Source organism: Urocitellus parryii, chromosome 1 (genome assembly GCF_045843805.1).
Source record: "Urocitellus parryii isolate mUroPar1 chromosome 1, mUroPar1.hap1, whole genome shotgun sequence".
Classification (NCBI taxonomy): Eukaryota; Metazoa; Chordata; class Mammalia; order Rodentia; family Sciuridae; genus Urocitellus; species Urocitellus parryii.
Genome location: NC_135531.1, coordinates 190,216,554 through 190,288,642, shown reverse-complemented (window position 1 = coordinate 190,288,642; position 72,089 = coordinate 190,216,554).

Genomic DNA, 72,089 nt, shown 5'->3' with positions numbered 1-72,089 from the left:
AGAACCCAGTGCCTCATGCATGGTAAGCAAGTACTCTACCTCTGAGCCACAACCCAAGTCCCTCATGTTCTTTCTAACACATTATGCTAGGATGTTTACCCTGTATTTGAAGTCTGAATTATGTGTTCAGTTATCTGTTAAAAACAGACTTGCATTAGTTTCTGCATTTACTCTTAATAGATTCAATAAACAGAGAGCCCAAACAGTCTATTTGCTCATTAGCAAGTAAATAAATCATGGTATGTCCATACAATGAAACTACTCAAACTGAAAATTAATGGGCTTCTGAGATATAGATGTATCATAAAACATGAGGTTCCGTGAAAGAGCACAGGCTGTAGACTACCATTGCCATGATGCTTCAGAACTGGTAAAATCAAGCTATGATGAAAAAAAAAAAAATTAGTAGCTGACTGAGGAGTAGGGGAAATTGCCTGAAAAGAAGTATGGAAGAACTCTGTTTCTACAAAGTGCCTGCCATGATCAGGATGTTTGTTAGGGGCATACATTTATTAGATTCATCAAATCATACAATTAAGACATGATCATTGTATTGTATGCAAATTACATCTCAATAAAGTTGATTTAGGCCAAGAAAATGGTTGGCTAGAGTGTATATTTTGGGGCTGTCTTTCTCATGGTGCAGCAACAATGCTTGGTTGTATTCATAGGGAGTGGAGTGGACTGTAATAAAATGGAGTGAAATGAGAGGTGAGAAGTGGACTTCAATCCTTGTTGAACAGTCGAGGAGGGGGAGTTTTTGAAGTGATGGAGTTCAGTATCTACTGAAGACTACATGATCCACCTCAGTAATGTTCAGTGAGTCAATGGGTGGTTGGAGACAAGTCCCCTCATTCATTGGAGGATTCTATTGTCCCTATGATGGATTCTGAGAGATTGGAGTAGTCTGCGGAAAAGAAAATTAGGGATAAAGAGTGCACAACACATCACCAGCTCATGGTTGGAAACCATGTGTCTGACTTGCATTGATAGCTTTATGGGACACAACTGAGACAGACACTAGACAAGCTATTTGGAAACCGTCACTTCCTAATTCTTCATAACAGTGCAGGCTGAGCTTGCATGGTATTGAGAATCAAGTTTTAAACAGGTTAGTGATCTGTTCAGGTTACACATCACTGGTAGTGGAAACTCCATTGAAATGTGATTCATAGCCCTAGACCCTTCTATTGAGATAAATTTAGGATACCAAGTGTTCCAAGCCTGTGAACCTTCACAGGACAGAAAATTAAATCAAAGATGGTCACAAGCAGTGAGGAGTGATCTCATCATTACAGTGAGTGTGTGTGTGTGTGTGTGTGTGTGTGTGTCTGAGTATTGAAAAAAATAAGACCCTTATTTATAGATCAGATGACCAGCAAACTCCAAATTAGGCAGTGGAGTATCAATTCCTCTATTCATGAATGCACGCAAGATTATTCATTAACTTGAAGCAAGGGTAGGAGAGCAACTAGCATTTAAAAATAGAGTCCAAAAGATGAAGAGAGAACACCACAGTGAGGCACCTCCATGATTTGTTATTAGCTGATAGAATTCCTAGTCAAAGCTGACTGTGCCAAAGAATTCTTTTCCTATGGGCCATAGCTCACTGCTCTGCTTAGCAGTATTGACAAAAAATTAAAAGCAAAAAAGAAAACTTTAACAGGGCCAACTCCTTTAGAAAATAATTTTATTCCTGAAGCTACTGTTGATGAAGGTATTGCTGCATAATAATGCCATATGGCCACACTCCAATTTCAAATCATACCCTGAGGTTAGGAAAATGTCCTGATTATTCATGAGAAAATATCATATCAGGAAAACTAATAATTTTCAGTTTCCTGCCTGTCCAACAAGGTCACACCTTTGCTCTCAGATTCTCTGGGAACGTGCATGTGCATACAAAATCACACCAGGCACACTCACATATGCACACCCAGGTATGTTAACACTCATTCACATAACTGTAATGACATCACTCCTTGAACACTGCAATCCTGCCCAGTTGTATTTTCTGTCCCACAAAGGGTACACAGCATGACACCTTTGGAACCATTCACTCCACTCAAACGTCCTCAGCAGGAGGTTGGGACTCTGAGCAAATCTCCCAGTGAGCTGAGCATGTGTTTGACTTGCGGAGCTTCCCAGCTCTCTCTCTGTGATGGGATTCACTTCTCACTGTGCCTCTGAACAAGAGAAAGAAGAATGGTTCTGCTCCCTGTCCTCATAGGACCCCATCTCAGTTAAGAAGTTTGAAACCAATGTTTCCAGGTTTTGTGGTCATTTTTACTTTCAGTAAAATCCCGGGCATGGCACCTTGGTCATCCTATCAGGGAAGAACACAAATATGGTCCCTTCTGTTGACATTGAGGAAAGAAGAGGGCTAATGGGGGTCTTCAGCCCTCTGGCCTGACATTCCTATACAGACCCCACTTGCTTGGCCCTTTAGGAAAATTGTATTTGAAGAGGGAAGCTCTGGATCAGGTCTGAAAATGTAGTTAAATTCAGGGCTTGTATGCAAGGCCAAAAGGCAAAACTCCAAATGAAAACACAGCTGGTTGTGAGTGAGCTGGTGGGTGCCTCAGTGAAGCAAGAGTGACTGGGCTGCTGATGGCCACTGGGACCCCACTGTCCTCTCTGCAGGATTTGTCTCTGCAGAAAGCCACTTGCCCAAGGCTCCCCTGCAACCAGACCCTATGATTCCTCAGGTAGGAGCAGTCAGCTCTGCCCACCCGAGAGCAGTCCCGAAGGCCATTCCAGCTTGTGTATTTTGTGGGGCCAGCAAAGGCTGTCCTTGGCCCTGTGTCTCCATCAACCTTTCCCTTTCCTCTCTCCTGTCATTGTCCTTTCCCCTCACGGGTACTGACATCAGGGGCCCACCTCTTGGACAACTTGCTCCATTAAACTTCGCCTCAGCATCTGCTTCCTTGGGATCCCCACTTACATCCTGAACTTTAATATTGGGGTGACTGGAGTCATGGTTGTGAGGGTGACTTGGAGAGTTTTCAAAAAGAGAAGTGGGTTCTAATGGCCCCAGGCTACAAGACTCAGGTTTGCCCAGGCACAAGCGGGAGGAAGCTGGGCTGCTAGAGACAGTCTGCAGGATCGTGGGGCACAAGCCTTGAGGAGGAGCCCTCCTGGGGCCTCATCACAGCCCCAGATCCCTGTAGGGTAGGTGAAGAAGAAGGAGCTTCTCTTTGGCAGGTAGCACAAGTGCAGTGTGCTACAGTTTGAGACATGATGAGCTCAGTGATAGGATGGAGGTGCAGTGGGACAGGGTGAGAGTGGGTGATGCCCTGTGTAGCAAGGGTCGGGGTGCAATGAGGGGTCCCGGGGCCAGGGACATGCCAGGGTGGTGCATGAGGCAAGAGGGAGCACTTTGCTCTCTCCAGCCCCCAATCCCCCACCTGCAACTGGACCTGCACTAAACCCTTAAATCCTGAAATATGTGTGATATGATACTTTGATATGTCAAGCTTGGATTCTCATCTTTATTTGTGGGGACCTGCAGCCTCACCCTGTGGCTCTTCACCTACAGGTGCACATGGACCAGACCCAGCTGGCTGGGTTGACAGGGAGCTCTGAGATACTAGCTTAATCCATTTGTCCTATCACCACAGATGGGAAACATCTATAAAAACTTAGATATATTAAAATTATATGATAATAATAAAATTAACATATTTATAATAATATATCACTAATAGAACATATTGTATTATTATAATTATATTCTTCTAATTAATATAAATATAACATACATTTATATTATTAATATTAACTGATATTAATATATCATGATCGATCACATTAATATCTATAACATTAATATATAATATACATAAGTTCTAGATTATGATTTGAAACATATTTTTTTCTCTTCCTTCCTTCCTTCCTTCCTTCCTTCCTTCCTTCCTTCCTTCCTTCCTTCCTTCCTTCCTTCCTTCTTTTCTTTTTCTGGATACCAGGGATTGAACTCAGGAGCACTCAACCACTGAACCACAACCCCAGCCCTATTTTGTTATTTTATTTAGACACAGGGTCTCACTGAGTTGCTTAGCTCCTCACAGTTGCTGAGGCTGGCTTTGAATTGGTGATCCTCCTGTCTCAGCCTCCCAAGCTGCTTGGATTACAGGCTTGCACCACCATGCCCAGCTCTTTTCCTTTTTTTTTTTTAAATTTTTTTTAAATCACTTGTTCTTTTTGATTATACATGACAGTAGAATCTATTTTGAAAAATTTATATGAACATGAAATATGTCTTATTCCAATTAAAATCCCAGTCTTGTGGATGTACACAAGGGCGGTTGTGTCAATTTCATGGAAATATTCCCAGAATTGAATACTTGGGGCATACTAGTTTGAATTCTTATAAGGAAACATTTCACCTGAGGGTGTGGTGAGTTGTTCCCTCCAGGGTGACTGGGTGCCACCAGGTCAAGGGGAATGTGTGGAGTAGATCCTGGAACCAAATTTGCTACTAAAACAAGAATAAAGGCAGCGAACAGGCTTCAGACCTCTCTTCAGGGCCAACGGCTGGTTTTTGAGTGACTCAGATGCCTAGTTTCCTCCATTTTCTCCGCTTGTTTCTGCAGAAATAAATGAGGTCTCCCTGCGCTGTGGGAGACCTGGGCTGTGTTGGCGTGTTTGTTTTTTGGGGGGGTACGAGACAATTGCCTTCTATGTTCTGCAGTCTCTGGCAATAGGTCACCTCATAGCTCATCTCATTTCCCCAGCTGTGAGATGGCATTTGGTGCTTAGTATCCTACACTTGATAAAAGCTCAGCAAGGATGAATTGAATTTAGAAATACCACAAATCATAAATGAGAACTCTTCGGGTTTATACAGAATACATTACTATTGTTGACATATTTATTCATAAACAAGTAACATGATGAATATGGCTCTATAGGATTTGTAACCAAATATTGAACCAAATTGATTATATAATCTTGCATCTACAAGAATGGACAAATAATTTGGAATTAATAAGCACATAAACAATACAGCTGGTAAATGAATTCTGCTGGAATTTGAGACAATTGTGCGGTCGATTTATATTCAGAGGTGTACAGCCCTCAGAAGTTCTCATGGATCTAACAATTGGCTTCAATTCAAGCATCTCATGATAATTAAGGGTAATCATTTGGACATGTGCTCTGTCTGACCCAGATGTGGTAGTGAGCTCTAGGGGTCTGTGGGCTATGATGGGGGAACTAGGGTTTCAGGGATCTATCTGTTCCATTTACTCCTTATTTTATATCTATGAATATGACACTAGCAATGCTTTCTAGCTAACTAGTCATCCAATCAGTTTTCCTGTAATTCTAAAAAAGGAAGAAATAGGAGTCATGACAAAAAAGCTCAAAACAAGCCAGGTCTTCTTGGCCAAGTCTCAGATATCTGAAGAGGAGGCACACAGCCTAGTCTTTAATGGAACCTCAAGAAATATCTGTGAAGTGCATGAACAAATTATATGAATAATTGAATCTCATTTATCATTTGCCTATATTTGACATTTAAGTTGTATTGATATGCTTTGTTTTTGTAAAGGATGTAAAAGTAAACATAAACATGCACATCCCCTTTCTACAAACATGTGCTGGAGTTTCTCTAGAATCTCACTAAGTGAGGAATTCTCGGCTGAATAGTATATTTATGTTAATAGACATTGCAATTATTTTCCAAGCAACAAGCTTGTGTTCTAATGTTCCTTTGTACTAACAGCATGCCATGGTTTATTTTCCTTGAACATTTGCTGATTTGAACCTGAACCTAAAGTGGTCAAGGACCAAGTCTACTTAGCTCTTATTAAGGCCATTTTATGTAATGGTCAGACACACAATGTGCCTTCTAAATGTTTATTCTCTTTTTCTTTTACTAAGGAACTCGGATGTTGCAGAAGGACTTTCTGTCACATCTTTCTGCAGCATCCGAGTTGCAGAAATGGGGAGTTCAGTGTAATCCTTAACTCCCCACTTCTTTATAGCAGAGTTGCTAACAGGTCAAAGTCCCAGCAGAGTCTAGACAGAAACCCCTTAGCAGGGTTTTCCTTCATGAATGAAAGAAGATGGAAACTTGATCCAGTTCTTTTTTATTCTTGCCCATATTTGGCATCATCATTATCTTGATGCATGAGCAGAATATTTTGTGGTCTTAATTTCTATTGTTGGGGAAAAAAGCCTCCTCACCCATATGTACCCCAAACACTTCCCTAGAAGGGGGTGTGAGGCAATGAAGATCAGAAGATCCCTTGTGGCATGAGGTGACACTCATGAGAAGAAAGTTTTGCCAATGATAGTGGAGTCCGGAAGGTTCTACCAGGGTCCTCTCTTGAAGGCATACACATTTGTCCCCCATTTATTGAGAATATTAGCTGAGGATACACCTGGTTTGCTTGTTAGCAATTGTCCTTGATCTCAGAGAACCACTGCTATTCAGGCAATAACAGGAAAAGCCAGAGATATGGAGGCCCCACAGCAATGCCTTCAAATGGGAGGACCCAGGAGGGTACCCTAGCCCCCAGGCCTTGTAGAATTGGCCAGGGCACCAGTTGTACCAGTTTTGCTACTCACCTCCTTCCTCTGCTCATATCTGCCTTTCTCACATCCCTAACCTCTATATCTCTTCAAAGTTCTCCCCAGTAAACCCTCTGAAGGCAATGTTTGGTTTCATCTTCTGTCCCTAGTGAATCCAATCTCAGATCCTCTGAACAAATGATCACAAATGTTGAAAAGCTAATGTAATTAGCTCAGACACCACACCTACCTTGAACATCTCCAAGATGCTTTGTAATATGTGGCAAATAAGAACTTTTCTGTTTAATCTACTTCCTTTGCATTTCTGTAACTTATAGCTGGTCACAATTGATACATGCAGCCCCACATGCTTGACAAGGGGTCAAAGTCCCGATGAACAAGGAGTGCTAGGAGTGACCAGTTTTCACTGTATTATGAGGATATATAAATAAAGAGAAGGTGAAATGGTTCTCTGGTCTTTAGCTTTCTCTTCTTCCACTCCTCTAACCTCACTCTATCTTAAGAGAATGAGAATCCCAGACTGTTTTCTTCCTTTTTGGCACATACTACTACTCCAATCTGAGAAGCTTCCTGTGCATTTGGAAAACACATCATCTTCCCAACTCGATTCTGGCTCATTTCTCTCCTTCCCTGGATCCTATTCTTCCACTATCCTGCAAAAGATATGGCTCCTTGCCCACACAGTACCCACTATCCCCTCTACCTTGAGGCTGTAGTTTTGCGCTTAATTACATTGGAACTACATGTTCCCAAATGCCTTTGTATAAAGTTTTGGGTAAAAGTTGGCCAGAAGAGTTTTGATAAGACTTGGAAGACAGAGGAGAAACAGCAAGTGTTGTTTATGCTCTAAAGTACCATGCAGGACAGCCAGGTGCTGTGTGCTTGGGCTTGCTATCTCTACCTGGTTGGCTCACCTTGTTAGTTCATGGTCTTGCTGTTCTAACAGGTGGCCTCCTGCAGCTGCTCCATATTCTGGGTGGAATGAATGGATCACTCCTTGGCAAAAGGCACTGGCTTTTCCTGCTGGTTACTCACATCATTAAGGTTAAAGACAGTGAGAGGCAGATGCAGGTTCTAGTTCATCCTTGTAGGTTGCAGTCTGTCCTCAGGTGTTCCAGTCACATTTGTAGATTCCACTTTGTCCTTGAAATCCCCCATGTCACCTCTAGCCTTCCTTCCTGTCTGATGTCCAACAGCCAATACAAGATATAAGGCAAAGCCTTACATAGACTTCTTAATCATCTTAAGCACTGCAAATTGTTCAATCCTGTTAATAAATTCCTTCTTCTATATAACTCATAGTAATTCTCCATCTGAGATGGAATGCTAGCTGATATACTTAGTAATCAATCCCTGATTTATAGAGTGTCAATGAGCTTAAAGAGTACATTTTTCACTTGTCATTTCAGTAATACTAGCCAATGAGACACTGCAATGGATGACATTTAATAGAGGGTGCCTGCAAAGTTGGTTGGGGTGTCCTTCCTGCTGCTTCTCTGTCCCCTTATTTATGTCTAAAATTCAGACATTAGGTCTGAGCTCCAGTAGTCATCATGTGACCTTGAGGAAGGAAGACACAGGCCAGGAGAGCAAAGCAGAAAGAATGAAAGAGGCTGGCTCCCCAGTGGATTCCTAGAGCTGTAGCAAAGTTCTTGACAGCCAACTCTGGACTTCTTCATGGAGAGGAAGAATATCACAATTTAATAAAAACCCCTAGAGTAGAAAATCTGTAACTAGTCACCATTTCTAACTGATTCAACATACACAGTTTGCTCTTCTGTGAAATCATTTGCACTATGAAGCTTTTGCCTGAGTATGAGTCCTCCTGGCTGGGAGTTGCCTGTGAGCACCATGGCAACTTTGTAGCTCATCTACATCCTTTACATCTTGTACTGTGTCTGGCATGTAGTAAGATTGAGGCTATATGTGTGGCTGTCATTGACTGAAGATTCATGTGGATATTAATTCCCCACAAAGAAATTAAGCTTCACTGAAAGAAATCATTTTGCAAATCTCACACTGATGTAGCACACCTGATTCCTGTTCTTCCCCACCCATTTTTTCCTAGAGCTATCTATCCCAAAAGAAGTCAAAGCAATTATATTTTGGGTTTATAATAGTCTTTTATCCTGGGCTGCATCTGTATTCAATCCTTAGTGACTTTTGTATGGGGGTTTGCAAAGACCATGGTCACCTAAGTGGGCTCCAAACTCCTGGAAAGAACAGGATCTGTGATGAGTTAGGGATTAGTAACCTCCACCATCACAGTTGGCAGAGCTGAGGTCACAGGGCTCTGGCTAAGCAGTTGTAGTGTGGTTTCCAAGTAAAGGCTCCCTCCTCGTTGTGGCCTGCTAAGCCCATAGAGACGTCTCCCTGGAGGTGTCCAGGAATTTTCCTAGTCTACATTTCCTGTTAGCATTGAATGAGGAGACTAAGCCTTCCCAATATTCCTTATAATAAGTCTATTTATGAGCATGTTGGGGGGGGAGTGCAAATTCACATGGGAGAGAGAGATTCATACCATATTTTCACTCAGGGTACTGGGCATGTGGATTTATAAAATTTAATTCCTAGGATTAGTAGCATAAAAGTAAAGTTAGTAAATGCAAGTGTTTTGAGATTTCTAAATTACTAGGGAAAGTCATAATGATTAATTTTTATTACATAGCAATAATTCAATAATATCTTGGGTGAATTCTGAAAGTGAAAGAATGCATGAATAATAAATTAATAGACAAAATAAATAAGAAGACTATCTGATTGATCTAGAAGAAGGTAAACAGGCAAAAAGATGCACAAAAGAGGTTGGTAATATAGAAAGCAATTAATAAGATAATAGAGAAAAGTCAAATATATCTGGGTTTGTATGAAATATAAGTTGATTGAATAGTCTATAAAACAGCATGTTTTCTGAGATAATTAAAGAAGGAAAATTTGATAAATTATATAAGTTAATGTTTAAAACAATTTTGCTTGCAAAAGGACATGTAAAAAGGATGAAAAGATGAATTATAGCCTGCATTAAAATATTTGCCACATATCAAACAAAGGACTATATCTAGAAAATCTCCAACAAAGTCTTTTATCTAAGGAAGTCTAAAAATTTAATATGTTGAAACACGTATACATAATGAACAAGAGAAAGGAATTTCATAAAAGAGGATACATAGATGGGAAAAGAACACATGAGATGATATTCAAGATAATTAGACACTGAGGAAATGTAAATTAAAAACGACAATGATACACCACTACAAACATATCAGAGTGATTTAAATTTTTAAAATATATATTTAATAACACCAAATACTGGTAAGAATGGAGACAAAATGGATCTTTTTCATTGCACCATATTACATATATCCCTGCTGGGAATATGTAATATGGTGCAATGAAAACTAGTTGGTCAGTTTTTTTTTATAAAATTAAACATGTAATTACCATACAAATTAGCAATTGCACTCTCAGGAATAAAATAAAAATTAAATGAAAACTTATGCTCACACAACATTCATACATGAATGTTAACTGCAGTTTTATGCATAAAAATTAACAACTGCAAATAGTCAAAATGTCCTTAAACAGGTGAAGAGTTAAACTAAATGTTATATACTAGCAACAATAAAAAGAAATGAGTTACTGACACATGTTAACAGTTGGTAGAATCTCCACCCAATTTCAATGAGTAGGAAAAAAATAAGAGCCTGTTCGAAGATGTTATATACTATTTGATTTCATTTATTTAAATTTTTGATATGAAATAATTTTAGAGATAAAGAACAGATAAGTTATTGCCAGAGTATAGGTCAGGGAGGAGGTGGACATGGGGAAGGTATGTTTTATCACAAATGGGCAATACAAAGGATCACTGTGGTTATGGAGTTAACATCTTACCTTTGGTGGTGGACATGAAAACTAAAATTATGGCAAAATTGTGCAGAACTAAGTACACACACCCCATATGAATGACTACTGGTAAAATTGGAGAAATATGAATAAGATCAGTAGGCTGTATTCTGGGTTGTGACATTGTACCATAATTTTGCAAAATGTTACCTTTGAAGAGAACTTGGTAAATGAAACACAGGCTTCCTCTGTATTATTTATTACAGATGCAATGAATGTATCATGATCTCTATAAAACATCCAATTAGAAACAAAGTAGGTATAAATGTCATAAAGATTTTGAACAACTCTACACTGAGAACAATATTATATTATTACCATAAATTAAAGAAAAACTATATAAATGGAGGGCCATATCTTGTTTGTTGACTGGAGGAGTAAACTTTGCAATGTATTATTTCTTCCCAGGCTTTCTATTTAATACAATCTCAATGCAATGTAATTCTAGCTGGTTGTTACCAACTGATGCTAAAATATTTTAGAAAACCCAAGTGCCAAGAATAACAGCGGCAATCTTGAATAGGAGAAGAATAATTCTGGAGGACGTTCATATTATATACCAAGATATATTTTTATAATAATTAAGATTTGTCATGATGGTGCAAGAACAGATACATGAGTAAATTAGACAAAACAGAGGCTCCAGAATAAGACACCCACATACATGTAGTCACATACTGTTTGATAAAGGTGACACTTCAATGCTGTGTACAGAAACTATTGTTTTCAGAATCAATAGGCTACTATATAGAAAAAGAAAATAAATTTTAACCCCTAACTCCTAGTTATACAAAACATCAATTTCAGGAGGATTGTACATATAAACATAAAAATCAAAATTAACACTTAAAATAAAAAATATCATCATTACTTTCTGGTAGGAAAATAGTTCTTAAATAGGGAACAAAAGGCTATTTTTAAAGGAAATATTTGATGAATATGAGGACATTGAAAATTAGAATTTGAATTTATCAGAGGGTCTATTAAGGAAGAAGAAAACCCAGCACTCATAGAAGAGATTATATATGATAGACACTTAACAAAGGACATTTGTCCAAAATTTGTAATACACACTTTCAATTGGCAAAACACTTGGGCAAGTACTTCATGAAAGAACATGAGCAAGGACCATGAACTTGTGAACAAGAGCTAAGTCTAATAATGGTTTGAGGAAACAAACTCATACTACAATTCTGTGGCTACACTACTTGTAAGAGAAAGCTTGTTACTTTTTTATGTTTCTGTTATGATTTGAATATGTGATGTTCCTCAAAAGTTTATCTGTGAGAAAATGCAAGAATTTTCAGAGGTGAAGTGACTGGATTATGAGAGCCTTAACTTAAGCAGTGCATCATGCCACTGATATGGACTAACTGGGTGGTAATGGAAGGCATACCTACAGGGTGTGACTGTAACAAGTAAGTCACTGAGGGCATGTCCTTTGTGCTTTGTGCTTTGTCCCTGGTGAGCAGAGCTCTTTCTGCTTCCTGATTGCCATGTCCTGAGCTGCTTTTCTCCACTGTGACCTGCATCCACAATGTACCCAGACCTATGGAGTCAGCCACTATGGACTAGACCCTCTGAAACCCTGAGCTTCTCCTTCATTATGTCTACTTGTCAGGTCTTGCAGTCAGAGTGATGAAACAGCTGGCCAAACACTGAAATTGTGTCCCTTTGCAATGAGGATTTGCCTCTTATCTCATGAAGAAGTAACCTTTATTTTCATAAGTACAATGTCTTTATACACACGACCCCAGAATCCCTTGAATTTGGAATGGTTTTGCAACTTACCTTCTTTTGTCAGTTAGAATAAGGGAAATGATGATATGTACCATTTTGAAATACTGCTGTTGCCATAAGAAAGAGTCTGGGATAACTTCCTCAGGGATAAGAGTGCATATTGACAGGTAGGCAGAGTCAACAACCAATACCAAAAGTTAAGTCCATGAGTGTGGCCATGTTGGATTATTCAGCATCAATTTAGCCTACAGATAACTCAGCAGCATGAGTGACCCCTGGAAAAAAACAGCAAAGACACTGACCAGTTGACCCAAGGCCAAATTACTGACCCTTGTAATTGTGCAGTATGGTGCAATTATTGTTATTTTAAAGCTCTAATTTTGATAGATTTGTTGCACAGAAGTTGGTAGCTGAAACAAAGATAGCACTATATGCCCACCAGACTAGCTAAAAATGAGGAATAAAAATAATGATAAACGTTAACCATAATTCGCTGTAACTGGAAACCATTTACTCTTCTGGTGGAAATGTAAAGTGGCACAATCCTTCTGGAATATCATTTGGCAGTATCTTCCAAAGTTGTATAAACATACACAGACTCATAATACTTTGCAAGTGTACATCGTAGGTTTTTACTTGAGATGAATGAACCCCAAACACACGCAAGACTATTAACTGCAGCATTACTCATAAAAGATGAAAACTGGAAACCACTCAAATATCCATCTAATAACGAATGGAGAAAAGAGTAAATTGTGATACATTCCTACATTATACAGCCACAAGAAGAATGAATCTCAACTTCTTGGCGCATTACCACAAACACAATACTAAGAGAAAGATTTCAGACATAGCAGAAAACATATAATGCATGACCAAATTTATATAAAGTTCAAAAATGAGCAAAAACAAGTCTATGGTGCTAGAAGTGAAGAGTGTAAACTTCATGAAGGAGTTATGAGGTAGCATAAGAATGTACTCAATGTGATAGTAATATTTTACTTCTTAACCTGAATGTTGGTTACCTGGATATATGTACTTCATGAGAATTCAAAAAAGTGTACACTTACAATCTATGCATTTTTGTGTATATTTGTCACATTTCAATAAAATTAACAAAATACAAACTCATAGTTAAAAGGAACACATTTCTCAAACAAATATAGACAATTTGATATTAGAAAAGATACTACTAAGATTGATTACATAAATACCAAGAAAAAAGCATTTGGAAGATGTAATATTTAAAATTTTTTAAAATTTGTAAAAACTGTAAAAAAAAAGTCAAATTTTTGATGTTAATTTATAAACATTATTTTTTGGAGGAAAATTTTACTCAAAGTCATTTTTGAATTTTTAACTTTAAAACTTGTAGTCAACACTTTAAATTTATAATCCATAACACAACTATCAAATTTTACTTCCTTTTGAAGCTTATCACTCTTGAAAGTTTCCTAGTTTGAAGAAAAAATCATATGGTCATCCATCTGTCATGTTCCACTTGTTTTTTTCATTTAGTACTATTTGAGATTTTATTTCTGTTTGCTGATAGTTTCTCAAAGTTTACTCTTAGTGCCACGTTGTTTGTTTTTTGTGGTGCTGGGGATTTTAGTCCCCTTTTAATAAATTTTCTGTGCATATTTCCTCTGTTTCTGATATTGACAAAGTTTCTCTGCGTGGCCAGAGAATTAGGTTCCTGAACTTTCTCTTAGGCCCCTCTGTCACCTCCTTGAAAAATCTCCTTTTAGCAAAGACCTTGCTAAGTCAGTTCAGCAAGAACCTGCTCACCTCCACCCCTCCCTGTCTCATCACCCTCCCTATCTGACCAGGTTCCCCATCCTCCACCATCCCCCAGGTGAAGTCTGATCATCCTGGCTGCCCTCAAACTGCCTTGAACTCTGATGTTTCCTGTAATAATTTTCCATCCAGTGATCCTGATTTTGCTTCTTGGCTATAAATTTCCACTTGTTCATGCCCTATTTAAAATTCAGTTCCATCTATTTCCTCTCTGTCAAAAACCCCATGGCAGTGGTCCCTATGTTTACCCCAGTGGTTCTGAACATAGTCTTTCTTACCACACTTTAACATGTGTCATTGAATTTTTTTTTCTCAGACACTGCTTGCTTCACTTGCTATATAACAAGGATGATGACTTGGGGGGTACACAGTTTTGCAGATCTTCTCATACATTGTTGTTTTAGTTTGTTTTCTTGAGATGGAGGTCTCTTTATGTTGCCAGGCTGGCTTCAAATCCCTGGATGAAGCAATCCTCCTGCCTCAGAGTCTAGAATAGCTGAAAGTATGCACCACTCACTTCTGGCTTCTCTGTTTCCTTCATGTTTCAGAATTCTGGCCTTCCTTAGAAATCTCTTGGCAACTTTGGCCTCTCTCTATGGAAGAGCAGCAATTCTTCTGTACTCAAACACATTTTTTTCTGGTAGTTTTAAGAGCATTAAAACTTTGAACTTCTTGAGCAGAGTACAAAGAGACCTGGGAGAGAGCAATGCCTGCCTGCACCACAAACCAGCCCTGCTGCACTGAACTGAGCAGACTCTCTGCATTGCTTCCCCTCTCACTTTGATCTTCTCTGGACGTTCTGGAAAATTCCCCATTATTGTGAACTCTCCCTGAGCCCAGTGCGGCAACCTCTTCCTCCTCAGAATATCTGAGGAAGAGCTTTCCTTTACCATTTGGACCTTTGTGTATTTACTGCTGCAGACTTTACTTAATTTCCTTTCTGATCAAGTTATATTGCATATTATCCAGGTTAATACTGTGATTTAAGATAACTTCATTTCTGTAGGATAATGACAATATTAAAAAGAATGATTACTATTTATGTAGTGCCTAATGGATACCAGGCACTGCTAGATTTTAACAATCCTTATAATAACTCCTCCTGTGTTGATATTGTGATTTAGATTACCATAGGGAAAATGGTGGACAGGAAGATTTAATTGCTTGACTGTCATCTTTTGGCTACACAGGGCAGGAATGAAACATATTCTCCTATCTCTAATATTAACACATCTGCTCTTGGGTCACCTCTATGTCCAGAACTTCATCACTGGGTTGATTTTTTTTTCTGACTTTATTGGTTCCAATTATTGCAGCTAACTTGTGTGGCATCACAGGTTTAAACTTTTTATTCCCCAGATTTACGTGATTTCTTTTTTTAAAATGAAGTTTCTACGTTTTGTCTCCTCTTGTAACTCATGTTGAAATTTAATCCCCATTAAGGGGTGGGACCAGGTGGGAATTTTCGGAGGTGATTAGGACTCTGCCTTCCTAAATGGGTTTAATTCAGTCAGATGATTAATGGGTGAGTGGGCTTAATGGGTTTTATGGAGAGTGGATCTGTTGTAGGAACAAGATTGGCTAGGGCTCTGGCATGCCTGTGTCTTGCCATGTGATGCCCTCAAACTCTGCCAGCAAGAAGGCCATTACCAGATGCAGCCCCCATGAAGATGTTAAGGGAACCTATTCTTTCCTGGGATTTATAACATTTTTCTTTTACCATGTGTTTCCCCCATATTGGGAGAACCATCTTCAGGGAAAGAGCAGCTGCTAGATGGAAACTTAGAAGAAGCTGAGTTTTAGACTTCCCTACCTACCCATTTCATCAAATATAAATTGTGGTGCAATGTGCCAACCTCAGGGAGAGGTCTCACCACAATACTGAAGTTAATTTTATTTCCTTCTCAAGGAGCTCTGCAGAAAACTCTTGTGAGGTCAGAAAAACAAACAAAATGAAATCCAAAATGTACTCTTCAATAGAAATGAGTTATGAAAGTCCTTGAATGGTATCTATAAATCAGATATCAGGCACATAGGAAGGTTCTGAGCTTAGTTTGAAGGGGACTAAACATTTACCATGTGCATAAAAGGGAAACTGAAACAGGACAGGTTCAGCAAATGCTGGCATCTGTGAGTGAGCATGAAACTGCAGGTGTGGATGAGGAAGGCAGGAACCCAGCAAGAGAGCAAGCCGCAGAGGGAAGTGGGCACTAGGCCATCTAGGCAAAGGAACCATATTCTGTATGAGACAGAGCACCTGTAATCAGCTTACCTGGTTGTTATCTCTTAGGTATATAGTGTTCCTCAGAGACTCATGTGTGAAGCAAGGCAAGAATTTTCAGAGGCAAATGATTAGATTACAAGAGGAATAAACTAATCAGTGGATTAATCCATTGGTATGGATTAACTGGACAGTAACTGTCGGCTGATAGGAAGTAGGTCATGGGGTAGTGGGGGTGCCTTAGGGGTTTATATTTTGTCCTTAGTGAGAGGCACTCTTTGCTTTCTGGTTGCCATGTCCTGAGCTACTTTCCTACATCACGCCCTTCTGCAATGATGTTCTGTCTCACCTGGGCCCCAGAGGTATGGAGTTGGCCCCAAATGGACTTAAACAGTGTGCCAAAGCAAACTGTGACTCCTCTAAGTTGTCACATCTTTTGATCACAGCCACACAAACGCTGACTAAACAAATGCTGACTTGTGAAGCTGTGCAGAAAGTGTACGCCAAGGGAAAAGATGAAATAGGGATCACAAGTGTGAATTTCCGAATTGGGGAGATTTGCCAGGTGTGTGATCCTAGTCAGTCACATGACCTCTCTCAGTCTCCCGTTCCTTTTCTGTAACATCTTAATGCCGATGAAGGTTTTGAAGGGTTGTTTGTGAGAGCTCAGCTGAGACGAGATGAAATCTACTAAAGCTCACAGCCTGGGGGATAGTTAGTGTCCCGGAAATGGTAACAATCATGGTACTAGTACTTTTAGACTTGTCAGAATGAAAATTCTCTCACCAGATTAAAGCAGCCCGATGCTTTTCTGTACGGGAGGCTCCCACAGTTCCTTCAAAGGGCCTGTCAGCTGCAGGCCCAAGGATCAGATGCCAGCATAACACACAGGAAACAGAAAGTGATTCTTCCATTTATCATTCTGGAGCCACTGAAAGTCCCCACCCCTGGTCATATTTGGGTCTGCATCTGTAAATTGTACATTGTTTTCTAACGGTCATCACGATTTAAATTTTAATCCTCTTTTTCTTGAAAGACAAATCAAGAAATAAGAAAAAGAGAGAGTTTTGGCACTCAGACCCCCAAGTCCCTCTGGAGGCCATCCCAGTGGGCACACGCTCGGGCAGCGCTCCAGCCCCGCGCTCCTTCCCTCTTTCATTCCCAGCTGCCAAGACCTTGGAAGCTTTGAAACTCAGCAAAGAAGGGAAATCCATCCAGAACGGTCTGTAAAGGGATCCAACATGGCGGCCGGCGAGCAAGCAGCATTTCCTATACCTCCGCAGTAACAGGATCAGAGAGACACATAAATACACTTGCATGGGACCTGCTGAAGATCTTCTAACAATATTCCACGGGAAGGAGACCTGCCGATAACTAGTAAGTCTGTGTGAGGGGTCAGTTTGTCCCAGGCGACTGAATCTCGGCAACGCGGATCAGGGACAGATTCCTGCCGGTCACGGCGGCGGCTGATCTGGGCCCTGCAGGACTGAGTCTGGGATCGGCCTCAGGCGGTTCAGCGCTAGGACCCACACTCCTACCACCCCACCCCCCTCCAGCCGGTTCGGAGCAACCCGGATCAGGAAGACAATCCTGCCGGTCACGGCGGCGGCTGATCTGGGCCCTGCAGGGCTGAGTCTGGGATCGGCCTCAGGCGGTTCAGCGCTAGGACCCACAATCCTACCACCCCACCCCCCTCCAGCCGGTTCGGAGCAACCCGGATCAGGAAGACAATCCCGCCGGTCACGGCAGCGGCTGATCTGGGCCCTGCAGGGCTGAGTCTGGGATCGGCCTCAGGTGGTTCAGCGCTAGGATCCACACTCCTACCACCCCATCCCCCTCCAGCCGGTTCGGAGCAACCCGGATCAGGAACACAATCCTGCCGGTCACGGCGGCGGCTGATCTGGGCCCTGCAGGGCTGAGTCTGGGATCGGCCTCAGGTGGTTCAGCGCTAGGATCCACACTCCTACCACCCCACCCCCCTCCAGCCGGTTCGGAGCGACGCGGATCAGGTTCACAATCCCGCCGGTCACGGCAGCGGCTGATCTGGGCCCTGCAGGACTGAGTCTGGGATCGGCCTCAGGTGGTTCAGCGCTAGGATCCACACTCCTACCACCCCACCCCCCTCCAGCCGGTTCGGAGCAACTCGGATCAGGTTCACAATCCCACTGGTCACGGCAGCGGCTGATCTGGGCCCTGCAGGACTGAGTCTGGGATCGGCCTCAGGCGGTTCAGCGCTAGGACCCACAATCCTACCACCCCACCCCCCTCCAGCCGGTTCGGAGCAACCCGGATCAGGAAGACAATCCCGCCGGTCACGGCAGCGGCTGATCTGGGCCCTGCAGGGCTGAGTCTGGGATCGGCCTCAGGTGGTTCAGCGCTAGGATCCACACTCCTACCACCCCACCCCCCTCCAGCCGGTTCGGAGCAACCCGGATCAGGAACACAATCCTGCCGGTCACGGCGGCGGCTGATCTGGGCCCTGCAGGGCTGAGTCTGGGATCGGCCTCAGGCGGTTCAGCGCTAGGACCCACACTCCTACCACCCCACCCCCCTCCAGCCGGTTCGGAGCAACCCGGATCAGGAAGACAATCCTGCCGGTCACGGCGGCGGCTGATCTGGGCCCTGCAGGGCTGAGTCTGGGATCGGCCTCAGGCGGTTCAGCGCTAGGACCCACAATCCTACCACCCCACCCCCCTCCAGCCGGTTCGGAGCAACCCGGATCAGGAAGACAATCCCGCCGGTCACGGCAGCGGCTGATCTGGGCCCTGCAGGGCTGAGTCTGGGATCGGCCTCAGGTGGTTCAGCGCTAGGATCCACACTCCTACCACCCCATCCCCCTCCAGCCGGTTCGGAGCAACCCGGATCAGGAACACAATCCTGCCGGTCACGGCGGCGGCTGATCTGGGCCCTGCAGGGCTGAGTCTGGGATCGGCCTCAGGTGGTTCAGCGCTAGGATCCACACTCCTACCACCCCACCCCCCTCCAGCCGGTTCGGAGCGACGCGGATCAGGTTCACAATCCCGCCGGTCACGGCAGCGGCTGATCTGGGCCCTGCAGGACTGAGTCTGGGATCGGCCTCAGGTGGTTCAGCGCTAGGATCCACACTCCTACCACCCCACCCCCCTCCAGCCGGTTCGGAGCAACTCGGATCAGGAACACAATCCTGCCGGTCACGGCGGCGGCTGATCTGGGCCCTGCAGGGCTGAGTCTGTGAACGGCCTCTAGCGGTTTGGCGCTAGGACTTTGGCAGCGCTTAGGGCGGAGTTTCAGCTTTGAGACAGAGGAGAGAAGTGGTCCAGTTTGGTTCCAGACACTGGTCGGACCACAGAGGAGGACAGCAGCCGCCATTTCAAAGAGATGATGTAATCATCCCCATGTTCTACTGATCACAGCTCATTCAGTTACGGAAGAGGTGATTTCAGGCTAGTAAATTTCAAAAACACAACAGTTGCACCAAGCAGAAAGAAGCGCGTGCAGTATGAAAAGACAAGGAAAGAAAGGATCACAAGCAATGCAGGTCAACTCAACTTTAGAAGAGGTAATAGCTGCAACAGATGGAATATCAGATAAAGAGTTCAGGATATATATGCTTCAGATGATCTGGAGTCTCAAGGAAGACATGAGACAGCAAAATCAGACAATGAAAGATCACATTGACAAACAAATCCAGGAAGTAAAAGATCAATTTCACAGGGAGATAGAGGTAATAAAAAACAAACAAATAGAAATACTAGAAATGCAGGAAACAATAAACCAACTTAAAAACTCAATTGAGAATACTACCAGCAGAGTGGATCACTTAGAAGATAGAACATCAGACAATGAAGACAGAGTATTTCAACTTGAAAAGAACATAGATAGCTCAGCAAGTCTACTAAGAAACCATGAGCAGAACATTCAAGAGCTATGGGATAATATCAAAAGACCAAACTTAAGAGTCATTGGGATACAGGAAGGCACAGAGCTCCAAACCAAAGGATTAAGCAATCTATTCAGTGAAATAATACAAGAAAACTTCCCAGACATGAAGAATGTGACAGAATCCCAAATCCTAGAAGCCTACAGGACGCCGAATGTGCAAAATCATAAGAGATCCACACCTAGACACATTATAATGAAGATGTCCAACATACAGAATAAGGAGAGAATTTTAAAAGCTGCAAGAGAAAGAAAGCAGATTACATTTAGGGGTAAACCAATCAGGATAACAGCTGATCTCTCGACACAGACTCTGAAAGCTAGAAGATCCTGGAATAACATATTTCAAACACTGAAAGAAAATGGGTTCCAACCAAGAATCGTGTATCCAGCGAAATTAAGCTTCAGGATAGAAGATGAATTTAAAACCTTCCATGATAAACAAAAGTTAAAAGAATTCGCAGCTAGAAAACCATCTCTTCAAAAAATCCTTGGCAAAACATTACAGGAAGAAGAAATGGAAAATAACATTGAAAACCAACAATGGGAGGTAGGACAGTAAAGGGGGGAAAGTAGTCAAAGAGGATAACAAACCAGGTTTAGTAACATCAATAAACAAATATGGCTGGAAGAACAAATCATATCTCAATAATAACCTTAAATGTTAATGGCTTAAACTCACCAATTAAGAGACACAGGCTAGCAGAATGGATCACAAAACAAGACCCAACAATATGCTGCCTACAGGAGACGCATCTGATAGGAAAAGATATTCATAGACTGAAGGTGAAAGGGTGGGAAAAATCATACCACTCATATGGACTGCGGAAACAAGCAGGAGTGTCCATACTCATATCTAATAAAATAGATTTCAAGCCAAAGTTAATCAAAAGGGATAAAGAAGGACACTTCATACTGCTCAAGGGAACCATACACCAACAAGACATAACAATCATAAATATATATGCCCCAAACAACGGTGCTGCTATGTTCATCAAGCAAACGCTTCTCAAGTTCAAGAGTCTAATAGACCAACATACAATAATCATGGGAGACTTTAATACACCTCTCTCACCACTGGACAGATCTTCCAAACAAAAGTTAAATAAGGAAACTATAGAACTCAATAACATAATTAATAACCTAGACTTAATTGACATATATAGACTATACCACCCAACATCAAGTAATTACACTTTTTTCTCAGCAGCACATGGAACCTTCTCAAAAATAGACCATATATTATGTCACAGGGCAACTCTTAGACAATATAAAGGGGTGGAGATAATACCATGCATCTTATCTGATCATAATGGAATGAAACTGAAAATCAATGATAAAAGAAGGAAGGAAAAATCAAGCATCACCTGGAGAATGAACAATAGGTTGCTTAATGATCAATGGGTTCTAGAAGACATTAAGGAGGAAATTAAAAAATTCCTAGAGTCAAATGAAAACACAGACACAACTTATCGGAATCTATGGGACACATTGAAAGCAGTTCTAAGAGGAAAATTCATTGCTTGGAGTTCATTCCTCAAAAAAAGAAAAAACCAACAAATAAATGATCTCATACTTCATCTCAAAATCCTAGAAAAAGAAGAGCAAATCAACAGCAAAAGAAGTAGAAGGCAAGAAATAATTAAAATCAGAGCTGAAATTAATGAAATTGAAACAAAAGAAACAATTGAAAAAATCGACAAAACTAAAAGTTGGTTTTTTGAAAAAATAAATAAAATTGACAGACCCTTAGCCATGCTAACGAAGAGAAGAAGAGAGAGAACCCAAATTACTAGCATACAGGATGAAAAAGGCAATATCACAACAGACACTTCAGAAATACAGATGATAATCAGAAATTATTCTGAATCCTTATACTCCAATAAAATAGAAGATAGTGAAGGCATAGATAAATTCCTTAAGTCTTATGATCTGCCAAGACTGAGTCAGGAGGACGTAGACAACCTAAACAGACCAATAACAATAGAGGAAATAGAAGAAACCATCAAAAGACTACCAACTAAGAAAAGCCCAGGACCGGATGGGTATACAGCAGAGTTTTACAAAACCTTTAAAGAGGAACTAACACCAATACTTTTCAAGCTATTTCAGGAAATAGAAAAGGAGGGAGAACTTCCAAATTCGTTCTACGAGGCCAACATCACCCTGATTCCGAAACCAGACAAAGACACTTCAAAGAAAGAAAACTACAGACCAATATCTCTAATGAACCTTGATGCAAAAATCCTCAATAAAATTCTGGCGAATCGGATTCAAATACATATCAAAAAAATTATACACCATGATCAAGTAGGATTCATCCCTGGTATGCAAGGTTGGTTCAATATACGGAAATCAATAAATGTTATCCACCACATCAATAGACTTAAAAATAAGAACCATATGATCATCTCGATAGATGCAGAAAAAGCTTTCGACAAAGTACAGCATCCCTTTATGTTCAAAACTCTAGAAAAATTAGGGATAACTGGATCATACCTCAACATTGTAAAAGCAATCTATGATAAGCCACAGGCCAGCATCATTCTGAATGGAGAAAAATTGAAGGCATTCCCTCTAAGATCTGGTACAAGACAGGGATGCCCTCTCTCACCACTTCTGTTCAACATAGTCCTCGAAACACTGGCCAGAGCAATTAGGCAGACGAAAGAAATTAAAGGCATAAAAATAGGAAAAGAAGAACTTAAATTATCACTATTTGCAGATGATATGATTCTATACCTAGCAGACCCAAAAGGGTCTACAAAGAAGCTATTAGAGCTAATAAATGAATTCAGCAAAATGGCAGGATATAAGATCAACACGCATAAATCAAAGGCATTCCTGTATATCAGCGACAAATCCTCTGAAACGGAAATGAGGACAACTACTCCATTCACAATATCCCCCCAAAAAATAAAATACTTGGGAATCAACCTAACAAAAGAGGTGAAAGATTTATACAATGAAAATTACAGATCCCTAAAGAAAGACATAGAAGAAGACCTTAGAAGATGGAAAAATATACCCTGCTCATGGATAGGCAGAACCAACATCATCAAAATGGCGATATTACCAAAAGTCCTATATAAGTTCAATGCAATGCCAATCAAAATCCCAACAGCATATCTTGTAGAAATCGATAAAAGAATCATGAAATTCATATGGAATAATAAAAGACCCAGAATAGCAAAAACAATACTAAGCAGGAAGTGTGAATCAGGCGGTATAGAGATACCAGACTTCAAACTATACTACAGAGCAATAGTAACAAAAACAGCATGGTACTGGTACCAAAACAGGCGGGTGGACCAATGGTACAGAATAGAGGACACAATAACCAATCCACAAAACTACAACTATCTTATTTTTGATAATGGGGCTAAAAGCATGCAATGGAGGAAGGATAGCATCTTCAACAAATGGTGCTGGGAAAACTGGAAATCCATTTGCACCAAAATGAATCTGAATCCCTATCTCTCGCCGTGCACAAAAGTTAACTCAAAATGGATCAAGGAGCTTGATATTAAATCAGAGACACGGCATCTGATAGAAGAAAAAGTTGGTTATGATCTACACGCTGTGGGATCGGGCTCCAAATTCCTCAATAGGACACCCATAGCGCTAGAGTTAACAAATAGAATCAACAAATGGGACTTACTCAAACTAAAAAGTTTTTTCTCAGCAAAAGAAACAATAAGAGAGATAAACAGGGAGCCTACATCCTGGGAACAAATCTTTACTCCACACACTTCAGATAGAGCCCTAATAACCAGAATATACAAAGAACTCAAAAAATTAGACAATAAGATAACAAATAACCCAATCAATAAATGGGCAAAGGACCTGAACAGACACTTCTCAGAGGAGGACATACAATCAATCAATAAGTACATGAAAAAATGCTCACCATCGCTAGCAGTCAGAGAAATGCAAATCAAAACTACCCTAAGATACCATCTCACTCCAGTAAGACTGGCAGCCATTAGGAAGTCAAACAACAATAAGTGCTGGAGAGGATGCGGGGAAAAGGGCACTCTTGTTCATTGCTGGTGGGACTGCAAATTGGTGCAGCCAATTTGGAAAGCAGTATGGAGATTTCTTGGAAAGCTGGGAATGGAACCACCATTTGACCCTGCTATTCCCCTTCTCGGTCTATTCCCTAAAGCCCTAACAAGAGCATGCTACAGGGACACTGCTACATCGATGTTCATAGCAGCTCAATTCACGATAGCAAGACTGTGGAACCAGCCTAGATGCCCTTCAATAGATGAATGGATAAAAAAAATGTGGCATTTATATACTATGGAGTATTACTCTGCATTAAGAAACGACAAAATCATAGAATTTGGAGGGAAATGGATGGCATTAGAGCAGATTATGCTAAGTGAAGCTAGTCAATCTTTAAAAAACAAATACCAAATGACTCCTTTGATATAAGGGGAGTAAACAAGGACAGGGCAGGGACGAAGAGCTTGAGAATAAGATTTACATTAAATAGGGATGAGAGGTGGGAGGGAAAGGGAGTGAGAAGGGAAATTGCATGGAAATGGAAGGCGATCCTCAGGGTTATACAAAATGTCATATAAGAGGAAAGGAGGGGCAAGACAAGATAATACAAATGGAAGAAATGATTTACAGTAGAAGGGGTAGAGAGAGAAAAGGGGAGGGGAGGGGAGGGGAGGGGAAGGGAGGGGGGATAGTAGAGAATTGGACAGACAGCAGAATACATCAGAAACTAGAAAGGCAATATGTCAATCAATGGAAGGGAAACTGATGTGATACAGCAATTTGTATACGGGGTAAAAGCGGGAGTTCATAATCCACGTGAATCAACCGTGTAATATGATGTATTAAGAACTATGTAATGTTATGAACGTCCAATAAAAAAAAAAAAAAGAAATAAGAAAAAAAATGAGCTAGAGATACTGCTTTTTTTTTTCTGGAAGGCTACTGCTAATTAAGATGTTGAAAGCAATTTTAACACCATTTCTCACCACTCTGACAAATCTGACAGGTTTACAAATTAACATTCGAAGACTCTAAAACTGGATGTCCATGTTTGTCGAATTCTGTGAGGGCTCACAAATATGTTTGGGAATTGCTGCAAGTGGCAAGTAATACATTACCAGAGGATATATACAATCATGAAAATCCAGGTGGAATTTCAGGAAACTCAAAGTGACACAGACCAAGTGGCCCCCGCTGCCTTCACATATCTGCTGTAAGCGGTACTGGCCTGGGAGAGCAGAGATGGAGACTCACCCTGCTTCATGCAGCCTGGCCATTAGAACCCTCTTCCTTCTGTTGAAATCATTCTCTCTAGGGCTTTTCACCACTGGCTCTGGATCAGCCCTTGTGGGCTACACATGACAATTTTAAAGACCCTTCCAAACACCAGCCCTTCAGCTACACTACAAATCAGCAATTAGTGTGTTTTACCTTGGTTCTCTGCTTTCCCCAGCATTCATTCACTGTACCATCATAAAAGGGTTGCCTGCAGATGTGAAGACTATCCACCACTTTACTGGTGAGACCTGTTTCAATTCAAAAAGATGAGGTAACTTGCTCCGAGCCACATACCTAGTCAGTGGCTAATTTGGCTCTTAATGATGACCCTGAAATATAGTTTAAAGCCTCCTTTTGGGTATGAAATAAGCTTATCCCCTTGAAATAAGTAAGTTCTAGCTCATCCATATCCATAAATGTGGAACTTGAAGCTCTGAGTTCTGTATAGCAACTGGATCCGCTGGGATGCTGTCTTTCAGGTAGGCATTGAAAGGATTGCCATTTTAATAAATTATATTCAACAAACTAAGTACTAAGGATTTAATAAGGAAATATGAACATCTAAACAGGTACCTGCAGAGAGAGAAATGTTTTTGCTAAAGATAGGAGGAGGGTGTGGTTCCAGAGAGGAGACCCTCATGTTTGCAGTCCTGGGACATGTGGCATGGGACTAAAGATAGGACCTGATCTCACTCATGCCCTGACTTGACCAGCCTTTTGCCCTACCAATTTGTGTAGATGCATGTGGGTGTTATGACCAGCATTTTTTTTTTTAAATTGGTGCTGACAATTGAACCTGGAGCCTCATGTGTGCTAGGTAAGCACTTTACTACTAAGCTACACGCCCAGCTCCAGAAATTTCTTTATACTACTACATTATCCAGTTCATGGGTACCCTCCTGTGTGGTCCCCTGAAACACTTATATCTGATATTGCTGCTATTTTATTGTTTTGTACTTACAACTTTAATTCCTTATTTCTGTCATTCGTATGGGTTTATGGAGTAGAGAAATCCTGCCATACTTATAGCTAGTATCCTGCAATAGGTTGGGGGCTGGCAGGAAACAGGTAGCTGGTAAAAATTTGGTGCAATATAAATTCTGAAGCATTCCCTAAATTTTTACATGAAAAATCAGTATCAATTTGAAATCTTGTTAAGTAATACATTCTGCTGAAGACAGTTTTGCTTGCACTAACATGATTATTTGGGATAGTTAATGAGGAAAAATAATGATCACCTTTATTAAGGCCAAGTTGCCAATTTTCCCAATTTCTGTGCTAGAGATCCAAGCCATATGGTCTCCTTGTTAGGAGGGTCCTTCCAGAATAGTTGGAATGCAAGATGAAGATGAAATACATATCTCATATAACATGATTTGCTCCAGATATCTACTTGTCCAGCAAATAAGCTAGTCAGGATACTTTCTCATTTTATTATGTTCTGCAGCTGCTACTGGGATAGCTAAATCCTCATTTCCCATTGGAGAAGGACAGAGCCTGTTCAAAAAGGTCATTCCTGCCAGGAAATTTTTGATAAATTGGCAGACATAAACTCAATGTTAGATGACAATATTTTTCTCTTTTCTTTTGCCTTTCTCCAATTACTGTTCCTCCTTATAACTTTTCTTCTTTCCCTTTTATTTCCCCTTCTTATAAAGCTATTCTGTTATTATGGTTTGGATATGAAGCAACTCCCAAAGCTCCTGTGTCAATGCAGGAACATTCTGAGTTAGATGATGATATATAGAGAGGTGACCTAATCAGTCCACATTGATTTGAATGGGCTAAATGGGTGGTAAATACAAGTGGGACATGGCTGGAGGAAGTAGGTCACTGGGCATGGATGTGACTCTCTCTGGGCTTTCTGGCTGCCAAGAGCTGATTGCTTTCCTCCCTCTACCATGCCCTTCTGCCATGATGCTCCACATTACCTCAGGCCCAGAGCCATGAAGGCAGCCAACCATGAGCAGAAACTCTAAAACCGTAAGTCAAAATAAACTTCTCCTCCTCTAAGTTGTTCTTGTAGGATGTCTTGGTCAGAGTACAAAAGGTGACTGACATACCTCTACTGGATAATTTAATATAGTAGGTAAAAAGTGGAGTAGGAAAAAAGAGATTCAGTTTGAATCTCAGCAGAACCCAGGACATTAATTGCCATGTAAAGGTCCAAAAAAAAAATTAGAAAATGGAATCAGGAATAAATGTAAGACCTTTTCTAACTGTTCTCCATTTCCATGTGTACATCATTCTTTTCCTTGTGTCCCACGGTGAAGACTTTTAATCCCAGCTCTTATAATGATACTGACATTTAGCACACTTTGGATTCCAAGTCTGAGCAGGGGGAATTAGACTCATTAACTCGTATGATTTTATCAATCTCCCTTTAAATTATCTTATTCTTATATTTCAGAGGAATATAAAGAGGCTTAGAGAAGTTAAGTGACCTGTCCAGGGAAATGCTGGTAATACCAGCCAGTCTCCATCCTATGTCTGTGTGCTTCCAAAGCCCTGTGTCTTTAGGTCTGTCCTGTTTCTCTATATCACACACTTACTGTATCTGATGATGTCTATTGAGGGTGTCTTTTCTCTGTATCATAAATGCCTTCCCAGTGTACCTACAAAAGATGCATGACATGAGTTTTACTGGAAGAAAGAATCAACAAATAAACAAGTGAGAGAGCAATGCTGCCACTTTCTCAGTCCTTCGCTTTCTGAACTTTTCTTGAGCATTCACCATGAACTAGACCCATGTTCCTAGAAGAAAAGCCTGAGACAAGGATTCAAATGCACTAGATTTATGGAGGCCAGGATCTCCAGAGAGAGGGGGATAGACGGATGATGGAGCAGGGCAAAAAGCTAAGCAAAGATGGGTCCCAGCTGGAGTCTAGATTCAGCCTGACCCCTTGGAGATCTTTGGTGTGTGAATTGTACCGCAGAGTGCAATTAGGCAAGAAGCCAGACTTTCACCAGTTTGGTCATTAGCTGTGAGCTTCCCATAGGGAAGGGGCCGGAGATCCCCAACCAGTAACTTCTATTAGCCAAGGGAGATTCCCTGGAGAAAGGGGCAGCTGTGAGTCATTAGCAGCTAACACACAAATGAGCTGGCAGTTGGTGGGGGGCGGGGCAGTAGCACACCATGAAGGTAAGGTAAATCTGGGCAGAAACCAATAATCTCTCCCCAAACAGACATTATTAGAGCTCAATGTGCATTTCCATAGGGGATTTCCAATTAGTATATACTTTCAATACCTACACTCACTTCATCCTTGTGCTTTAGGGCTTACCTAAAGACCAGCCCTCCCCATGAGGCCTTCCTGGACCATGCCAAGCCACATGGGTCTTTTTTATTCAAAAATCATATAGCACTTCTCTGAATCAAATGCTTATCCAACTAATCATTGCCTTTAAATGCCTTCTGATTGTTGTGCAGTCATATAATTGTTTTCACACTAAATCTTAAAGCGTCTCTAAAGCGTGGACTGTGGCATCAAATGTTAATCTGCTGTTTAGCAGCCTTGCTCCACTCCATTCAGGGCTGCGCCAGATGCTGTTAGAGATGCAGCAGAAAGCATGAATCCTTTGTAGTAATAAATAATAATGATAGACTGAGCAGAAACTGATAATAACGTACATTTTGTAGTGCCTTCTATTTGCCAGGCAATGTGCTGTGCACTCAACAACCATTATTTTGGATAATCTCCACAACATTTCTGTTGAGCAGTCTGTTATTAGAAACACTTTTCAGCATCATATGAGAGAAATTCTCTCTATGGAGTGGCTTAAACAAGTTAGGAGTGTGTTCATCCCCTATATCAGATAGGATCGGTCTCATCCTCCATTCCAGGAAATTTGGAGATAGAGTCTGCCTGGCAGTGGTTTCATGACTGCCTGAGATTCTCCACACTTTCCACATGCCGTTACCCCATGGTTGCTGCTGCCCCAGATATATTTGCATTAATAACAGAAAGAAGAGCTATCACCAGCTACATCTATCTCATGTTTTTTTTTAATCCTCCAAAGACACCAGGAAATTTCCATATCTGTGTTACATCCATAAAATTATGTTATAAGGTTAACTTTTTCAGCAAGATAGGCTGACGACAAAATATGCATTTCATCTTCTGATCTGGTAGAGTACAGTGAGGTGAATTACAACAAGAGAGAACAAGAGTTGGAAAATGTCAGTTATCCCACAGACATTTTCAAATATATATATTGCTGCTACATTTATTTCCATTTCCTAGATGAGAAAAATGAGGCAAGCAAGTAATTTTCCAAAAAAAGATAATCAGTGCATCATGTATTGATGTTTGTCTCTGTGTAAGTCTGCACTGTTGCCTACTATTTCTTTTTGTTTTAATTTTTTTATTCTAATTTGTTATATATGACAACAGAGTGCATTACAATTCATATTACACATATAGGACACAATTTTTCATATCTCTGGTTGTAGACAAAGTATATTCACACCATTCATGTATTCATGCATGTATTTTGGATAATGATGTCTATCTCATTTCACCATTATTTCTATCCCCATGCCCCCTCTCTTCCCCTCCCACCCCTTTGCCCTATCTAGAGTTCATCTATTCCTCCCATGTTCCCCCTCCCTACCCCACTATGAATAAGCCTCCTTATATCAGAGAAAACATTTGGCATTTGGTTTTTTGGGATTGTCTAACTTCACTTAGCATTACCTTCTCAAACTCCATCCATTTACCTGTAAATGCCATGATTTTATTCTCTTTTAATGCTGAGTAATGTTCCAGTAATATACCACATGTTTTTTTATCCATTCATCTACTGAAGGGCATCTAGGTTGGTTCCACGGTTTAGCTATTGTAAATTGTGCTGCTATAAACATTGATGTTGCCTACTATTTCTACCTCAAAATGCCAAGAGTAATTTCAAGCACCACCTTGCCTTCATCATCAACTGTGAAAATCAAAAACATTTAAATCCTGGTCTGCTTTCTATTTCCAAATGCCAGATATGGGAAAGTTGGGTTTAATTAAACACATGAGAAGTCATCATGACATGAGCACCCAATTAATGGCCGGATATTGTTAACAACTGAGTAGGCAGGCATGTGCCACCCTTATGGTTAATCAGCCACTCACTCATCTGCTTTTCCTTTGGCCTGGTAAAGACTACCAGTTTTGTCTTTCAGAGCATCATGTCTAGGTAGTTTTGCACATCACTAATTTTATGGTTCACAACTTTCTGGCTTGAACAATTTATTGATTTGGGTGGTGTTTTCTCCATCTCTGCTACACTTGTAGAAGTCAGCAGAAAGTCTTCTGGCAGAAGGTGTGGTATAAATGTGAACTTTACCAAAGGACAGCCACGTTCTCATCTGAGGGTAAGAGACAATAAAAACAAGATGGTGCTAGGTTTCACACTGTGGTGAATTTCTTTCCAACTCTGTGTTCAGTGGCATCACATTGACAGGTTGAAATCATCCACAGTGGGAGTATTTATACCACACATGTTGGCAAACATTCCAAATAAGGCCTTTTGTTGTTGCTGTTTTTCTGAGAGAGTCAGTTGTTGCACATTTAGTAGCACACCGTTGTTGAGCAATTGAGCAGCCCATTCAGTGAACATAATCATATGTCCAGAAAAAAAAAAGTATGTTAATCAAATTTTCATCACTCTGACAAACACATGAGAAAAGCAACTTAGAAGCGGAAAGATTTGTTTCGGCTAACAGTTTCAGAGGTTTCAGACTATGGCTGGCTGGCTCCAAGGCAGAAGCATATGGTGGAAGGACATTGAGGAAAGCTACTCAGGTCATGGAAACTTAGAGGGAAAGGGAGGGGGAGGGAGAGAGGTAAAGGAATAGGAGAGGAGAGGAGAGAGAGACAGAATGGAAGGGTCTGGGGCAAGAAATACCCTTCCAGGTCATTTGCCATAGTGACCTACTTCTCCCAGCCATGCCCCACCAACCTGTAGTTTCCACCACCTCCCAGAAATCTATTCAGCTATCAATGGACTAATCCACTGATTGGGTCAAAGCCCTTATGATCCAATCTCCAATCTCTGAACACGGCTGTATGGGGAACTAAGCCTTTAGCACATGAGTCTTTGGGGTACACTGCAGATCTGAATCATAACAAGAAGAAAGAGAGAGGGCATTTAAACAAAATTATATAAAGCTGCTATAGGATTTGGGAAGGACCTCAGATGTGAGATCCTAGTTCTTGAGCTTGCCTTGCTAGTATTAACATGCAAAGCCCTGTGTTGAATTCAGCAGGGTCCTATAGCTCTAGGCAACACTTGGGAGGCAACTGGCCTTGATTATTTTAATCAGCACTTGTCTGTTTCTTGCTTAATGCACCTGTGACTGGTAATCAGAAATTCAATGACATGTGGTTACATGTATTTTGAGTTCCTTAATTCTATGGGGCAACTTCAAATGTTATCAAGTTCCTAGAAGCAAACTTATGAACTCACTTTGCCTTGCATGTTGGTGCTTCACTCTCCCATTCATTATCTCTCTGGTGAAACGACCTTTCACAGGTAATCAATAGCTAAACTGATAAATGGGAAGGCTCCCTAAAAATCCATTGCTTGATTGCTGAGATGGAATGTTTTATTCATTGACAGGTGTAATTCATCATTCAGTGGCAGGAGGAGAGTGCTTGTTCCAGCTGTTCTCACCAACATTGCTTAGCAGTGGGGTTTTCTGTTTATTTCCATAGAACAGACCTAGCTTTGGGTTAGGGAGCTGAAGCTTTATTTAGCAAATCATACCATTAGCTATCTGTAAACAATCTGGACGCATTATTCTTCTCATGGTTCATATTTAAACTCACCATCAAGGATCCGAATGCACAAGAAGCAATGCAGAGTCTTTGACTCTGTATTCTGATTCCACAAACTATGAAGTATTTCTGCTTATGCAGAAATCTCTACCAGGATTCAATTCAGCTACCTAGTGAAAAATTATTGATAGCTGCCATTATTGAAGATCTATTTATTAGGCTCTAAGCATTTAGTTAAAGACTTTCTATGCTAGCTATATAATATTCATAGTAACTATGAAAGATTTTATTTCGGATGCCCCTCTGATCATCTCTGTGTGCACAATGACAAATTAGCACCTGTCAGAGTTCAAGCCAAGAAACAGAACTACCAGGACTGACACTGAAGATGGATTTATTATGGGAATTTGAGTTTATCCCAGTGTGGAAATTGATTAAAGTGTGGATGTGTGGCTATTTATTTTGATACTGCACCTGTAGCCAGCAAGGCTGTAGCAGGCAATAAGGAAAAAGAGATGAAAGTGGAGAGAGAGAGAGAGAGAGAGAGAGAGAGAGAGAGAGAGAGAGATCTGAGACTCTGAATGAGAAGACTTAGTGGAAGGTGAAAGACATGCAGGTCCAGTGTGGCTCCAAGAATATGACCAGAGGGAAAAGTACAGGTGTCAGGAGATGGGGGAGCTGGCTGCTGTCCCATGCCAAGAAGGCAAGTCCCCAAACCAACAATGGCACATGAGCTGAAGGAGAGTATGCTGGAGAAGGTTAATCCTGAGATCCTGAGCTGGCTTCTCCTGACTGTCAGATGTCTGCCTGTGTTTTGATATTCCCATTTCTGATGGCTGGCAGGTAATGATAATACCTAACTCCCATCACCCAGGCTCTTCTGTCACAACGCTACAGAACCAACTCAGCCTGCAAGAGTAGGGGACTTCAAGAGCACTGGTCCAAGGTACAGACTTTGGAGCCTAGAAAGGATTTGGATTTTACTCCAGAGTCCTCGTGATGATCTACATTGTGGGCACTCCTTGACTGATCGCTGCAAGGACAGTTGGCCAGACACTGCATTGGTGGCTGCCTGTAATCTGCTTAGCTACTGCCTGAGTATACATACACATGGTAACTGCGCAATAAAATCAGACCTGCTTCCTGCTTGGTCTCTGAGGTCTTGATTAGCGACTCCGCAGCCACACTCTCTCCTACCCTGTTCTGTGGACCTCCTCCCTGGATGAGAGAGATCCCACACTATGTGCTCGTTAACTCTCTCTGACTCTGGCTACATCAGGCATAAAATTAGTTGTAAATGACACTCTCTGGCTTGTGTGAAGATTCCATGGGAAAAGGTTTGCAGGGCAACCTGTGTGATATTTGGGAAGTGTGTTATTCAACTTTTCATCACTGTGATCAAAAGTCCTGAAAAGAACAACTTTGAAAAGGAAAAAGTTTAATTTGGCTCATGATGTCAGAGGTTCAACCCATGGTCATCTGACTCTGTAACTCTGGGCCCAAGGTGAAGCAGAAGATCCTAGCAGAAGGACACAGTGGAAGAAGGCCACTCTGTTCATGGCAGTCAGGAGATGAGGAAGAGCTCAAATACAATAAGGCAGAGATAACACAGTCTTCAAAGCCACTCTCCCAGTGACCTACTCCTTCCAGACTACTAGCTGCCCACATTCAAATGACTGACCATTCAAATTACTGACCCATCAAATGGGTTAGTCCATCAGTTAGGTCACAGCGCTCCTAATCTAATCGTTTCACCTCTGAACATATGAACATATGAGCTTTCAGGGGACACCATTCACACATCTGTTCTTTTCTCTTCCCTCTTCCCTCTGTTACCAAAACTATCTTGGATCCCTAGCCTGACCCCCTCCACCCTGCCTCATTACCTATGTTTGAGGATCATCCCCTTTTGCTGGCACATCCTTTCCCTACAAGTTGGTATATGGAACCCTAGTGAATGGGACCCTTCCTGGGGAACTACTCTCTTTGAACTCCAAAGGTAAGTCCTTCTCCTGCTTCCATCAGTGACTCTATCTGGTCCAGGACTCCAATGACCCACCTGCAGACCTCTCACTGCCATCTCTGTTCAGATGTCACTGTGGGCCTGTAGAGGGCTAGGCATCCACTGGGCACCTGCAGCGGGCTCAGACCTTGCCACCAACTCTTTGCAAAAGTGGGCTCTCGTTTCAGCAAGTAGACCCTTTCAATCTTCTCCACTCTCAGAGTTTACCAGTCACCCCTGTACCTTACCTAAGTATATAAAAGATAACTAATAGTGGGAACTTTCTAGTTTTTAAATCTATTTTAAATATATTGTGTATATTTGCAGTGTAGAACATCGTAAGTTGGTGTTAGTCTATAAACAAGTCAGGATGGCACCTGGCAAATGTTAGAGTCTGTAAACAAGTCTGGATGGCGCCTGGTATTTTGCCAGGGGGAGTGGTTTGTGAGGTGGCGCCAGAGAGCCATTTAGTGTGGAGATTTCTTATTGGTTGACTGCTGTATCTAGTTTATGTTAATTAGATAAGCTGTGTGGAATGTATAAATACCCCTCCTGTCCTACAATAAACGGCTCCCACTCCTGCTGTATCAATCTATGCAAGTTGCTTGTCACGCCCCTGTTATTTTGCTGCAGCCGGACTGCAGCAAGTTGGTAGGCTCACGTATTATGAAATAATCACCAAAAATAATCTAATAAATACCTCACCTTGCATGGTCACCTTTTGTATGTGTGTGTGGTGAGTGAGATGAGAATACATAAGATCTGTCCTATTAGCAAATATCACATATGGAATACAGTACTGTGCTCTATATAAGACACATGTCAAAGAGCCTTTTCTCTTGTTTTCTTCTAGGACTTTTATGGTTTCAGTTCTTATATTTAGGTTATAAATCTATTTTGTATTAATTTTGTGTATAGTGTACAATAAATGTCCAGTTTAATTTTTTTGTATATAGATATCCAGTTTCCCCAACATCATTTGTTTAAGAGACTATATATTCCCTCTTGTATCTTTTTGATGCCCTTGTCAAAAATTAGCTGATTACATATGCCTAAGTTCATTTTCGGACTTCCTGTTCTGTTCCATTTTATCTATGTATCTGCTTTTATACCAGTACAATGCTACTTTGAATGCTATAGAGTTGTAATATAACTTGAAATCAGTAGCTTTAACTTTATTTTTCTTTCTCAGGATTAATTTGGTGATTGGGGATCTTTTGTTGTTCTGTATGAATTTTACATTTTTTTCTATTTCTGTGAAAATGCCATTATAACTCTGATAGGGATTGTGTTGAATCTGTATATCACTTTAGGTAGTCTGGGTATTTCAATAGTATTGATTCGTTCAATTCATGAACACAGGATATCTTTCCATTTGTTTCTATTTTTTTCAATTTTTCAAATCAATACTTTATAGTTTTCAGTTAAAAAAAAAATCTTTCACCACCTTGGTTGAATTGATTCCTAAGTAGTTTTTTTTTTTTTTTTTTTGCTATCACAAGTGAAATTATTTCCTTTATTTCTTACTCATGGTATAGAGAAATATGAATGATTTTTTATTTTAATTTAAACACAAACAATTTTTGTATTTTAATTTTGTATTTTGTAACTTTGTTGAATTAATTCATTGATTCTAACACTTTTCTTTTGAAGAATCTTTAAGGGTTTCTAACCTAAGACTATATAAGCAGAAAATAGAGACAATTTTACAGCTTCTTTTTGGATCTCATAAAAATTAACAAGCGTGTTTCTAATTTCATTTTTGTAAAGACATTTTTTATTTACGTTTTGAATCTTCTTTTACATATTGGTAGTCCAAGAGTGTGCTATTTAATTTTCACTTATTTGTAAATTTTCCAATTTTCTTCCTATTGTTGATTTCTATTTTCATACCATTATAGTAAGATAAGATAATCAATGATTTCAATTTTCTCTTATTTGTTAAGACTTGCTTTGTGACCTAGCATATGACCGACTCTGGACAATGTTTCATGTGTGTATAATAAGAATGTCTGTTCTGTTACTTTTGGATGAAATGCTATGCATGTTTGTTAGGTCCATTTGTTTTACATAGTGTTGTTCAAATTCACTAGTTGTTGACTTTTTAATCTGGATGATCTATCCAATGTTGATGGGGTATTGAAATACTCTTTTCTATCATTCATAAGTTCATAACAAAATACCTTAGACTGGATAACTCATAAATGGTAGAAATGTATTTAGATACTTCTGGAGGCTGTGAGTTCCTACATCAAGGTGTGAGTGGATTCAGGCTCTAGTGGAAGATCATCCTCTGCTTCAAAAAGGGTGTCTCTTGCTGATTCCTCACTTGGCAGAAGGTGGAAGAACTGTGTCCTTGAAAGACCCTAGCCCAGTTAGCCCAGTTACCTAAGGCCAAGATATGAAATCAAGATACCGGGCATGCCATAAACAGGCTCAGGTGCCTGGACATGCTTTCCACATAACCGGTTGAGAAAGGACAGAGCACCCGCATCCAGGAACAGATAAGCAGGAACAGAAAGAATGGAATGCAGACCTGTGGTTTTTGGAATGCAGACCTGTACCCCCTAGGTGGCCTATATGCTAGATTTAAAGAAACCAATAAGAAACCGGCTGCTTCCCGCGTGCGCGAAACCTGTCCTAAACCCTATAAGAATCTCTGTATCCCCAAGCCCAGTGTGCCAGTTCACCAAAGCTCCAGCTGAGGTTCTGCTGGGCACCCGCAGGCGCCTGTGTCCCAATAAACCTAAACCTCTTGCTTTTGCAGCCAGTGTTTCGTGTGATTCTCCTTGGACAGGGAAACGGGGGTCTTTCTTAAACGGGGTGTCTTTCATCCTCACATGAAGAACACTAATCCCATTCAGAAAAGCAAAGTTCTTAAATCACTCCCCAAAGGCCTCACCTACTGAAGCCAGAGTTAGACAGGCAGTCAGCATAGATAGGTAAATGGAGTCAGGTCAGAGAGGAGGAGGCCAATTTTGAGTGAGTCCAGGAAGTTGGAGGCTGTCCCCTGAAGTATTGAAATGTTAATTCCTCTGGAGCCCTTCCTCCACTCTTTTCAAGAACCTGCCCCTCCTCCAAACTGTTGCCAAGGTAACCTGTCCCATGAATTTCCCCTCCCTATGGGGAGCTATAAGGTTGCTTAAGTGTCCTTGGCTACTCCATTCTGCCCTTCCCCCTTCAGCCCACCTGTTCCCCACATTTTGGCCATCTGCACCTAGCATTTCCTAGGTCTAGTTATGTAGGCAGGAGAGAGAGAGATGAGGAGAAGAGAGTAGGAGAACAAAGGAAGCCTAGGACATATAAAAAGAGTGAATACCTCGCTTCTTGGGGCACCAGGATACCAGCTACGGCCCCCTCTCCCTCCTGGGAGAAGTCTATGTTACCCCTTTATAAATAAACCCTGTTTCATATGCCTGCCTTGACGTGCTTCTCTTATGTTCAAACTTCAACATGTGGAAAGTAGGACTTGTCACCACTAACTGGCCTTACTAATAACCTGCAGTATCACTGCTAAGATGATCACAATCAGGATTTATTTCCAGCATAGGAATTTTGTAGAGACACCAACATTCAAATGACAGTACCCCACAATTATTGAATTGCTGTGTATTTCTCTTTCCAGCTCTGTTGTCATTCATTTTACATATTCAGGTGTTCTGAGTATATATATATATATATATATATATATATATATATATGATAGAAATTGACACAGACATATTTGTTATTTTGCATTGAAGAATTGACTGTCCTCATATGGTGACTTTCTTTGTCTTTTGTGACAAACTTGGTCTTAAAGTAGATTTTGCCTGACATAAGAATAGTCACAACTACTCTCTTGATTATCATTTATATAGAATGTATTTTTCTACTTTAATTTTCAGCGTACATGTGTCTTTTTAAAATTATTTTTAAGAAATAAACATTTTTATACCTTTATTTTTAAATTTTTAATTTTTTTTTTTTTTGTTACTGGGGATTGAACTCAGGGGCACTTATCACTGAGCTATATCCCCAGCCCATTTTTACATTTTATTTAGAGACAGGGTTTCAATGAGTTGCTTAGGGCCTGGCAAAGTTGCTGAGGCTGGCTTTGAACTCTTGATCCTCCAGCTTCAGCCTGAAGAGCCCATGATGTTACAGGAACTCACCATTGTGACTGGCTGTGGTTTATGTTTTATGTGGTGCTGAGGATTGAGTTCAGTGCCAGGCCAGTGCTTTATCACTGAACCGTGACCCTAACCCCTTGCATGTGTCTTTAAAAGCTAAAATGATTCTGAGTAGAATTTACTTGGATCTTGTTTTTTTTTAACCCATTTAGACACTCTATGTCTTTTGATTTGAGAATTAATCCATTTACATTCCAAGTAATTATTAATAAGAATTTATTTTTGATATTTGGTTAATTATTTACAAACTACTTTGTGGTTCCTTTCTTCCTCTCTTGCTGTCTTCCTTTGCCATTTGGTTTTGCAGGATTATGTTTGATTATTTTTTATATTTTGTATATCTATTATAAGTTTTTCTTTATTACCATAAGACTTACATAAAACATCTGAGTTTTAACAGTCTATTTTAAGCTGAGTCAACTTGACATATCACATACAAAGACTGTATATTTTTATTTCTCTCCCATTTTATGTTATTGATATCACTATTTACACCTTTTAATAATGCATATCTATTAATGTGCCTATAATTATTTAAACATTTCTTTTAACTTTTATGCTAATGCTAAACATGATGCACTATTATAGTATGAAAATATTCTGAATTTAACTATGTTCCTATGAGTCTATGAGGATTGGAATTTTTTCTTCGTTCATCTTTCTAGTATTACTTCTGTTATGCAAAATTTTTATACAATTTTGTTTACTAACAAAATTAGAAACTGTCTTGACAGTGAGCCTATATTGGATTTGAATGAGCTAACCCTTCCTGTTGTTCATTGCTGATTGAGTCAATTTATCCACACCTCCACTGATTTTATCAATAATTTCTTTTATAAAAATTACAAATGTCATTTCACCTGTTTTTTATTCTCTACTTGCAGCTTTCTGAGTTTCCTTTCTAATGTCCTCTTTATGTATTTATAAATTGAAGTTCAAGAAAGACTTTGATATTGAGTACTACGAAGTATTAGAATAGAAAGAAAAACACACATTTCTACTAATTCCCAATTTTGCAGATGAAGAAATTAAAAATCAGAGAAATGGTGGTCTTTTCCCAGCTTCTTGGTTAGTAAAGGTCATATCACAACAACTGAGATCTTTTTCTCCCTAGTCCATTAAATAGGCTCTGATTACATCTCCTCGCACAACAAACTCATCTCTCATAATCAAACAATGCACTCAAGGCTAACTAAAAGGATCCCCTGGAATTTTCACTTTTTCTTATTTTCTTTCAATAGATGCAAACAGAAACAACTTTTTGTTTACTGTGTGATATACGCTTATAGGTGTTTATTTTGACACTTGAATATTGTTAGGGAACTAGGGTGAAGATTTGATGCATTGAGTTATTTTATAGCAAGTAATTTCAGGCTTTAATCTCCTCTTTTCTGAAACTCCCAAGAGAAACTCTCTTAAGACACAAAGCTAAAAAAAAAAAAAGTAGCTACTGTGGGCTTGTTAATCACATTTGGATTAGAAGCACCAGTGGACATTCTGGCTAGATCACATTCCTTAGAATCTGGTGGGATTTATTGCTTCTACCCCCAAAATTGTACCATCTATGGACCCCGATGCCAAAGAGATGCTGATGTCCCCACAGTGTTGCAGGTAAGGGGAAGTGAACTGATGGAGCAAGATGACCGACCTTGTTCCAATGAGAGAAGAGGAAGAGGAGGGAGAGAGAAAGAAAATGAGATAGGCTGTTCGTTCCATCTTCACCCCTACCCTGCCAGGAAGGGTCAGCGTCTGGGATCCTGAGATACTCTGACAGGTAGTGGCAGGCTGCAGGATGATGGTTAGGGGGTATAAAGAGGGACATGTCCTGCAATCGGGGAGCTTACTTTTCAGTGGAAGCAGCAACTATCTATCTACTGTTTGAGTCTGTTCAGGCTACTATAACAAAATGCCCTAGAATAAGTGGCTTATTATAAAAAATAGAAATCGATTTCTTACAATTCCAGAGACTGGGAAGTCTAAGAAAAGAGTGCCAGGAGATTCAGTGTCTGTTGAGGCCCCTGCTCTGGGTTGCAAAGTGTTTTCTTGTATTCTCACATAGAAGAAAAAGGTTAGCACGTTCTCTGGGGTCTCCTTTATAGTACCACTAATCCCTTTCATGAAGACTGTTGCTCTGGGGTGATGATTTCAACAAGAATTTTGGGGGGTGTAGAGGGAGAAGTATCACTCAAGCTATAGCAATTACCGACATTATTTGTTATTTTTTTTTTTCCTCTTTTGGTCCTCCTCTTTGTGTACATGCCTGTTAGTCAGCATCTATTTTAGCAGGGAAAATCGTGTGGATTTGAAGCAATTTTATGTGTGGTTGATCTTATCCAAAGACTTCAGCCATGAAGACCGACATCAAACCAGTCTTGAAACCAGTTGTGATTAACTAGACCTTCTGGTCACTCCTGGGACCCAGTTGAATTTTTCATGTGCAGAAAGAAAAAGAAGTGAATCTGTCTCAATCCCAAGGTCTTCTTATCTCTGGAACATCATATCAAGTTCTGAGTCTTGACCACATTCTCTGTGCTTTTTCTGCTCCCCAAGACTGTCACCCCTCATTTTTTCCAAGGCACCATGACTGTAGCCTCCCTCTCAGTCTCATACCAGTGTCTCTGGTTCAGGGGATGTGCCAGGCCTGCAGAGATTCCTTACTTACATGTCTTGCCAATCATTCCCAATCTGACTTACTGTGCAAGATCCAAGCTCTAATTTCTGTAGTAATTCCAGAGTGACATCCTCAAAAGATCGAAGAAGCAACTTACATGAATGCCTCTACTGTATGCTAACCCAATAAATGGAAGATATGATTTTTCCTTTATCCTTGTAAGTCACTATTTCTGACCATCATATCCTGCTGCCCATTATATCCCTTTCTTCTAAGACAGTTGCCCTGGCTAAGACTTCCACCGCCCACACGCACACCAGACATACACACTTACATATGTATTGTGCAACACTCGTGTCAACCATGAGGGAGGATGTATCATTATCATTCACCCCTTTCACAGATGAATAAATTAAGGCACAGAGAGATTAAGGGCCAAGTGGGTGATAGAGCAGGCATGAACTACTGAGGAATGGCTCACGTCCATGTTCTGTTTGCTAAGCTCCTTCTCCTGATTACTTGCTAGCCTCTCACATAACAGTGAGTGTATGGCTATGCTCTGGTCCACAGAAATTCCAGACTGTCAATTCTGGATTCCCACGATACTGGTTTATTCATAAGATTTGGAAAATAATGCTTCAAAAATCCTCAGAATGGGGATTTTCAAGGAAATTTGACATTCCACCTTTCGATTTCATAACCATAAAAAAAACAACTGAGTATTCCTTTCTCTTATTCTGCTGAGTATTCCCTTCTCTTATTCTACTGATTCTTTTTGTAACTGTGTCTTATTATGAAGCAAAGCATTGAGATTTAAACAAACCAACCATCCAAAAGGAGTAAGCCCTCACACTGAATGAGAAGTGCAATAAGAATGTTCAGTCTTCAAGTTTTAAAACTGGAGAGAAGATTGTGAGGATTCTATAATACCCTGTTCTGTCTGCAATGGTTATAAACAGAGTAATGGAATAAAAGGTATCCAGTGAAATGCAGGTTATGTGGGGGAAAGAAATGGATTATTGACACAGTGGCTATAAAAATCTCTAAACTATAGTAATTTCCTGTGTTAGTTTCCCATTAATGATTTCTAATTGAGTTAGGACACATTTTGTGCCATTTCTGTGCACAAGGTAAATTACTGCAGGACTAAAAGCAAACAAACTTGAAACAGAACAGAAAGAAGGTAGACAGAGGGAATTGACAGGCTATGGGCTGCTCATTCAACCTGTCTTCAAAAAAGGGCTACCACCCCTGACTCTGTGTGTGCATTTGTATTCCAGGACATTGTTCAGGTCACACCAGCTACACAACACAGTTTTTGTGTAAATAAATTAACTAAATATATAAACAGCCAAGCTCCTGAGTGGAAGCATGACATTAAGTTTCATTGTCGATGTGTTAGCTAAGAATTAAACCATTGCTAGAATGCTTAGGGGTTTTAGGCTAAATAGATTTTCATAAGAAAACTGAACCCCAAAAAGAAAAATGATTTCTCCAAATGTTTACAGGTAATTATTGGTAGAGGTGGGGATACTATTCAAGACTCATGGTCCAAATCTCTTTTCTCTTCCACATGTGACTTCCCTGGCCTGAGTTTATGGGATGTGTGCAGTGATTACTGAGGTCTGGGTTTTAAAGAGGGATCTGAGGGGTCCTTTACTGCATCCAATGAGTCACAACGGGGCCTCACTAAGATGAGGTGCTTAGGGCCTTTGGAGTTAGACCTCCCCCATTTCAGGAGACCATATTACTGTAATAAACCCTCAAAGACTGAAGTTCTGGGTAAAATTAGGTTCTCTTCCCATCAAATTCTAGCTCCTGTTAACCATTGATAACAGCGTTTTAGCACTATAATACATTAGAACATCTTTCACGCACTTTGAATTCAACTCATGAGGAAATCTGAATTGGTTTCAGAACCCCTGGAAAAGATGATTGCCAAAATCCCTCTTGGAAATGTTCTCTTGCCCTTGGGCCCCAGTACTAGCTGTGTGTTTATAATTTCTCATGTATCAGTCACCTTTTCACACTTAATTCTCCTGCCTGCTTTATCTTCATTTAAAAGCAAAGAGAAAACCAGGACACACTATGACAGAAGCCTCAACAATGACCTCCTTGTCCAGGAGAGTCTAGATTTTGATCGGGTAACCAACACCCAGTGGGTTTCCAGATTTACACACAAAAACTTCTCTGTCACTCTGTGCAAAGTTCACTCTAGAGTTCACCACCTCTCTGGGACCATGTTTATTAGCTCATCCCAGAAGTAACACTGTAACTTATATTTCCTTGGTCAGAACTAGTCCTTTGCTCCACGACTGCAAGGGCCTGTGACCAAAGCCCCTGAAATATCTGAAAAGGAAGAATTGAGTATTGTGGATGCTAAATCATTGTTTGCTCTGGCAGTTAATTTCTAAGACATTTGAACTCCCAATTCCCAACCAAGATTTTTCTCACTGTCAGAATCCATTTTAGAAAAGATTTTTATCTGGAATACATGCATTTACCTATTTGTCTCTTATTTTAGCTATTATCCTCACCAAACACATGAAATTAGGGAGAAAATCTGCTCCATCATTACAAATTAGAAATATCTCCAAATCTCCAAAATATAGTTCCGTGATGTGGGACTGGATTTGAGGAAATGTTGGACAGTCAGCAAAGTACTATATAAAGGTATAGTCTCCATGGATCTGAATGGAGGAAGAATTGCCAGGATGATTTTCTTAATGTTTTTGGATATCTGGAAGTATTGGGCTGTTGGTAAGTGTCATCAGATAGGGAAATGGGTTCTAATTCCATTGAGGAAGACTTGCATACCAGAAGTCAGAGCCAAAGAAGACCCAGGAAGTCTCACTCCCAGCTTGCTGCCTGCCCTGAGGCTTTCCTGGGAAAGGGACTATAGAGGGCGGGCACCCTGTGAGGGTGGTCAATCCCCAAACTCAAAGCTCTTGACATTTCTGTAGCATCCACAGACTTCTGAACTTTTTTATTCCTGAAAAACTAATGCTTCAATAACTTGAGTTTTTTTTTTATTCTAAGAAATTCAGATATTCATACCAACACAATTTCAGACTGACATTTCAACTTAGAATGTTGGATAAACGTAGAATTTATCATTAATTAAAGAAGAAAAAGCAAACACACACACATACACACACAAAATGTGTGCCAATTTGGGAGATATTTACCACATATGACAGATTTGGGTTTTTTTCATCATTTTATCTAGAGTTCTTGCAAGTCCTAAAGAAAAATAAAAACATCTCAAGAACAAAACAGGCAAAGGTTATGCACAAGCAATTCACACATGGAGAGATACAAATGACTAGTATGTAAATAAGCACCCTGTGCTAGCTGATCCACTCAGTAGTCTGTGCCCCCCAAATCTGCTGTATGTAAGAGCCTTGAGATAGTGATGCTGTAGAGAATCAAGGGATGGGATTTGAGTTTATTACAGGGTATACATGGAAACAGGACAAAACCTGATTGGAAAGAAGAAAGTGGCTTTGGGAACATTGCAAAAGCAGTGAAATGGAGTGAAAAGTGAAGGCAAATCAATAATGCGTTTACATATTTATACATGAAATCCTGGACTTCCTATAATCATACAAGTTAGATTACATGGACTAAATGGTCAAATATTAGAAGAGTGTGAAGAGACCTAAGGACATGGTTAAGGCAGATTGGTAATTTGCATATACATAGAAAAAGCTTCAGGGATAATAAATGTCCAAGTATTAATAGTGTCTGTCTGAGAATAGAAGAATTATTTCAGAATTTCAGTTTACCTTTTTAAATTTTTTTCTTCTCCTTTGGATATATTTTTCAATAAATAGGTATTGTTTTTCATTTAGATACAATTTGACTTAAAATAAAGGATAAAAAAGAAAATTTGTCAATTTAAAATTTAGTAGAGCCTGCTGGCCTCTGTACTCTTCACACACATGCTTATATAAGAGACATCACCATCCACTGATCCTAAACTAACTCATGACTGTGCCCCTAGACCTTGTTGTTTCTTTTGCATAGCCTGTCTTGGTAAATGTCACCTCATTCCAGCATCTCAGAAAAGTTGACCTTTTCTTCCACTTTTTACTCTCCCCATCTGATGAGAAAACTTGCACTGTGAATTCTTTTTCCTCAATGCCTTCTGTAATACTTTAATACATTCTGTGTCCTTATTGTTAATAAATCCTCACCATTCTTCCTCAATTCCTTCAGTTATATTTTCTCCCAACCTATCTGCCATTCTACAAGAATCATTTTCTTTTTTTGAAATGCAAATCTGACCATGCCTTTCAACTTCTTAAAACCCTTCAGAGTCACAAGAACTAAAATCAGAATATTACAGTGATACATGCATACCAATGTTTATTGCAGCACAATCCACAATAGTCAAATTACGAAACCAGCCTAGGTATCTCTCAATAGATGAATGGATAACAGAACTGTGGTATATATTCATAATAGAGTTTTACTCACCCCTAAAGAAGAATGAAATTATGTAATTCCTGGTAAATGGATGGAACTGGATAACCTCATGCTAACTGAAATAAGCCAGACTCAGAAAGCTAAAGGTTGAGTGTATTTTCTCATATACAAAAACTAGAGAGGAATAAAAAATCTTAAAAGTGGGGGAGGAAAATCATGAAAATGGAGAGCAGAACAGTGGAGTAGAGGAAGGGAATTGAGCGGGGAGAGAAAAGATGGGAAAGAAAGAGGAACTGCAGAATAAATTTGATCAAATTATGCTATGTGTGTGTATGAATAAGTGCAATCACAGGGAACTTCACTCTTGTGCATAACTATAATTAAATTATAAATAAATAGAAAAATTAAAATAATTTATTATTTTAATCAATTAAAAATAAATAGAAGATTATAGGTATGGCATCAGGTGGAGGGAAGAAGGGAGACAAGGAGTAGTACTGAGGATTAAAAGGGAGCAAAGGATGTTATATATGTTCATGAATATATCAAAATGCATCCTACAATTATGTAAAACTATAATGTACTAATAAAAATATTGAAAGCTCTTCAGAGAAGTTTCTAGGCTGCAATCCAAACTCTTTACAGTAGCTCCCATGAGTCCCACTGCATCTCTTCCTGTGACATAACCACTTCCCATCTTGGTCTCTGCACCAGGGATTGTGGAATGACTTGCAGGTGCCAAAGCACCTGAAAGATCCCCATGTCTTGACCCCAACCTCCTTCATCCCCTAGTACTCTTGACTCTATCTTTTGAAATCCACCAAGTTGAGGCAGGCACCTTTCCTCTGTCATTCTTTATTTGGACAAAAGGATGTTTTAATAATTATGGCTGGTCTCTAGGAGTCAGGGGCTTGGAATTACCACTTTGTACCTTTTAGGCCCTGACTTAGGGCTTGCCACGTGGTGGGCTTTCAATGAAGGGCTGTGGAGTGAAAGGCTCTGGTATACCTTTGGTTCAGGAATGTGGGTTCTGAGAGGTCAGGAGCTTCCTGGTGCTTGTGCATGTGTAAATTGTGAATCTATGAGGACCTGTAAGTAGTATTTTTGAAGTGATTATTAGATGTCCAGCTTGAAAGAATATTACCAGCATGATGATAGCTATGGGACGAGAGAAGAGCACGTCTATTGGACATTGTGGGTGGCCAGGAAGAAGTTAGAGAAAAGACTTTGAGGAGGTTGCTAGGCCACAGCTGCATTGTTTGGCATCTGGAACTGGTTGGGATGCGAAGATGAACTTTTTATCTGAGAATCATCCCATATTTCCTGGAATTTACATATATATATATATATATATATATATATATATATATATATATATATATTTTTTTTTTTTTTTTAATATGGGAAAGTTCCTGCGATGGAGGAAATGGCTAAATTTGATTCAGAGATTTCCTGTCATGTTCACTGTCAAAGACAGGTGACAACACCCCATTACTCCAGCTGAGCACAGAGGGTCAGAATGCTGACTATACTGGAGCCCTCTCCTTCCAAGGTGCTCCTTCAGTGGGGGAATTTGGCTTACTAACCATGAGCAACCACGATCTCTATTTATTATACCTGTGGAGCACACTCCACATAGATGAGACATCACCATCCACTGATCCTAAATGACATGGTTGGGTAATGGCACCAGTGAAAGCAGATGTGCAGTCATTTCATTGGTACATCATAGCTTTTGTCCCACAGCAAGGCAGAGTTTACACCTGAGCGGCCACACATGGCAAGTATTTCTCCACTGAGATCAATGACAATGTCATCCTGTAGCAGGGAGCTGAGAGTCTCTGTGACATCCTGGAAGAGGGGCAGTAGGAAAGGAGCTATTCAACTTCTTGGACTTCCTTAATGTGATCTTCTGCCAAATAAGGCAACTTCTTAACGGTGCTCCCTAACCTCCTACCTGGGGAGATCTTTAAAATCGGAGAATTGGAAGGGCGTAAGGGCTTAATTTTGTAGATGACCAAGTGGAGACGCTGGTCATATCATCAAAGAGAATTTTCTGAAGGGCACAGCTAAATGCACTGATGACTCCCGCTGCCTCCACATGGAGTCTCCCTTTTTTCCCCACAGTGGCCTCAACTCCGCAGGCTGCAGGAGCTGCCCTGCTAACATTTCCCATCCACCACTCTAGCTTTAACTTGCAGTATTTCCAAGATGAGGTACACTCCATTTTGCTTCTAGCCTTTGGCTCACACCTCCTTGAAAATTTTCTTCCTTATTTGGAGATGAATCTCCCAGTTCTTATCTCCTCTCCTGTCTTCCCATGCTCCTGTCTCACACTGCCCCTCTCCATCATGGACTCCACTGTCTGTATTTATTCTTGACCTGGAACCTCCTCTCAGTTGCCTGTTGAGTCCGATTCATCTCTACCACTTCACAACACAGCTTCCAGGTCCCAAAGGGTCACTCATCAGTGACCTTTTGTGAAAGGATGAAGGGGAAGATGGACAGTTCAATAAGCAAGTGGGTGTGTGAGTGCTTAAGCCAGTGGATGAGTGGGTGGTAAAGGTGAGGGTGAGTAGCCACATACACAGGTGTGAATCAGTGAGGAGCAGAGGATGAATGAGTTAGTAGGTTAGCAGTGAGAGTGTGAGTGGTGGGTAAATGCATAGGTGGTGATGGAGTGGTGAGTGCGGGGGGATCAATAGATGGGTGTGGAATGGAGCACATGGGTAAATGAATGGCTGGATGGAAGGGTCAGGTGTGGTGAGTGAGGAGTTAATGGAATGAAGTAGATAACAGCAGGACAAGTTCAAGGCTGTGTGAAACCAAGCAGAAGACTCCTCACTGCCAGGTGTTCTTTCTAGTACCCTGGTATCTCAACCCTCTCTCTGAGTCCTTGATCCTATCATCTCCCACCCTCATTTTTCTTTTGCTCAAGGACATGCCACAGGGTCATCTAGTAGCATAAGTTAAAACATGCAAACTCAAAACAAAAGAGGTTTCCTTCAGCCCTCCCAAAGGCTGGCGTGCAGGATGGAGTTCATGTTGGAGACTTTATCACATCCCGTAGACATGGAGGGTGGCCTGGGGGCTATGTGGTGGACTTCTCCTCTATGTCTGTGTCACCATCCCATAAAAAGGGGATCTACAGATAGAAGGGGGCCATGCATGTATGAAGCCCCCGTGATAGAATGGTGCACATCAGTCTCCTGAGATGGGCGGGGGGGAGGGAAACATCATCAATGCATCTGTGCATCCTCAGGTCCCAGTTTGGAACTGGAGAGTCGGGGCTCAGAGAATGAAATGAGAGATCGAAGCAAGGAAGCTTCTAGACCTGAAAGTAACGGACTCTCATCATTTCAGGTTCTCACCCACATGCTGAAGAACCTGCAGGGACCTGCACTGGATTACCTGTGGTTTTGGAAACTAAATGATAACTGGGAACGTAGAGACAGTGAAAAGAATTCTAACAAGCTGGGTGGTGTTTGAAATCTCAGCACATAATAAGACTGACTTCACAAGCAGCAACGGTGGGTGAGAATGGCGATTTTCCCCAAAGGTGGAAACTTACAAAAAAAAAAAAACACACATTTGGAAAGTTAATGAGGGAGGAAGAGGCAAAAAGAAACACGATTTATTTTAAAAGGCATATGGAGGGAAGAATCCTCAACAGGCTCCAGCAGCATTAGTGATCCTGATTGCTTGATATTGGTGTGTCAAGGACAGATCACTGAATGCCTATGCTTGTCCTACTTCAGGAAATCATTTTTTTTTATGAGCAGTTAGGAATTTCACTGCTTTTATGAACTGCTTGAAATGTTATTTACTTGATTGAATGACACTTCTGACCATTAACACTGTGGAATAGCAGCCCAGTTCATTAACAGGGAAATCTGGTAACAATGCCCCGACCAGCCTTAGGGGGGCCACATCGGCCCACTGAGCTCCCAGTGATGAATGTCCTTGAAGGAGCAGCGCTGGAGCATTGTTTAAAGGGGACACACAGCTTCGCTCCTGGGGCTTCTCATTATCTGTCTTCTCGGTGAGAGAGGATGTGACTTCCTTTCAGACTTCATATTTGACTGCGGGGCTGAAAGAGGAAGGGCCCCTCGTTTCCTGAATTTCTGATCATGCACCAGTTGTTCAGGTAAATCATCCTTCCTAACCTTGTTGTAAGAGGATGGAGGCTCGTGTTTCTAGTCCACATTAATAACGGAACAGACTAATACTGGGAACAAACATTTGCTCACAGCTCCTTCCTTGCCAGTGGCAGAGGGAGGCTGGGCTCTGGCCGCTGTGGCCTCCAGGCCCATCAGCTGCCACGCTTGTCATCAGCTATGCTTTTAGGAGTCTTCTGAAGCATCAAAATGAGGAATGAGGGGATCTAAGAGGAGGGAGGCATGTGTTCTGTTTCCACAGTGTGGTTGAGTCTCTGTCCTTCCCCTGAGGCTTCTGTTCCCAGCCGAGTCAGCCCAGGGATCTGAGAGCATGTTTTAGATCACATATCAAACGACCAAACTCCACAATTCCTTGCAAGTAAACTTCCCTCTGGGGCAGAGCCGGACCACGGCTGTCTGCATGAGCTGTGCCTCTCCCCTGATGAACAGCCTTTGCTATAGTCACCTCTAGAAATTTTTTTTCCCTTTTACAGGAAACACACACAGTGTAATAACCATCTGGCCCCTTTATTTCTCAGTGGAGCTGCGTGTGTTCAGCGCTGACCTCTCTGGCCTTGCATTTGGCTGGAAGCAATCCTCTTATTAAATCAGAAACCAAAGAGGACCCCTGCCCCTTACCCCTGACCCCAAGACAAGCCTGAGGCTGGCCTCATCCTGACTTCAACAGACGGTCTGGCATTTAAATGCCAACATCTCTCCAAAGAGCCGTGATGCAGGCGGTAGGCTGCGAACAACATTTTATATTTCATTTCTCATTTGTAAGAAGAAAGGAAAAAGGAAAAATGTCACGGGAAATTTACTTGATAGCCATGGCAGCTAGCAGATTGGAAAGAGGGGCAGCTGCCCAGGGAACTTAGTAGTCACTGGAAATGTGGGGATCCCCTCCCAAGAGACCCCAATAACCTCCAGGGGCTGTCTGAAATCTCACCATCACTGTGACTGGCCTCTGTGGAATATCTACCATGTGCCAAGGACTGTGCTTTACCATTGCATGACCTGGGTCAACCCCTCACCCTTATTCTGAGAAGCAGGAAGTGTATCAAACCTGAGAAAGACAGGCTTGGCAAGGTGGGGAGAAGATCTTCTATCCCCCAGCCCTGGGTCTTTGGCTTTGTGAATTCTTTATTGTCCGAAGTCTAGTGATTAGTCTGCAGCTTCAAAATCTGAATTTACTTTAGGAACCAAGTACAAATGGGCACTGTGGCCAGTGCTTTATCTTCTATTAACTCTAGAATACAGAAAAATGATGAGAAACTGCATGACCAACTTGGGGCTTAGAAGGGCAAGTCTAGCACAAGAACTATATACCTATAGTATCCTCCAGGTGAGGCACCCTGGAGTTTCCTACCATTTGTGGAATATTTGGATTTTCCCTGGACCACCTTGGCATGTGGATTCTGCATCTTTTTCTCCCCCAGGTCTGCTTTTGTGGTTCATTAACATTGACAACCCTCTGCTGACTGATCCAGTCTTTCTATAGATGATTTATCTTTATCTATTCTCTCTGTAGCCTGGATTCCCATGAAGGTTAGAACCTCAGATGAAAATCTTCATGTAGCTGCATTTTTTTGGGACACAATCCTTGAGATTAAGAATGGAGTGCAAGGGGGTAGGAGCATGACACAGAGAGTTGGAGAAAAGCAAGACAATGATAGGTAGAAGGTTGGCTATCCTTAGGGAATAAAATTACCAAGAAACATTGGGAACTTTCTCAGCTCCTGACCCTTCTTGGTGAAGGTCAGCCTGAGATGGCAAACTCTCTGACATCTCCAGATTGTACAAGAATTGAGGGTCAGGTGCCAGATGACCCAAACCGTGCCATCAGAAAATCCCACAGTAAGAAGCAAGAAGTCAGAGGCAAGGCACTATCATTTGGCAACTCTGAAGCAACCCCAAGAACACTCAGGTCTGGTCACTACAGAAGTGCCTGGCATGAGACAGACTAAGAGTGTTTGGGTGGTGTCCTTCACATTTGCAATTATATTCTTCATTTTTAAGTCCAGGTGTCAACTCAAGATTTTACCAATATTCTTCATTAAAGAATTACTCTTTGGGTTTTGCTTGCCTGGAAATTGTTTCATTTCTTGAAGCCAACTGATATCGTATTTTATTCCTTTGGAGGTAATCAGAGTTCTCAAGTCCAAGATGTCCCATTACAAACAGATAAATACAATGAGTCTCAGAAACATTAAGGAGGTTGCTACAGGGCATGGAACTCACAGATGCTGAGCTAGGTCCCAAACTCAGAGTGTGTGTTCTCTTTCTGCTACGTCAATCTTCCTCTTGGCCTCTTGACATTAGGAATTTCAAATGCTTTTTATTTGGATTGACTCAAACTAAAACAAACAAACAAAAAAACCCCACTCCCTTTTGTTTTGATCTACTCAAAATTGCTTTCTTATTTATCTCGATAAGACTTTGGATGCTTCTGCATCACTAAGAGATTACAGTGAGTTAACTTGGCTTTTGAAGCGCCCCCTAGATTTTGCCTAACCCACTTTCCTTCCTAATAAACACCTTATTGACAGAAGATAATTGGCTACTTTATAATTTTTCAAATCCTCCTCCGCTTGCTGCTTCTGTTATTTCTGATGCTTTGTATTCACTTTACTTCTATATGCCCCCAAACGATGGAAGTAGCTTTGGAATCAAGCAATTGGTGAATGTTGGAAGAATTCTGAAAAAGCATTATAGAAAAATTGTAGATGACTTTGAAAAGACTCCCAAATATGGACAATGTTGAAGTAAAAGAGAATTTTTAAAAAATCATAAATCACCTTTTTTTTAAAAAAAGAAAAAAAACCACCTAAATGTTAGAGAACAGAATGTTAATAGAAATATATACACATAGGGAATTACTGGTAAGAGCTCAGATGAAAGTAAAGGAGTAGTTGTTATAAGCTGGAAAAAACGAAATCTTTGTAATGGAGTGTCAGCACAGCAAAATTGTGTCCTGTGTAATTACAGAGAGATTTGAAGAGTGAGGAAGAGTAGGTGGGCTACTGCTAGAAGAGGCAATTTGAAGATGAAGGGGTCAATTTGAATATGAAGGATGCAATTTGATGGGGGAACATAGGTGGTCTTAAAGAGTTGAAAATGATCCAAGCTGACAGCCACAGGAAATGTGGACCTGAGCTCTCTAAGTGCATGGGGCAGAGTTCTTTCAACAACTAGAGCCTTTTGATGAGAGCCTCACTAGCTGACCACCTTGATGTTAGCCTTGTAATATTCTAAGCAGTAAAACTAGGTCAGCCTAGCTGGACTTTTGACCTATAGATGCTAAGAGATAACAAATAGGTGTTCTCTTTTCACATTTTTGTATTGGTTCATTGTAGTTGTACATAATGGGGGAATTTGTTGTTACACATCTTTGCCTGCACACACTGTAATTTCACCATTTTTTCTGACTCATGATTTCTGACTTCCCCTCCTGGACCTCTAATTACATGCATGTTAGATAATTTCATCATTGCCCTTAGATTTCTCATGTTTTTTTTTAAAATATTTTTATTTGTAATAAATCTTTATTTCTTACAAATATTTGAAGAGATAGGTAAGTAGAGTTTATTCTACCTGATATCCCTTAAATTCTCTAATCCTCTCTTCAGTTTGCTGTTCAGACCACCTACTAATTTCTAATTTCATTTTTGCACCCTTCAGTTTGAGAAATTTCATTTGGTTCTTCTTCATGCATTCCAGTTCTCTGGTGAATTTCTTCATCTTGTCATCTATTTTCTTAACCATAGAATAACACGTGTCTCTTGATTTCTTTTCTTTTTTTTTCTACATATTGTTCTTTTAAGCTTAAGCTAATTCTTCTAGAATTTGACAGAAGCAACTAATACGGAGTATTGGTTTTTAAGCAAATTTTAATCATTATAGATCTTTGCAAATCATTATAGATCTTTACAAACTGATTTGATTAAATATTTTTATTTTATTATTATTATTATTATTTTATTAATTGCTCAAGACAATACAATGATCTTGACATATCATACATTTGATTCAAATAGGGTATGAATTCTCATTTTTCCACGTGTACAGATTGCAGGATCACATTGGTTTACATCCATGTGTATACATACAGCAATCCTAGTGTCAGTTGTATTCTACTGCCCTCCCTATCCCCCCTTCCCCTCTTCTCCCCTCCCATCACTATTCTCTACCCATTCTACTGTGACACTTATCTCTCTTCTTTTTTTTTCTTCCCTTCCACCTCACACCATCGTATATGTATTTTATGAACCCATGAGGGTCTCCTTCCGTCTTTCGTGCAATTCCCCTTCTCCCTCCCTTTCCCTCCCTCTTCTTTTCCTTGTTTGGTGGTATTGTAGGCTTTTTCTCTTAGTCTTAAACACTGGAGAGACCCAGATGCATGTCATCTTTCCTCAGTTGTGGTTCAATCCATCCTCTGGCTACGGGGTTAGGCAGGTCAACTCAACCTGGTATCTGTCGGAGCACCCCAGGGGCTGGTTTTCAGTCTTTGTAAAGTCTGGCCTATTTTAGGTTCAACACACCATGAAAGTAAAGGCCACTAAGGGTCCAAACTGAAGCCTTCTGTTGTCTTACTCTCCTGTTTTCACCACTTTCTTCACACCTTCCCAGGCTCTTGTATTTCAAAGCTTGAGAATCAATAAATGGCTGCAGGGTGGGCTCACTTCCCCTCTCTGGGACCTTGTTTCTTTGTAAAATGATGATTCTAATCACATTCGACTAATCTCAGAAGGCTCCAAGGTATCTGCTGAGTTTCTTCTTCCTGCTTGACTTTCTCCTGGGTTTTCTCATCCAAAACCAGCATAAGCTCCAGAATGAAAGATGCATCTCCAAGAGCCTCTTTTCCCTGTAGGATTCCAGCCTCTATAGCTCAGGGTCCCTTTCCAGGCTGTGGCTATACAGGTCCTGCAAAATATGTTTTTATTTTTTCCTCCATCATTTCAGATAAGAGAATAAAACTTCATCAGCCATATGAGCTTCGGATTGGGCCAAGCCTGGGAGTAACACATATGGCTTCTTCTGCTCATGATCCACAGGCTATACTTCAGTCACGTGATCACACCAATCACCAGGAAGGCTGGCAAGTATGGTCTGTGTCTGTGCCCAGAAGGGAGAAGGCCAAGTTTTATGAGCACATGGAAAACTGTGCATTGGCAAGATCTAGATTTAATAAGGCGAGAGATTTAATTTGGGGAGTTTAATAACATTGGAAATGTGGAAGATGAACCAAATGACCTCTGAAGACACCTTTAGGCCTCATGATCCCATTCAACTCCAAATGTGGTTTTATTAAAGAATTGTCTACAGCAAGCTGAAACACAAAAACATAACACAGAGACATTCTGCTCTTTTAGGAATCAAATGCTGCTTTCACGATACCATTGCATTTTCATATCTGAAGTGCCAAGATAGCTCTCATGATTAAGAATTTACAATAGACTCTCTTAAAAATAACATTCCTGCACAAATTAATTCAGTGAGTCCTATGAATATTTAGCTTCAATGAGCTGGAATAAATGCTCACTATATATTGGATAACTCAAAATTTTCATCTAGCATAAAGCTAAGATGGCTTCAGAAGAATATAAGCTAATTTCAAATTTTTACTGTCAAATTACGGTTTAAGCCCTAACTCCATGCATTTCACCACCTCACGACTTTTAATAGGTATTTGGGGGATTGCAAGCAAAGAAAAAAAAAGGTATCTTTTCCTAAAAATATTGTACTCTCACCAGTGAAATTTAGGCAAACAAAATAAGGTAAAACATCTGGAAAAATATCAACATTTGATTCTGAAATTGAGAATCATACCATGATGGCTATTATTTGTAATTTTAAAAAATTAGATTTTTTTTAAAGATCAGCTTTAGATTTACAGAAAAACTGAGCAGATAGTACAGAGAACTCTCATAGACCCGTCTTTTACGCTCACTTCCATTATTATCATATCTTGCATAAGTGGGCACATTTGTTATATAAGAAGAACAGATACTAATGTTGTTAACTAAAACCTATAGCTTGCATCAGGAGTTACTCTTTGTATTGTGCATTTATAGTATGTAAAGTACATAATTTTATGTGTCTACCGTTATAATAATTGAAAGAGTAGTTTTATTGCAGTCATTGTAATTTGCAATTTCTGGGTGAGATGATGTGGACCATCTTTTCATGTGCCTAATTGTCATTGGCAATCTTTCATTTTTAATTTTCTCTTCAAATATTTTGCCCATGTTTAACTGAATGATCTGTTTTCTTATTGCTGACTTTCAAGGATGTGTTTTATGTTTTGGATACCAGTGCTTTATTAGATATGTATTTTACAAATCTTTTCTCCAAGTCTGTAGTTTGTCTTTTCTTTCTTTTTTTTTAATATTTTTTTTTAGTAGTAGATGGACACAATGCTTTATTTTGTTTATTTATTTTATGTGGTGCTGGGGATAGAACCTAAGGCCTCACATATACTAGGCAAGTGCTCTACCACTGAGCTACAATCCTGGCCCCTGTGGTTTGTCTTTTCATTCTCTTATATGAGTATTTCATAGGTCAAGCGTTTTCTTACATTATTGAAGCCTAGCTGATCCATCATTTATTTTCTTCCATGGATTGTGCTTCTGTTGTGTCAAAAAGTAAAACTTGAGGTTACTAAGATTTTATCCTGCTCTCCTCTAGTGGTTTTTCAGTTGTGATTTTTATACTTAGGTCTGTGATTCATCTTGAATTAATTTTTGTGGACAGAGAGAAGTCTAGTTTTATGTTTTTGCACGTGGGCATCACTTTATTTCAGCACCATTTTCTGAAAAGCCTTTTATTTTTCCATTAGATTGTCTTTGTTCCTTTGTCAAAGATGTGTTGAGTATATTTACATGGATCTACTGATGAGCTCTCTATTTTGTCCTATTGATATATTTGTCTATTCTTTCATCAAAACAATACTTTCCTAATTACTGTTGTTTTAAAGTAAATGTTGAGAACAGTCCTCCAACTCTGCTCTTTAATGCTGTGTTTTTCTTTCTTTCTTTTGATGGTGGGTTGGGTATTTAGAGATTAATTTTGTCTTTAGTTTTCAGAGCACATGTAAAATTCTTCAGATGTGTTTCATATCTGTGAATGAAGTGCAGATGCCTAACTGGGCTTTCAAACTCTATCCCTTTCTCACTATTTTCCAAAACATCCGTCACTCCACCAGTACCTGGGCACTCCCTGCCCCTCTAACCCCACCCAGAGTCTCATGCTTCTTCCTTGGGCAGGATGTTCTGTAGGATTGGATGCCTCTTGGCCACATTCCCACCTGGATACATTGTTGAGAGGCTCTGAGGACATACAAGTAGATGTCTATTGAATTTATCACTTTGGGTGATCTTGAAAATGACAACTTTTAAAGGGGAGCCAGAAGAAACCTGGTGAAAATTATGAAAAGAGAAAATTGTAGATTTGGAGATTAAGATATGAGCTATGAAGAGATAAGAAGGAATGGGGTGTCATTGCCAGAAAGGAATGTGGGGCTCAGGTGAACAACTTTTTTTTTTTAAGGTGGAAGTTACTAGAATAGTTTGTTTTATGGTGGACATTCTCCTTTTAAGTGCTCATAGCACTTGGTTGAATTCCCTACTTTTAAGAAGGTGATGTATCCCAGGGCCTCAAGGGTCCGCCCAGGGAGCCTTGTGCAAACCACCCTCTTTAAATGCTGTTGAATGAATTAGTGCCCTCTGAGAGGCAGGCACAAGTGCCCAAGGTTAGGAGACTATAGAGTGCACTGAGGGATGTGTGGGGGAAGGATTGCAGGGGATCCAGATGGTGCAGGGAAGATGGGATCCTCAGGCAGCATCGGTAAGCTCAACTCATGCTCAAGATGTGGCTCTGAGAGATAATTCAAAAGTGTTCAGGTTTTAGAGGAAACTATCTGGTGTGTGTTAGTTATCATCAAACCCCACTCCCTTCATTTCTTACATAAAAAAAAAATTGTTTGGAGCAGAAAATGTCTGCAGCCAGGACATTTGCTGTTTTCATTCCTAGCCTCCCTTAAAGCAAGGATGGACCATAGGACAATTCCAGTCACTGAAGAAGAAGAAACCTACTCTGAGGCTTCTACAGTAGGTTTTGATAAAAGGTAATTTTTTGATAAAAGAGACTCTTTCTCTATTTATATTGTGTATCTGGTATTCTGGGGTGAAAACATAGCCTGGAACTGCAGGCTACCATCTTGAGACTGTAAAGTGATTAACACAGGACAAAGAGCCAACATACCCCAAAGACACGCGTTCTTGATGGACTCATTGATGAACCTTTAAGCTTCTCATCATAGAACTGATTATTGAGTAAACAATGGATACTCCTGAGGTTTAAGACAGTTGTTTCTATTTTTCTTGCATCTGAACATATACTAATTAATCCATGAAATCTCTAGTTCTTGCTTTTGTCACAATATTTCACACTTTTCTCAGACAGTAGGAGCAGGAAAAAAGACATTGAAAGACAAAGTAAAACTTGGACTGAAACTTGCTAGTTAGGGACCTTGATTAATTCGGTTAATTTCTTTGAACCTTTAATAAAACATAAAAGGAAAAATTATCAGATGTTCCAGTCATTTGGGCAAACTTAATTTTCCACTAGCAATTTCTGAACAAATGAGAAATTTTAGATTAATAGATTTATTTATTGTAATTGACTTACAGCTGAACATGCTGATAAAGTAAGTTGTAAAATGTAGTCCAGGTTTCCTAAGCCAACAGAGCAGGGGCTGGCATGGTCAGTGAAGGAAACAGAGCGTTTTAGATTGAACATGACTTTAGCTTCCTAAAAGAATAGGAACAGACCCTGACATCCATAGGTAGAGTGTTCTTGTTCTGAGATAACGAGTCTATGGTGTGCCTTGATCAAGCTTGACAAGCTTTTGAGCAATCAGAAAGTTAAGAACATTCTTGATTGACTACAGGCTCTTCCTTCAACTCTTGCTTACCAGATCAGAGCAGAGTGCGCCCCATCTGTGCAGAGTTGAAGTGCAGCTGGTCTTAGTTGGGAGGATTTTAGCATATGTATTGTCAAAGTTGCTGGATTCAAAATGGAGCCACATGTGTGAAACCCTGACACAATGGAGCCAGGGAATACCTTGAGGAAGGCCTCTCATGCATGAGTTGTCTTGATAATAGGAACTATCCTAAGAAAATTTTCCATATCACAGTTTACTACAGGAGACCTGCAAAGGGCAGGTGGCAACCAAAAACAGGTAGCCACTTAGGCAGCTCAGTTGCCTGAGATGCTGTCTTGTAAACTTAATCCAATGAAACAGCCTGCTGTGAGTTTAAAATTAGAAGTTTTACCCAGCAATTGCCATCAATCACTCATCAGAGGTTGCCAATGCAGAAAGATATGGCCTGCACCAATGAACTTTCTTTCCCAACAACTTACATAAGTTTCTTCTTCCTGATAAAATCCAGAAATTTTCCCTTGTTCTTCAGATATACTGGAGGCCACCCTGACCTGTGTGTCTTGAATTGCATCTAATCTTTACGTTGTTCCAAGTAAAACCCTTTTGCTAGGAGATTCACCTCTATATTTAACATTGATGGTGTTAAGCTGGCAATGTACTCCAGACCAACGACTTGTCTCTCAGGTTTTGAGATGGCACAGAGCCAACCTTAGCTTTCATTTGGAGATTTTTCTTTCCTTTCAACCTTGTAGATCAGCTTTCCATTTGTGGCCAGAAACAAAGAACCCAGTCTTAATTTCAAGAGAAAGTATTTTTTTTTCCTTTTAAGTGAAAAAGGAAGAAGTGTAAAACAATTAGGCATGGTATGTGAAACTGAGGCTATAACTTAGAACTTCTTTCTCTCTCTCTCTCTCTCTCTCTCTCTCTCTCTCTCTCTCTCTCTCTCTTTCTCTCTCTCCCTCTCCCATGAGGCCTTCACCCAGTTTGGCCTTGAACTCACCATCCTCCTGTCTTAAGTCTCCCCAGTAGCTGAGATTACAGGTACGCACCCCCCACCCCCAGCTCATAATCTGGTTTTTCAGTCACAATGGCTCTTCTTCTGGTAGCTCACTCCAAATCTGCTCCAGGCAGGATAAATGAAAATAAATCCAAACAGAGAAACATTATCCTGAAGCTGCAGCACACAAAGCCAAAGTCTCCACAAAGGAAAGACATCAGGTTTCTTTTTATAGTAACAGAAACTGGAAGATAACATTCATAAGGTGTTCCGAGAAACCGACAGTTACAGAAATAAAGACTAAGTTAACCATGAGCAGATTGAAAAAACAAACAAACAAAAAAAACTAACAAAACATATATTTTATGATGAAAGAAATAAAATCCTGAAGAAAGAAGAGAGGTAGAATAAGGAAATAGAAAACATAAAACAAGAAAAAATTAACTATAAACAGGGTGGAATGGGAAAATATCAGGTAAGGAGAAATGGAAGGGATGAGCAGTTTCATGAAATAAGTTTCAAGTTTTTACATGGTTTTGACTAAGAATGGAAAAAATAGATCACCTTTAGACTTCTGAAATGAAGTATACATTCTCAAAGAACAAATAAGAGATTTTTGACTACTATGAGAGTAGAGATAATAAGATAATTATAGAATTGGTTAATAGAGTAAAAGGCCAGGGGGAAAAAAAAGGAAGAGAAAGAATCTCAGAAATTCCAGGGAAAATAGCTCAGAATAAGAGAGTCAGAAATATAATTCTACAATGATCAACACTCAAAGTAAATGAAAATTGATTGAATTTTATGGTTAAAAATACTTCTTACTAAATTATATTTTAAACTAGAGTCTCATCATGAGTTAGTTATTTAAAAAAGTGTACAAAATACAGGGAAAACAAAGAGTTAACAGAAAACTATAAAAAATTAAACTATTAATTCAAAAAAAGCTAGCATAGAAATACTAATATCCGCAAAATATACGTAAGAATAAAATGCCATTTTGAATAGAAAAGTTTGCTACAGGAAAAAAGTACCTAGGAAGATATAAAAATTCTCAATTAGTATTCATTAATTTGCACAATCTTCAATTAGCAAAAGCAAGCATTAATGGATTACAGAAAGAAAATTACAAATCCAAAATTGTAATGAGAAAGTCTGACAAAAATCTCTCAGTAGTTCATTTACCTTAAGGAAAAAAGGTAGTGTAATTATAGAATATTCTAACAGCTTTATTGAGGTATAAATGATATATAAAAAAAACCCTTCACATTTAATGTACACAATTTGACGAGTTTGAATTTATACATAGATATAGGAAAACACCTCCCAAATTAAGATGATAAACATATCCATTAACCTCCCAAACTTCCTGGGCTTTTGGTTTTGTTTGTTTTTGGTGATAAGAACACCTAGCTTGCGACCCACCCTTTTAATAAAGTCTCTATGCATAATACTTATGTCAATATAGAACTCTTTATCTTACGTAGTTAAAACTCTATGCCAATTGAACAAGCGCCCATTTCTCCTTGACCTCATAGGTGCTTGGTAACCACTGTCCTATTCTCTGCTCCTATGAGTTTGACTAATTTCGATACCTCATGTTAGTGAAATCCTGAAGTATTTGTCCTTCTATAACTGGCTCATTTCAATTAGCATAATGTTCTCAAGTTTTATCCATACTGTGAAAATAGCAGAATTTCTTTTCCCATGATAAGGAAACAACACAAAGTCCATCTACAAATGGGTAAAGATAATATGGATTGTGCACCCTTTAAAATCAAGGAAGCAGAATCATTTTAATTTTTTTATTTTTAAGTTACTTATTTAATAAAATATCTTCATTTAAAATTATCCCTCACATTGAGGAAATTTTGCAAGATGATGGATATGTTTACTATCATTTTGGGGGTAAATATGTATAAAACAAATTGAATACTCTACATTTGTGCATTTAATTGTCAATTGTACCTCAAAGAGGATATTCGTATGAAAAACAATAACAAAAACAAGAAAAATAAATAAATAAAACTATCCTCCCTCAACAATGTGAAAAAACAGTTTCTGTTCTAAAAAAAAAAAATCAATTACATGAACCACACACTGATCACAAAGTAAATTCTCAGCAGCACTGAAGAACTGGGATCTAAATTATGGGGCATTTCCTCTGATCAACATAAAATTAAGTCATAAATCAATTCTAATCAGAACTTTAGAAAAATCTGTGTTCAGATGAAAACAAAACAAACAAATAATCCTGTCCATAAGTTGTGGGTCAAAACAAGAGATGATAGGAATGGGAAAACTGAAAGGGATTCTTGCAAAGCCACTTCCACAAGTGCACAGGAAGCCTGGTGGGCACCTCCTAGTCCTTGTTTGAGTTCCTCTGCTTGGCAGCCCGTGACAAATGACTCATTCATTACACAGCTTTCTTCACTGGCCCTTTGGAGTACTTTGTAGTCATCAGCCACAAGGGCCCTGCCTCCTTTGCTATTTCCTTCTTTTCTCTCCAAGTGCTCAACAAAGACGACCAAAAAAGTAGGTCATTGCATTGTTTCCTTCTCTGACCCATGACATGTTCTTGAATACCTCCTTTAAACTGGTGACTCCCATGTTGGATCCCCAGATCTCAGACTTAGACCTCTTCCCTGTGCATCTCTAATAAGCCTGCCAGAATCCATACTCTTGCTCCTCTCCTGGCTCAATTAATTTATAGACTCTTGTTATATATCAGTTCATAGTACCCTGTCTTTCTAGTTGCTCAGAACCCAAATCTGTTTTTTTTTTTTTTAATAGATTATTCTCTTGGTTTCTTATTCTACACATTCGGTCACTAGAAAATTCTGTTGGCCAGTCTTTCAAAATATATCCAGAATCCTGCCACCCTATTTTATACAACTGGCTGCTCCTTCAGCCTCTCTCTTGCAACACACTGCCTATCCCTGGTCTTGTTGCTTTTACTGTTTCACCCCTATAGTCAATTTTAACATCGCTCTCAGAATGAGGATCTTAAAATGAAAATAAAAATACATTATTCCTTGACTCAGAATCCTCAATCTTCATTTTATTTAAATGAAAACCTTCCACCTTACAATGGCCCACAGGCTCTGAAGATCTCACCCTCCATGTTGTCCCTTGGTCCTTGGCTGTTCCTCAGTGTGGCAGCATAACCCATGCTGAGGCTGCCCTGGGCTGGGAACAGGAATGCTCCTTCCCTTGGTCTGGCTCCCTCCTATGCCTTGTTCGGTCCTGTGCCCAAATTCACCTGAATTCCTGTCTTAGTGCGTTTTCTGCTGCTACAATAGAACTCTGGAGATTGGATAGCTTACAGAGGACAAAATTTATTTGGCTCACAGTTCTGGAGGCTGGAGGGACTATGGTGCAGAAGTTGCATTTGGTGAGGGTCTTACTTCTTATGGGGACCCTGCAGAATTCTGAGATGGGCACATGACAGCAGGAGCATACCCAAGACACAGAGCCAAATTGCCTTCTATAATAGACTCAATATTGAGGTAACCCATTAACCCATGAATGGATTAGTCCATTCATGTGGGAAGAGCCCTCAAAACCTAATCACCTCTTAAAAGTCCCACCTTGTCTCATCTCTTTTTTTGGGGGGTGGAGAGAAGATACTGGGGATTGAACTCGGGGAACTCAACCACTGAGCCACATTGTATTTTGTTTAGAGACAGGATCTCACTGAGTTGCTTAGGCCTTGCTTTTGCTGAGGCTGACTTTGAACTCTCCACCTGCCTGCCTCAGCCTCCCAAGCCGCTGGGTTTATAGGCTTGCACCCACACACCTGGCTTGTCTCATCTCTTAATATTCATATGGTGATTAAATTTCATGATGGTGTATTGGTGGGAATGGTACAAATCATAATATCCATGGAACCCCACCCACAGCTCCCATATACCCTTGCTTTGAATCTTCATTGATTCCTCCATGACATTTATCTCCTTCTAACAGAGATCAGGAGGCCCCTAGGGTTCTGCACACACCTCTCCCCGCAGCCATTAGAATGTAGGCTCTTCAAGGGTCAGAGTTTGGATTTTTTTTGTTCACTGCTACGTCCATGGCACCCAGAGCCATTCACGGAACCCAAAGCATGTACCTAACTAATATTTGCTGAATGAATTGAATAGTAAATAATAATGTTGATGTTACATAAAAATGTGTGGGATGCAGATGAGTAGAACCTAAAAGGACATTGCCTTAAATGTTTATATTAGCAAGGAAAAACCACAGAGTATTAACTAACTAAGCATCTTAATTTAAGAAATAATAAAAACAGAATATTTAACTAATGGAATATGCCGCAGTCTGACTGGGCACAATTCAGGAGCCACTTATTATTATTACTTATTATCACTTATTATTCAACAGGAATAAGTGAAAAGAAAGAAAATTGAAAATTAAAAATATACGGTCAGAATCTGATGAAATGAGAATATTAAGCAAAACAGAAACTGACCCAACATTAGTTTCTGGGATGTGAAAAAGCTGTACTGTCTAAGCCACTAGCCACATGTCACTGTTAAGTAGCTTGAATATGGCTACTAGTCAGACTGAGAACCTTTTTCAAACATAAGTTTAATTTTAATTAATTTCAATATCCACATGCATATGGTGATAGCATCTGGTAGCACAAATCTAAAAAAAAACACAAATTGACATGCACTCTAACTATGGAAACACAACAGACTAGTATAATGTTATCTGGACTCTCAATCTTTTGTTATTCAGAACTTTAGAAAAATCTGTGTTCAGATGAAAACAAAACAAACAAAAAATAGTGTCTATAAATTGTGAGTCAAAACAAGGTATGATAGAAATGGGAAAACATAAAGGGATTCTTGCAAAACCACTTCCACAAGTGCACAGGAAGCCTGGTGGTCAACTCCTAGTTCTTGTTTGAGTCCCTCTGCTGTGAGCCTGTTATTCAGATTTCCATTACTGTAACAAAATACCTGAGATCAGCTTTAAAAAGGAAAGGTTTATCTTGGCTCTCAGTTTTGGAGGTTTCAGTCTGTGACTGGTTGGCCTGTTGCTTTTGTGATAGTACCTCATGGTAGTATCACATGCTGGAGATAAATCTTCTTACCTTACAGTAGTTAGGAAGAACACAGGAGCATGCATGCGAGAGAGAGAGAGAGAGAGAGTAAAGCAGAGACAGATAGGGATGGGGAATTGGTGTCCCACAGTCCTGTTCATGAACACACCCCCAGTTGGCCTAATTTCTCCCTCTAGGACCCACTTCTTAAAGGAACCATCACCTCCCAATAGCACTGCAGACTGATGACCAAACCTTTTAGCACATGGCCCTTTAAGAAACTTATCCAAATCTTAGTAGAGAATAATTAGACTTACCTCAAGTGACCATCAGCATTATAAATTCATTATAATACATTTTTTTCCAATATAAAGTTATTTAAATTTAAAATTTGTTAACCAGAGCTGTTGGGTTGAATAATAGGAAAATGCCAATATTCAATTACAACAATTTGAAAGATTCTAATGCCTCCATGAATATATTGAAATTTCAAAAATTTCTATTCACTGAAGAAAGCAAACTGTGTAACAGTATATAGAGTACCATGCTGTATGTTTAACATTTTAAAGCTACAGATTTATTTTTCTAGAATAGAATTATATGCAGGAAAGTTGTTTATGATTCTCAGCTAAACTCACAGAAGTTTGTAGCTCTAGAATGAGGGGCGGAAATACCCTTGGAGGGGTAGGTAGGGCCCTTGGGTGACTTCATTTCTTGAAAATCTGAAGCTAATGGACAACATATTAGAACTGTCAAAGCTGCTGGTGTGTATTCATTATATCATCCTGTACCATTTGGTCATGTGCTTGAAATACTTCATAATAAAAAAAGAGACAACAGCTAAAAGAAGAAGATGAACATAAACAGCACAGTCTGTACTTCCTTATAGTAGTTAGGAAGAACACAGGTGCATGCAAAAACCTCTGCAGTATGCCTCCTCCTGAAATATCTGACTGCAGGCCAAAGCTCCTGGAGCACAAGCCATGCCTTTCAGAAGCAGCTTATACAGGAGACAGACAGCACAGTTCTCAGTTCTCCTGTCTGTTGATTGATTGGGGTCTTTTGGGATCAGGATGGCATAAGGAAGCAACAAAAAAAGCATGGATAAGATAGACACCTCCTATGTCCACTCTTGGTGACTCTGCAGGACCACTATGAGGATATCAGGCCACCAAGCTAAATTTCACATGACAGTAAGCCTGCTAGCACCATGGAGAGATTTATCTCTTTCATAAATAACCTAGGATAATCAATCTATAATGCACTCACCATCCCACCAGGGCCATCCCAAGTCCTGTTTCCTCTAGGAAGTTATTGTCTGTCCTCTGAAGATCCCTTTTCTCCAAGTTCCATGCCCCTGCCCAACTCCAGTTGTCAAAGGCAACTGGCCACCATCCATCTGGCTGCAGAAACAGAGTGAAGCAGCTCAGGGTCATAGCACCATTCTGCTTGCCCCATTGGTATAGAATTCCTTGTTTGTGTTTGCTCTGGCCAAGGGAGATGCAGAGAATTAGGAGCTACACAGCTGGACGTGGGAATATCACTGGTAGTGATAGAGATGTTGATGAGGGGCTTCCTCAATTTATTCCCAGATCAGACCAGCCCACTCAGTCACAGGCAAGGCATTCTCAGATTGGACCTACCTATTCAGTCTCAGGCAAGAGGAGAGCTTCAGGCCTTCTGTGCCCGAGAGCCAAGGCATGAAGGTGCAAAGTCAATTTGGGATCCCATCGGTGGTCAGATTCTTGACAGATGAACAGGAGAGAGTAAGTTCTCTCTGCATATGAGCCTGCTGCTGCTCCCAAATGTACTGGACATAGGATACACTCCTTCCCTCCATTCCCAGAGGGCATGGGAATGCAGAGGAATTAACCTGTAACTAAGGACAGGCCCTTCTGTGTACAAGGGTCATTTGGGAATTTCCTCAAATAGGACCTCCCAAGCTTGTTAAGATGATTAAATGAGATCATGAGAGTCCATGGTGAGAGGAGTTGCTTGCATTCTTCCTCCATAACAAAGGTGATGATAATATCAATGAGTAGGAAAGAGTTATGATTGACCTAACTCTACGTCACAGCCTGAGCTCCTGCCAGTGAGCAGGTTTCCCTTGTGACTGCAACTGTGATGTGCAGGAAGAAGGAGCCAGGACCTCTGAGTACAGACCTCAAGCCTGTGCCTGTGTCCATCTCTGTCTCATGACTGTAGCTGGGATGTACAGGACGAAGGGGCTGTGGACACTGGGTCCATGTGTGTGCTTGGTACCAGCCTTTCCCCTGTGATGGAATGTGGGTAAGACACATAGGATTAAGGGGATGTGGGCACTAGGTGCAGACCCCATGCATCTCCTCTGCCCAACTCTGCCCCTCACTTGCATAAATCCAGCACCAATAGGTTGGCCTGACCACTGGGGGTAGGAATGCCATTGTTACTATATTGTGCCTGTGAATACAGGTGTGGGGGAGGGCACAGGGATGGGAGGAAGAGCTGACAAGTGGAGCTGATACAGATGAAGGACCCTTGCCCTCCCGTCAACCTCCCTGGAGACAGATCAGTCTGAGGCAGGATCCCAGGGCCAGACTAACACAGTTCTCTTCCCAAGTGTCAGTTGTTCTGGTGGAGTGATTGTGTGCCAGAGCCCAAAATAATTTATCACACCAGTCTGTTTAATGAGCACAGACATTCAGTTTGGAGCATAATGAAAATAAATCTCTGCAAAGTGTTTTTCAACTGATTCCCCATTTAGGGTCTGTCACATTATTGTGGCTTTCTGGTTTACAAAATAAGTCTACATGAAGGCACACTTACAATCTCCTAAAAATTGTTTTTCCCTACCCCTTGTTGATTTCATAATATGGCTTTTCCTTTATTCCTTTTCTGTATCAGGTACAGAATGTGCCTGGCTCCCCAGTGCCATGCTAGTTACTCAGTCTGCTGAGGGTGACTGAGAATGAGATCTGGGCTCTGCCAGATTCCTAGCACAAGGCATTCATGGGGCAATCCCTGCACACACTGCTATTTTCTAGTTCTGAGGGGTGTGAAGATGCCCCTCACCACTCATCCTTTGGACAGGAGAGCTAATTATGATACAGGATACATAGAAGGAAAGAACAGTTCCCTACCCACTCCCACATGCAAACCCGTGATACACAAGGAAACCCAAAGATGTGCTCATTGACCACGCAGTCAGCCACCATTTATGCACAGAAGGCTTACCTTCTTAACATTTTATTTTACAAACCAAGGGGTTCTTTCTTTCCACCAATAATGGCAGAGGTGGGGGATGGGAGCACAAAGAGGTTACTCTCATTAACCCAATTTTCCCACTTTTGATTACAAAAATTTTAAACAGAAAATTCCATAATTAACATTTTGTTCATTTGTTTCTATCGATTCCTACCAGTCCATCAAACTATTTTATTTTTCCATCCTTTTCAAATTAATGTAGATGTCCTGACAATGCATTCTTAATACTTTATCAAAGTGTGTCTTTAGCCAGCTGTATGTGTGTTCCTTTATTCACAGGTAAAACTTAAACACAGTGCAATGAGCAAGAGAGAGTTATGATTGAACTAACTCTACAGACCTTAAGGGTACCCTTGTACAAGTCTTGAAAAATGCTTGAAAATATGGAGAAAAAATGTCTATGCACATACCATAATGTAAGCTTTTGGTAAAATATGGAACCCCATCTTAGAAAGCGCTCCCTGTACTACACGTCTGTAAAGAGACTGTTCCTCACAGTTGATTGTTTACAGAAGTATTTTGCCCATTATAGAACTGAATATGAAAGGAATTGTACTCTAGGTGATCTTATGTGTAAGACTTCTTTCATTTACTGTTATGTTTTGAGACACATTTACATTGTAGGCTGTGTCCTTAATTTGATCCTTTAATAGATCCAAGTGGACCCGCTGCTGCCATCTTGAATTGTAACAACTATGTTTGCTCCTGAGTCACTCTGGTCTGTTTCCTCACAGAGATTCCCAGGATGCCATAATTCTATGGAACCAAGGGAGTGGTATATGGTGCTCTACGACTGAACTCCGACACCATCAGGACCTGGAATGGGACCACACACGCGTGCTGGCTTGAACGGAGTCATTCTTGTCCTGCCAACTTTATCAGCCCTCTACTTCTAATCCACATTGCCAGATCTACTGGTCTTACTGCCTGATGCTTCTATCAGTAGATCTTCAATAAATTGCACTCTGTGTGATCCTGGATCTGCTGGTCTCTTTCTTTGGTCTCACGGCTCCTTGCAGTTGGTTCTTTTACACTGGATTTTCTTGTAACACTCCTCTTCCTTCTGAGCAACATTTCATTATATGAATATACCACAGTTCATCTGCCCACACTTGTTAATAAACATTTGTGCTATTTTTAATTTTTTGCCTACTTTGAACATATACATAAATGTAATACATATATACAATTTATTAAGAATTCTTGTCTAAAGCTTCTTGGTGGGCATTCTTTTATTTTTATTTTTCCTAGGTAAAATTGAGCTCAGAAACATAGTAAATAAAAACAAAAAACAGATTTAAATTCCGATAAATAATGAATCTTTTTAGTATGTCCCATACAATATTTTATTGGAATATACCCAGAAAATGTTTTTCTAAAATTAAAAATTAACTTGGCATCTTCCTGTACTTTATCTGGTAACAAGAAACTACCACATCTTTTTTTTTTAATCCAAAGTGGCTATACACACATACAGTTTGTTAAAGACACACTTTGCTGAAGTATTAGGAATGTACTCTCCTTTCCCCAGACCTGTTGGAACACTGAGGTGCGGCTATACTCTTTTAGATTTTATCAAATATGTCAGATAATTATAGTTTCTCCATATTTTCACCATGGTCATGGAGAGAGAGAGAGAGAGAGAGAGAGAGAGAGAGAGAGAGAGAGAGAGTGTGTGTGTGTGTGTGTGTGTGTTTAATTTGGATACTTTTAAAAACTGTTTTCATTGGTCCTTTATAATTGCAAATAATAGTGGGAATCATTGTGACACATTCATACATGCACATACCATAATGTGATCAGTTCCATTCCCCCGCACTACTGAAAAGACCTATGCTTGTTAAGAGAAACCAGAGATGTTCAGGAATTTAGGAACACAACTGGAAACCTCTTTAGGCATCACACTATCAAGGATGGAAATGGAGCAATTATATAATAAAAAGGCATCACAGTAAAGGTGGTTGCTCACTCTAGGAAATAAGCGAAAAATCAAAGAAAATGAGACCAGAGAACCACTTCAATCATCCTGAAGATGCAGAAGGAGAGCAGATCAGGGAGCATGGGGGAGGCTGGGAGACTTGCATTTCTCAAGAGGAACATTGGGAAAGGGACACAGGGTTGGGTGTGGGCCCCAGAGAGAAGAGATACCTTTAGCCAGTGGTTCTCAGAGCCTGCTCCTCAAATCAGCAATGACATCTCACCTGGGAATTTGTTAAAAATGCAAATTTCCTGGTCCCTTTCCTCAGACCTGTTGGAACCCTGAAATGAGACAACAATCCACATTTTAGCAATTTTCTAGCTGATTCTGATGCAGGCTTAAAGAAAAAAAATCTCTGCTTCAAGCAAGACTTCTCTCAATTTAGATAATGTGATCTTTTGTTACCCCAATGCATCATATCTAAGATGTTGTTATTTTGTGTATCACTCTGAAAGAAAAATATTACCGATTATTTAAGAAGTCATTGAATGTAAGAAGCAGCTCTATTTCAGAGAAACGTGGGGGCAATGTACATCTTAGAGTCAGTGGAATGTAGCTTTACTAATGTAGTAGAACAGAAGTGTTGTTACAGGGCTGGTACCTTTTGGAAAACTGAGGCAGCACAAATCCCTTCCTTTAAACTTGGATTGTTGTGATCAAGTCAGAAAGATTTCAGACAAGACACTCAGAGTTATAGGTATGGATTTACTAGAAAGTTCTGAAAAGAGGAAAGGGGACACTCTCCTGGGAGAGAGTAGGTCCTCTCAGAAAGTAGAGGAACTACACACACCTCCTGCCCTCCAGTTTTATCGGGGGTCCCAGGGAAGTTTCCAGAGAGTCCCACCCAGATCCACCTTTCTTTCATCTTTTGACTGAATGACATCAGACTTTCAAGTCCCCACTGCCATGACAACTCTAGGTCACTTTGGCTTCTGTTGACCTGTTCTAATTAGAACCTGTTCTTCCATATTTTATGGTGAGTTAGGGAGAATTGCCCTTACCACCCTGAGTTCTGGGGTCTGGTCTATTTAAGAATCACAGATCTCTTCTTCGTCTTCTGGGGTAACTTGTGTTTTTCTTATCAGCATCTTGGTGTCTGCATTTCTCCTGCAGACAACAGGTTGTTTCCTGAGGAACATAACATATCCTGTCCACTTAAGCCGGTCAGGGCCGCAGGTATATTGCTTTTACAAAGAGAATGCCTTGTAGGGGTCAGCACAAAGGGCCCATTTTATTAGAGAATCATTCCCTTAATTTCATGTTCCCATCACTCTAGTCTCTCATTAGGGAACAAAATTTCAGTCCCCAGTGTCAGGATCAAATGGACGAGGGGAAAGTTTTCTAACCAGGCTGCAGAAACAGGAGAATCTCAGAGAAGAGGGTTCTTAGGCACATGACAATTTCCCTGGCTATAGCAAGGATTTCAGCCTCAGGTAAGGAGCTCAGTGTCACCTGGGAAGGGTGAGGTGTGGGAAAGAGAGACCACCAGGTCTGGAAAGCTGGAGGGTGCACATATGTCTGAGAGCAGAGGTCATTTTGGAAGGACATTTTTCCTTGCATGCCTACTGACTCAGCCCCTATAGACTTACGCCTGAGTCCTAGGGCAAGGGGGCTGGCCGTAAAGCTCACTTTCAAATGACTACCTCCAAATGACACAGCATGAACCAAACAGCAGGGTTTGGTTCTGTAGACTCTAGGAAGGCCCATCAGAGTGTTCTGATTTGAGGCACAGTGGACTCACCTACACCTTCCCACTGTTAGAAATACCGTGATGCTGCAAGGAATCAAACACAAGCTTGTACGTAGCTCAGCAAGGCAAACTTTACTTCTGTAGAAGGGCATGCTACTGAGCCTGGCAAGCAGGCAATTGGGTGGGCAGTCCCTGTTTTTATCTCTAACACAGCACTGCCCCTGGCTCTGATGGGAGTAGCTTGGGGCTACAATCTAAGCAACTGGCTAATTTTAAAATTGAGGAGGTCAAAGGAAATGGCTGTAGTTAAAATGGGTTCAATTAGGTCTTATATCCCCATTAAGGCCAAATACTATATTCTGAAAATGGACCCCCCTGACTTTCCATTTCTCACACCACCATCCTCCTAGGAGAACCAGAACTTGCTGGAAAGAGTGTCTGACCTGGAGCCACAGTTTCATCCTTTTTGACGATGAGGATGTTCCAGTTACTCCCTGTAATTCATGTGTCTGGGCACATTGGGGACTTGTCATTACAGGCTTCAGCTGGGACTGGGCAGAGGAGCCTCACCATTCCCACCCAGAGTGGGATTTCTGACCCCATGCAAATCCTGACATCTTAAGGCAGAGAGTGAAA